Genomic DNA, 72,089 nt, shown 5'->3' on the forward strand with positions numbered 1-72,089 from the left:
CACGACAGGTGCCGAGTCCAAACTATAGTACTATCGTTGCTAAGGTGTCAGGAAACAATAACTGTGTAAAGATAACATATAAACATTCATCGAATAACACGTAACATGCAATAACGGTCAACGTATAAATAGTGTTTGCGTTGTGTGTCGATTGTGATTTGAATAAATAACGTATATAACACCCAAAAGTGCGTAAAGCAAAAAGGGATCGAGTATACTTACAGATCGTGTTTAGCAAGTAAACACTCTCTTGGATTGAAGGGAGCGCTGAGAGATTAGCCTGAACAGTTAACGATAGCATAAGAAAAGAATGGTACGTTAAACGGTGTGAAGAGAACCAAGTGTCGAACGATAATCCGATCGGATGGCAATCCGATCAGATGGTCATTCGATCGGATGTCAATCCGTTCGGATGGTCATCCAATCAGATGGCCATTCAGTCGGATTGACATTCTTTTGGTAAGGATGTGTTTGTGTATAATGGCTTTGAAGTTTTCGTTGTAGTATTTTGAAAATAGAGAAGTATCTCTACCTTTCAGGTCGTTCGATTGAACGACAGTTCGATCGGATGGCGATCCGTCCGGCGAGACATTTCTTTAGAGAACAAGTTCACAGCAGGATTGTCATTCGATCGAATGGTATTCCAATCGGATGGCAATCCGTTAGAAACTAATGATCATTGAAAATTGTAAAAGTTTAAGTGTTAGGGACCAAGTACAATCCAGATTGTTGTTCGATCGGATGGCAATCCGATCGGACGACAATTCGTCCCAATGAGTCTGATCGTTTTGCAACTTGTTTATTTTGAAAGTTTTGAAAGCTTTGCGGTTTGGTCGAGACGGTATGACAACGTGTTAAACAACGGAAACTCCATCAGACCCAGGTTATCCGATCGAACGGGAATCACCCCAATCCGATCAATTTCCTGTTCGTGACGGGCGGTTTCATGTTCAACCCGAAATCGGTTATCTCGTCGATAGGAATCAGATCTCAGACCGACACTTCGCTAAGAAAATGTTTACAAGGCCAGAACGAAGTCCGATTCTATCGGTTTTGAGTGGATTGAGTGTAAAAGAGTTGAAAGAAAGTTGGAAAAGCATCTTTCAAATCCTTTTAACTTGAGAATGTTTAGATCTATGCAAAAAAATTGTTTAATCATGTGGAAATCCTTCAGATCTAAGTTATTCTTGGTGGAATGAAGCCAAATCTTGAAGTTCATAAGAACTCCATGATGACATCACCCTAGAACACCTCAAATCCATTGATTTCACTGTTAAAAGTTAAGATTCAAAGGTGAAAATGATGAAGAAGTGTGTATAGATCAAAGAAGTACAAGATTTGAATTGAAAACTTACAAGAATCGCGAGAAATCGAGAGAAAAGTGGGCTGGAACGCTGGTCGAACGAGAGAGAGCTGTCACATCACTTTGGTGATGTGACAGGGGGTATTTATAGGTTTCCTGTAAAACCCCAAAAACGGGTTTGGTAATCAAACCACGTTAATAGTAATGACAGGTAAATTACCGTTAGTGGTAAAAAATTAACCCGGTAAATATTAGAATTTAAATAAATAAACTTGATATTAATTAACATGAGGATAAATACTTTGAGAAACCAATGTATGTAAAAGGCCCGAATTAATGGGACTTAAAACAAAACGGGTTATGACTTCCCGAACCCATCAAATTAACTAGGAATAATTAACCTAGCTAATAAGAGGGAATGTTACTAAAGATAAGTAGGTTGTGGCCTAATTAATGACAAACTAAAACATGAGGGACTAAAGGTGGGCAAATAGGAAAATGTTTTAATGAAAACATTTATAAAAGAAAAAAAATTAAAACACACAAAAGTGTGTGTTCTAGTTCGATCGACCATGGGAGAAACAAAAGGGGTCTAACCCTAATTTCAACAAAAGCATCAAACTGAAGGTCAAATCTAGCGCGAATCAGGTGCATGAACACATATAAACGATCACCAAGTCAAGAGGATCGTAAGGTATGTCAAATTTTGTAATTTGGTGATGTTTTGAAATCTATGATGAACACTCATAATCAAAATTCGTAAATGGATGTTGAATGTGTGAGTGATATTGTGTTGAATTCGGGCTTAGAAGCAAAACCCTAGTTGAAAACTAGAAGAATTAGTGATAAAACTAAGGATTTGATGATTACTCTTGTATGTGCTAAGTGGTTTTGACTAAATAAGGAAGATGATGATATGTTTATGCTAGAAATCATCATATTCGATAGTTGATGCGAGATACTTAAACAATTTCCAAGTTTGAATATTTGATCATACATAATTGAGATTGGTTTTTGGAATATTGTAATGAAAATGGTAAACTTTTCATGAATATGAATGTTTGAAACCATGATATCAATTAGTTGAATATAGAACTTGATTTGGATAGGTAACCGAATGAATACCTAATGACATGATGAAACGGGTTTTACCTATAGATGGAACATGTAGAATTTGCGTAATGAAAGAATGAGTTTTATATAATTAGATGATTAGATGATGTATGTAAGCTATGTTGATGAATGTAGTTAAATTAGTTACCTAAAAATAGCGACTACTGAATAGTCGAATAAATGCTTAAGTGAGTTCGTTGAACTCAATTGTGTATTTCGTACATTAAAAAGGAACAGTTGACTTTTGAAAGTCAAACTGACCATTAATAAGATTGAATGATAAATTTGATGGAAAATAAGTAAGGTGCAATAGTCGTGATTGTTAATGACTAATCTAACCACCATGTAAATGATGACGATAGTTTGACGCCTAATGAGCTAGGTGGAGGCTTGGGAAAGAAGCGGGTCAAACGGATTGAGTACGCGGAAAAGTGCATAACCGGGTGCAAGGTAAGTAAAGCTTACGCCCCTTCATATTATTTACAAAATACTTATTTGCAAGTAGTGAATATGAATTATATTAAGTGATTGGAATATGATGTTCCGGCACGAATTAGCTCGAGCCGGAATAAGGAAAAATGGTAAGAAACCATAAATTTTTGGTAAAAGGGTAGAATGGAAAATTATCATGGGATGATGGACAAATAAGAAATTTTGAAATATTACGTTATGGTGAAAACCGTGACGGGTAAAAGTGGTAAAATAAGTAATCCGGACATGGGTGAACGGATGGGAAATGAAATTCTAATGGTCACCATATGGTGTAAGCCATAATGGGTCAAACAAACAAGAAAAAAAAAGGTTTTCAAGTAAAACAAACAAGATGGTCATTTAGACTAAACAGGTCAAATGGTGTTGTTAACACCATTTGACAATAACATCTGATAATCGCTTGTTGGGTTTTGTATTAACAGGAATTAAGATAAGGCTCGTGCTACTATTAACTAATGATTAATAGTGAAAGGTATTTTTTTACGGGTCGATATAATGACCTGAGCCAGGTACGCATAAATAGATCTATAGTTGAAAGTGATATTCTGGTCAAATAATTAGCGAAAGTCCTTTGTTGTTAAATGAGGGACTAAAGTTACCCAAAAAGCCCTTAATGGGTAAACCGGGTAAATGACCCTTAGAGGTTGTTTTGGAACTTGTGTTGTGAACATGTAACCCTTAGATACGTATAAGAATTGTAGGCAAACTCTTTTGTAAGTCAAATGCCTAAAATGGGGTCATTAGCGTAAAGTGGCTAAACGAAGGGTAAATATGGGATTTCAGGTTTTCTTAAGTTAAATGCACCACAAAAATAGTTGTGGTGGAAAATAAGTAGGTATTTAAATTTGGAAATGCGAGGTGTTAAAAGAGAAGAGCGGATTTGATGCTTAGACGCACAAAAATCCTCTAAACGGGTCAAAACGGATTACGCGCATAACTTAGATATTGGCCGCGTAATTCATAAAAGTCATGAATCCGAAATAAAGATTTTGAGTTAAATACTATGGTATATGATTTATGATTAACTAGAAATAAGTTTGGTGGTTTTAAGTACAAACGAGTCAGAATGGTGATTTTGAATAATAATCCGAATGCTTAAAAATCCAGAATTTTATTAGTTTGAATGTCGGATTTAAACTCCATGCGATGGAGAATCAAATTTCGAACGTATAGGAAAAAGAATTAGGTAAAACGGATAAGTAGATAAAAAGTTATGACACCTTAAAGATCGTTTTTCGATTAAAACCATAGCTGGAAAAATGCAGGTTCCAGCAACAAAACTGCTGGAAAATCATCTCCCCCGCGGCACGCGACAGGGAGCAATAATCCTGGCGCAAAACATGAGGGCGCTCGCGGCACGCGAAAGATCAAGAGGTGTCTGTCGCGTGACGCGACAGACTTAATTTTGAAATTTTATTTTGTTTTTGATTGTTCGATACCAGGCGCGAAACACGAGGGCGCTCGCAGCACGCGAAAGATCAAGAGGTGTCTGTCGCGTGACGCGACAGACTTAATTTCGAAATTTTATTTTGTTTTTGATTGTTCGATACTAGAACTTGATTATACTATTAATTATGATATCAAAACTAACTTTTAAGTTGGTTTTGATCATAGGTGAATATCAGGAGTACCGGATGAAGATCAAGCTCAACATAGAACCGAACACATGAGTTTAAAGCTTTCGCATGGCGTTACATCGTAACTTTTAAACGACGAACTCAATTACATTATGTTGTACTATTTTTAAACTATAAAAGTTTTAGTAAACCCGTATATCATATTACCAATCATGATGTAACGTTATTAAAATTTAGTAAAGTTTTAATTAACTGGTATTTTCAATTTATATGTAATCATAATTACATGTTTATTTTTCGTAATATACGAAAACCGTAGAATACTAACAAGGGTGTTACATTGCCAAAAGAGGAAAGAGGAGCTGGTGCGTGGATCGGATGTCACTCCGATCGTATGGCCATCCGATCGGATGGCCATCCGTTCGGATGACCAGCCGATCGAATGGTCACTCGATCGAGTGGCTCCAGCAAGTTGGTTTTCGGCGTTTCGTTTTGCGTGTTGAGTTTTGCGATGCGCTTCAGCGTGTGTCGATTAAGCGATGCGATAGATTATTAATAGCCACACAAATACTATATCTAACATACAATCATCCTAAATAACTTGCGTTTAGCGTTTGCGATTAGATTGCGACTGCGATAGAGTTTCAATTGTGTTTCGATTTATCACCACAAACATAAAGTAAACATGCACAAGTAACACATAAATAGCACACACACGTAAAACAATATCCAGAACGCATAGTTCGAGTTGCGAATGCGATTGCGATGCGACTAGCGATAAAATGATAAAACATGCGATTAAACCTTGATTATTTATAGATACTCCACATAATACAACTAAAGCAATTAAATTAAAGATTCGATTACAAGTCAAGAAGCACAAATCAGTAGTTAAGCAAGGAGTGACAGATCGCAATTAGCAATCTTTTCTTCCTTTAACTTTGACTTGTATTTTGACTTTCGAAACACGGGGTGTTACAGCCTCCCCTTCTTAAGGGAATTTCATCCCGAAATTAGCCCTTAGCTGTAACAAACAACTGCGGGTACTTCGCCTTCATGTCACTTTCGAGTTCCCTGGTGAACTCTGCATCGCGTTTGCCATCCCAGCGAACCTTCACAATGGGAATGCGTAAGCGCCTGAGCTTCTTGGTTTCTCGGTCCATGATCTCGACAGGCTTCTCCACGAAGTGTAATGTTTCGTCCACTTGTAGATCTCCAAGTGGCACTTGTAAATCCTGCTCGGCCAGACACCTTCTGAGGTTCGAAACGTGGAAAGTCGGGTGGACTTTGCTAAGTTCCTCCGGTAGTTCGAGTCTGTAGGCCGCTTTGCCGATCCTTTCCAGAATCTTAAAGGGTCCAACATATCGAGGCGCGAGCTTTCCTTTCTTGTCGAATCTGATCACCCCCTTCCAAGGTGATACCTTTAGGAGTACGTGATCGCCAACGTCAAATTCAAGGGGCTTGCAGCGTCTATCGGTGTAACTTTTCTAACGACTCCGAGCTTTCAGCAGATTGTATCGAATTTGGAGGATTTTGTCAGTCGTTTCTTGCAACAGCTCAGGACCGATTATTTGCGAGTCTTCGATCTCATGCCATACAATAGGCGATCAACATTTTCTTCCATATAATGCCTCAAATGGTGCCATTTGGATGCTAGAATGATAACTATTATTGTACGAGAATTCGACTAAAGGGTGCGAATCGTTCTTTCAGTCTGACCGTCGGTTTGGGGATGGAAAGCGGTATTAGATTAAGCGTAGTGCTGAGAGCAGATTGAAACATTTCCCAAAGACACGAGGTAAACCGACCATTGCGGTCAGAAATGATGTCACGAGGCGTCCCATGTCGACAAATGATCTCATCGGTGTAGATTCGGGTTAATTTTTCTACCTTAAAGTCTTCTCGTGTCGGCAGAAAATGAACAGATTTAGTCACACGGTCAACGACAACCCAGATGCTGTCGTGACCTGATGGCGTGCGCGGGAGTTTCGTTATGAAGTCCATAGCTATACTCTCCCATTTCCACATAGGGATCTCGGGTTGGACGAGTAAGCCAGAGGGTCTTTGGTGCTCGGCCTTGACTTTCGAGCAAGTCAGGCATTTCTAAACATAGAGGGCGATATCTTTCTTCATGCACGGCGACTAATAATTGTAGCGAAGGTCCTGGTACATTTTATCGGCACCGGGATGAATAGAATATCGTGACTTGTGGGCTTCGTCTAGTAGAATTTATCGTAGATTGGTGCGCTTGGGGATCCAAATTCAGTCTAGATAATGGAATATCCCACTCGATTTATTCACTAACTAGACGCCATCGTTAAGAATCCTTTCCTTCTTCAAAGTGGGTTCGGTAAACAAGCATGCTGAGCGTTGCGGATGAGAGTTTCGAGATGGTGCTGGGCTTCAATATTACGAACGCAATGCAAATATCTTCGTCTGCTGAGAGCGTCGGCAACGACATTTGCTTTGCCAGGATGGTAACGAATCTCACAGTCGTAATCTAACCCATCGGCGTTGGCGCATATTCAGTTCCTTTTGGCTGAGGATGTGTTGTTGGCTCTTATGGTCGGTGAAGATCGTACACTTGGTACCGTAAAGGTAGTGTCGGCAAATCTTCAACGCAAAATCAACTGCACCAAGCTCGAGATAGTGGGTTGTATAATTCTTCTCGTGGATCTTGAGCTGACGAGACGCGTAAGCGATAACCTTGTCCTGTTGCATGAAAACACAACCAAGACCAAGGTTCAAGGCATCACAATAGACAACGAAGTCATCGTTTCCGTCGGGTGAAGTGAGAACAGGAGCATTGCAGAGCATATGCTTGAGGGTTCGAAAGGCAGTCTCTTGTTTAGTTCCCCAAACAAAAGGCTTGTCTTTATGCGTGAGAGAAGTAAGCGGCACGGCGATTTTGGAGAATCCTTCGATGAATCGGCGATAATAGCCCGCTAGTCCGAGGAAAGAACGGACTTCAGACAGGTTCTTAGGTGTAACCCAACTCTTAACGGCTTCGATCTTCACAGGGTCGACGTGAATACCTTGACTATTGACAATGTGACCGAGGAACCTCCTCCAGCCAAAATTCACACTTGGAGAACTTGGCATAGAGTCGATTCCCCTGGAGTAGCTCAAGAACCAAACGCAGATGTTGCGCATGTTCGGCTTTCAACTTGGAATAGATCAAGATATCATCGATGAACACGATGACGAAGCGGTCAAGAAAGGGTTTACACACGCGATTCATCAGATCCATGAAAACCGCGGGTGCGTTGGTTAAACCAAAAGGCATTATGACGAATTCATAATGGTCGTATCAAGTGCGAAAAGCAGTTTTCAGTATATCGTCCTCCTGAATGCATAACTGGTGATAGCCTGAGCGTAAATCAATCTTCGAGAAACGCGTAGCAGCTTGCAACTGATCAAACAAATCATCGATTCGAGGCAGGGGATAGCGATTCTTGATAGTCAGCTTATTCAACTCCCTATAGTCGATGCACATCCGGAAGGAACCATCCTTCTTTTTGACTAAAAGGACTGGCGCGCCCCAAGGAGAGGTGCTAGGGCGAATGAAGCCTTTGTCAAGTAATTCTAGGAGTTGACTCGAGAGTTCGTGCATTTCGGATGGAGCGAGTCGATAAGGAGCTCTAGCAACCGGATTTGCTCCAGGAATGAGATCAATATGAAACTCGATATCACGACTCAGAGGTAAACCAGGTAAATCATCAGGAAAGACGTTAGGAAATTCACGAACAATGGGAACGTCTTTCACTCATGTCTTTCCTTTTTTTTCCTTCTCCGCTACTACAATGTGTGAGAAGAAAGCTCTGTATTCCTTGCGGAGATACTTGCTCACTTGGACACACGACATGAGTTTGAGACCTTTTGAAGGAGTTTCACCATACACACAAAGTTGATCACCATTAGCGAGCGAGAAACAAATCATCTTATCAAAGCAAACAACTTCAGCATGGTTTTCACGAAGAAAGTCCATGCCTACTATGACGTCAAAACTACCGAATTGCATCGGAATAAGGTCGATAGGAAAGACGTGATTGTTGAGTTCAAGCGTGTAATCAAGAAGAACATAATTGACGGCAACGGTTCTTCCAGTGGCAACTTCAACATCGAACGTCGAGGGGAGATGGGCGCGCTTACGATTAAGGAGCTTTTCGAATTCAAACGATACAAAACAGTTATCTGCTCCAGTATCAAATAAACACGAAGCATATATACCATTCACAAGGAACGTACCATTAACCACGTTGTTATCTGCTTGAGCCTGGCGGGCGTTGATGTTGAAAGCACATTCGCGGGCTGCTGGCTGCTGTTGCTGCTGCTGCTGAGGCTGTTGGTAGGGCTGCTGCTGTTGTGGCTCTTTCTTCACCACTCGGTTTGGGCACATGTTTGCGAAGTGGTTGGGATCACCACATGCAAAGCAAGCTCTAGCGTGGATCACGGGCGTAAGAGCCGCTTGTTGGCCTTGAGGAGCAGGAAATAGAGCTTTGATGTGCGTGAATTAAATATATTTTTAATTGAGTTTTTCTTCACACAAATTTAGTTTTAAAAATGGTTTTTCACCTAGAAACTAACTACACACACAAAAGGGCAAGTGTACCCGTCGGGTGGTAATATAGCTAATCGGTAAGAACCAGATATCAATCCGTGGATGCGGTGTCTCGATACTAAACTTTTGTTACTTTAAAGCCTTTTCAAATGATTGGGGTTGGTTTTTCTAACTTAGAATGCAAATAAATAAACTACTAAAAATTCTAACAAAGAACAATATCTAAGAAAGGGTTGCCTAAGCTAAGTCTCCACTAACAAACATATAACAACAAGGTGGAAGGTTTTGTGATGATGCAAGCTCTAAATTTAACTAAGTCCCCAATCAAGGCTTCCTAGTCTATAATTCTTAGGAAAACTAAAAATGAATTAACATTATAATCACCTAAAAATTATTCTTTTAAGCCCACTTGCTAAGTTGATGGTAATCTTTAATCATGAGTTATTTGTTTGTCAAAACTCCTAACTCTACAAATTAGGGAAAACTAATATGAACAACACACTAATCACCCTAACTTGGTTTCAAGTAGTTGGCACTATCATCATGTTCTTGATATGAACCACAAGCATGGTCATGCTAGCTAACAACTTTGGCCTAAATCGTCAAACTATCATGAACACAAACTATAGAATTCATATAAACAACTTTTGATCCTTCCAAATCTAGATGCAAGAATTCACACATAAGCTCAAATCATTGTTCATATCACATTAGCACTCACCATTCCTAGTTTCATTCTATGAATCATACTAACAAGTTAACAAGATTTAATAATTATAATCTCTACATGGGCTTTCCAACACAACATGTAAATACTTATGAGCAAACATTCAAGAACAAGAACTTTAAGCAAGCATATGAATTCCAAGAACAAGATTAAATGACAACATGAAGATTAACAAGAACAATCATCACATCTACTTCCATATTATCACATGTTCATAAGCTTCAACATAGTTTAGACAACACAAATGTTTAGCCCATAAGGCTCATGACTACCAAATCAAGTGCAAATAAACATAAATTGTTCATAATGTAGTACACTAACCAAGTTAAAGACATGATTTAAATGATGTTTGAGTAGATCTTCAAGTGATTAAGTCCTCTTCAAGGCTCCCTCTTGGCTACAACAAGCTTCCAAGACCAGATTCTTTAGAGAAAAAGTCACCAAAATGCTCCAACTCCCTTGCAAATGAGCTAGGAACTCGTATTTAAACTCTGGGCGTTTGGCACTACCATGCCACCTTTTGGCACAGTCGTGCTTGGAAAGTGTCAGAACCACTTTCTTGATTGTTGACCCTGTTTGCTACCATTTTGGGAAAAATCCCACTCAAATGTTCCCGATGTCGCACGACCGTGCTCGGAGATGATCTGTTCGTGCGAGCCGATAGTGCTCGATAACAACTGAACCGATCTCGGAAACGAACTGATCAGGGGCTGATTTTGGCTTGGCACGGTCGTGCCAGTGGTTGGCACCGTTGTGCGTCCCCTTATTCCGATGGTTTGGCTGCTGGATGCTAGTGCTTGCTGAGAGTGCCGATGTCGGAAGGCTTCGCATGGTCGTGCGTGTGTTTGGCACGGTAGTTGTTGATGCATGAAATGTCTGCTGACTACGTCTTATCAAGTCTTGTGTCTAGATAGGTTAAACGAGTGTATAAACGTGATTAAATTAGGGTTTGTATAGGTTTTAGGTATTCTGGCCGTTTGAAAGGTGCTGACCGTTTGAAGCTTGACCGTTTGAAGCATGTTCGTTTGAACATGTTGTGTCTCATTCAAACGGACAGCCTGGATCTATATATAGTGGTTTATTTCAAACGGTCAGTAGTAACGAATGTTTGTGTGTGTGAGTGAAGGTGCTGTCGGATTTTCATCAGAATCATTGTAAAAGCTCACAATCAGTAATAGAAAGAAGAATTGAAAGGAATAAGCTGTTTTGACTTAGTTTACTTTGATTCCGCCTTTGTAAACTGAGATGAACTACTTCTACTGACGTTTAAGGTCATCGGAACGGTCCAACAAGTGGTATCAGAGCTCAGGATGAGGAGTTCATACCAAATTCAGCTTGAAATCGCCGGATTATCTTACTTCTACCTTTCTTTTCTGATTTGAATTAGTTGTCACGGTTAAAATGGCTTGAAACGTTCACATATCAAACGAAATTCACTATTAACTAATCCTTGAAAATTTGGAACTAAAATTCGATCTAAAACTAATCGAAATCATCATGTCCGTTTGAAACTGTTCGAGATAAATGACGTCATCCGTTTGGAAAGGCACAGGCCGTTTGATCGTATCGTTTGAAACTGATCATATCGTTTGAAAACAAACTGATAGTTTGAACAATCGTTTGAAAATGAAGACCGTTTGAAAGTGGTCGATTGAAAAGCTTTCACTTGAAATCATACCGTTTGAATACCTTCCGTTTGAAACTATTGTTATTTCAAACGGAACAGTTCATTCCGTTTGAAAGTAACTAGTTCGTTTGAAATCACATCGTTTGAACCATTCCGTTTGAACAGGTTCCATTTGAATCTGATATTTTCAAAAATCAAAATTTTTCTAAGTGTTGTCTGATTTTACAGGTACATTCATGATGGATGATATTTTCTTGAATCCGTTCAGCGACATGTATGCATTCACGGGAAGTTCTGGAAATAATGATACGTGTTCGAGCAATACGAACGAGGATCCACCGAAGGAGAGAAAGAAAGAAGCTTGGGAGTCTGAAAGTGCTTTTGGAACATTCAACAAACCTCCGAAGCTGATGGCTATAGAAGATTATAGTACGTGGGCAACTAAATTCGAAGACTGGCTGATGGCATTTGCATTTGCAAGTTGGAAAAGTATGAAGAATGGATATGCAAATGGAAAGAATGGTGAAGCATTGAGATCAGATGAAGAAATTGAAGGATTTGTAGCCGAGCAAAAGTGTGTGGCTTTACTGTTTCAGTCGGTGCGGGAAGACATCATTTCGTTGATAGATTACTCCAATGCAAAAGATTTGTGGGAGAAACTCGAAAAGAAGTGTCTTGGAAGCAAAGAGATTGTAAAGAACAAACGAAAGCTTCTTAGAAAAGAATTTGATCTTTTTGGTTGTCTAAAGAATGAATCGGTGTGTAAAATGATAGAGAGGTTCGGTCATCTGAAACTAGAGTTAGCAAGACATGAAATCAAGTTTTCTGATGAAGAACTAGTTGACAAATTGTTCGATTCATTACGAGATGAAATGGATTGGAGATACTATGTACTAATGTTGAAGAACACGATTGCTCCGGAAAAACTGACTCCAGATGTGTTGATTGAAAGACTTGAAAGTCATGAGCTAGAACTGAAGAAAACATATAAAGTCAATAACTCATCTTATCAGCAAAACCTGGATCTGTACTATCCGAAAAGCTTGATGTCGAAAGCTACTTCTCCAAAAACTGCATTTTCTGCTGAGAATGTTTCTCCAGCAAGCAAAGAAACTCAAAGCAGTCCTAGCAGCGGAAGTCACAGTGGTTATCACAGTGGATCTTCGTCTTCTGCAAATCGTTCTGATGCGAAGTTTTCTTGTAACATCGCGATAGATCTGAAGAACGCACAAAATTTTGATGAGGAGTCGGCTAAGCAACAGATGGTCTTTTTGGCATCTGTGCTAGAGTCTTATGAAGGGTTGGTGGCTGGTAAGATCGGGAACACAAATCTGACGAAAGAAGATTACGATCAGATAGACCCCGAAGAAATGGAGCTTATCGACATCCGTTGGGCAATGGAGAGTGCTGTTCGACGTGCTCAGCGTTTCATGGAAATTACCGGGAGAAAGACGATCGGTGGTCCGTATACAAAGTTGGGGTTTGATAAATCGAAGGTGACGTGCTTTAAGTGTAAGCAGAAGGGTCACTTCAAGCGGGAATGCAGGAATGCATATGCAGATGAGTCAGAGAATCCGTTTCGAGATGATTATTACAAAAAGGCAATCTACCATCAGAATAAATCCGAGCCGCCTAGATTGAAGCAGTCTGAAGATAACAGAGACAAATCAAGGGCTCTAGCTGTTATTTATGATGATGAGGGGTACGATTGGAGTAAGGAAGTGTTACCGGAAGAAGATGCGGTTGGTTATGCATTCATGGCGAATGATGATGAACCGATTCCGTGGAAAGAAGATCGTACTGACGAGCAGAAGTACTGTTATCGAAAAATGATTGCTGAAAACAGAATCTTGAAGATCTCTCGCATTTATCGGGAAGCAAAAAGAGCGAATAGATGGGATCCAGACAGGGAATGCTATCTTGATCGGTATGGAAACATTGCGATTGATGACAGCACACTCGATATGGAAGCCATCATCAAGGAGATAAAAGAAGATGATGAGTACTGGCAGCACAAGTGGTGGGGAACACCAACAGAAAAGATGATTGAAGAAGAGAAAGAGAAAGAGAGAAGGGAGAAAGAGGGGAAAGAGATGAAAGAAAAAGAAGAGTTTGAGAAAGCAAAGCATATTGATACTGGCTTGATTGATACTACGTAGGAGTTGACGGCAGAGAACCTGGGAAAGATGGCTGACAAGGTGCTGGCTGCGAAAGCACTTGAGGTAGACCCTAATTCTGTTACTAAGTCAAAGGGGCTGGTCAGTCAAAGTGTGTCAACAAATGCGTCAGGTAACAAGATTGATGGAAATGCTGACTGCAAAAATTGCACCAAACAATGCAATTTTTGTAGCACTGTCACGTATCTTAACAGTGAGAAAATCAAGAATCTGACAACGAAAGTTAAAAGTGTTGAGGATCAGATTCTCGGTCGTGACAAAACTGTAAAAGCTTCAACTGAACGAATCAAAGAATTAACGGCTCAAATTGAAACTGATAAAATTGAACATGAGAAAGTTAAACGTGAAAATGAAAAGTTAATTCTTGAAAGCCGTCAAATTTCTGAAAAGTTCGAAAAACATAAAAGTATTGTGAAAGATAGTGATGATCGAAATGGCAAAACATATAAAGAAAATGAACATCTAAGAGCCGTGGTAAGAATAAAAGAAGAATCAATTAACGAACAACTAGATGAAATTGCTAAACTGAAACTCAAAGTTCAAGAAGCTGAAATTGAAAACGAATGAATTCAGTTGAAGTTAAACAGCTATAGCTCAGCAAGCTTTGTTTTGAAGCATATTGTTCCCAAACCCATAGGGAAAAACAAAGCTGGTGAGGATGTGTTTTCTGATGGAACCGGTGTAGGGTTTCACAAAGTTCCACCGCCAATTTTAGACAACTACACGAAAAAGCAGTCTAGTTTGGTGGAAATTGAGGAAGAAAGTGATGTTAAACTTCCTGAGAACATTGATGTCACGTTCACGTCTTCCAATGACGAGGGTGTCCAAAATGATGTGGTGAAAAGTGTGGTAGACAAAGTGCTTAAACCGGATTGTGACACTTCAGAGGAGGATGGGTGTTTCTTGGATAAATACATTCCGAAACAAAAGTCCAAGAACAACTTAGATGAAGAATCAAACCTTGTCATGTACAAGATGATGGGTTCGGATAAGTTGTTTTCGGATTCAGAGTTTCCGATAGAGAATGTAAATATGAACAAGTTGACAAATGTTTTTAAACTGGTTGAAGTCGAGTTGTCAGCAGTGAATAATCTGAGTCGAAAGAAAGATAGGGTTTATAACAAGAAATCTGTTAATCCACCGCGTTTTTACAATAACAACAGAAACAACTGGCCGAGTGGTTATCAGGGGGGTAAACCGTATCAGAAAAAGAATATTCCAAACAAGAGGTTTGTCGAAAAGAAAAAGTTTGTGAACAGTTCAAGTTCACTTGCTGATGAAGAAAAAGAAATTTTTTCAAAATCAAACAAAGAATTTTTTGAGAAGAGAGCTTCACAGGCTCAGTCTGAAGGCACGAGTAAGGTAGCTGATACTCGTACTTGTTTTAGATGTGAACAGGTTGGCCACATTGCACGAAAGTGTACATATGTGAAGCCTAAGACTGAAGCTGTGAAGGTTCAACAAAAGAAGGTTGATGTGAAGGGTAAAACACCGATGTTTGTTGAGAAGAAGGTTGTTGAGAAGAAGAATGTTAAAATTGATAACATCAAAGTGAAAAATAAACCCGTAAAGAAGTTGGTAACTCAAAATGGTAAATTTTACAAAAGGGTTGTAGTAACTCAACAGGCGTGGAAACCTAAAATTGGATCAAAAGTTGAGAAGAAAGTTTCAACTTCTGAGGTGAAAAAGGCTGAAGAATCAATTACGGTTGATTATGATGCAAATTTTCCACCTCTCAAGGCTGAAAATTTCAAAATTCAAATTACAAGAGTCAAGGTTGCACCAAAGGCTGATGAGGCCTGGGTGGACTCAATGTTTGACTAAACAGTTTGAATTGCCGGAGCTTCCTGGATTGCGAAGCATGAATCGGCATCTTTCTTGAAGTTGTTTAAATGATGATTTGTTATGTGCAGGATCTTCCAAAACTTGTATCCAGGTGGATCATGGATAATGGAGCGTCAAGACATATGACAGGGAAGACCGCTTTACTGTATGATGTGAATAACATTAACGGTGGTTACGTGGGTTTTGCGGGTAATCAAGGAGGAAGGATCATAGGTGAAGGAACGTTATCGAATGGCATCGTAACGTTTGAGAGAGTTAACTACATCGCTAAGTTGGAGAACAACCTGCTAAGTATCTCTCAGATCTGTGACAGGATGTATACTACTCATTTCACCGACAAAGAATGTTTGATCTTGAAACCGGGATTTGTGATACCTGAGGAATGGATCATCATGAGGGCACCAAGAGTCAACGATCTGTACGTGTTGGACATGAGCGTCCTTACCACAACCACGGGTCAGGCTCATTGTTTTGTGTCTAGAGCAACGGAAAAAGAGTCAAGATTATGGCACCGAAAGATGGGGCATATTCACCTAAGGAAGATGAATCACTTGGTGCATAACAATTTGGTGACAGGAGTGCATGTCAAAGGTTTTCATCTGGAAGGGGAGTGCATCAGTTGTGTCAGAGGTAAACAGAAGAAAAAGTCACACCCTACAAAGCAAGTTAATTCAATTTCAAGACCATTGGAACATCTTCACATGGATTTGTTTGGTCCAGTGAATGTCAAGAGTATAACAGGAGATTCCTACTGTTTGGTCGTGACTGATGATTATTCCAGATTTTCGTGGGTTTCATTCTTGAAATTAAAAGACGAAACGTTTGACAGCTTGATGGTGTTGTTTAAACGAATTGAGAATCTGTACCAGAGGCCTATCTGTAGAATTCGCAGTGATAATGGTACTGAGTTCAAAAACAGTAAGATGGAAGAATTTTGTGACGAAAGAGGTATACTGCATGAGTTTAGTGCTCCGTACACTCCGCAGTAGAATGGAGTTGCAGAACGTAAAAATCGGACGCTAATCGAGACAGCCAGAACGATGCTTGCAGATTCTAAGTTACCAATTAATTTCTGGGCTGAAGCTGTTTCTGCTGCATGCTATACTCTCAACAGAGTTCTTACTGTAAAGAAATTCAACAAGACGTGTTTTGAGCTACTCAATAAATGCAAGCCGAATTTGAAGTATCTAGAACCGTTTGGGTCACCCTGGACAGTGATAGAGCCTAATGGCAAGTTTGGTTCAAAGAGCATTGAGGGAATCTTTGTTGGATATTCAAGTCCTACCCGGCGTGTCTTTGTTCCAAGCGAGAAGCGGATTATTGATGCAGCGAATGTTGAATGTCAGGGGTACACTATGCCGCCACAGAATCCTGGTGATTCATGGCGATATCATTATGACAAACTTTGGGATTCGTTTGACATGAGGGAAGAATCTGAGGAAGAAGAAGATTTCTTTGATGAGCTGGATATTTTGCGAGAGTATGAGTCGCAGCTCAGTTCCCAGCGGAGTATTCTAGAAGACCTCGGGAAACTTCAAATGATGATGAAGCAGGTCCTAGTAATGCTGGTGAACATGATGATGAAGTTGCTCCTGGTAATCAGTCGGAGTTGAATGATGATCAAGAAGCTGATAACATGCCAGTATTTGACCATGGTGATTCAGATCTTGAGGGGGAGCAGATCCAGTTATCAAGTCAAACAAACCAAGTTGGTGAACAAGATGCAGAGCAAAATGTTACTAATCTGGAGGGAAATGTAGATGTTCCAAGCGAAGTGATGCCGAGAACTCTGTCTTATCATCCAGAGGAGTTGATCATAGGAGAATTGCAATCGGGCGTTTGCACGAGACGTCAAATTGACCAGGGCTTAACATGTTTTTATTCTACAGTAGCACCTTTACAAACTGAATTTTCATTAAGTTGTTTTATCTCGCAGGTCGAACCGAGAACTTACAAAGAGGCGCTTACTGAAGACTCTTGGGTCATAGCGATGCAAGAAGAGTTAAGTCAGTTTGAAAAGCTGGGAGTGTGGAAGTTAGTGGATTTGCCGGATGGTCAAAGGAAAATCAATACAAAATGGGTTTTCAAATGTAAGAGGGACGACAGAGGAGTGGTTTTAAGGAACAAAGCTCGACTTGTTGTTCAAGGCTTTAGTCAACAGGAGGGGATTGATTTTACTCAAGTCTATGCTCCTGTAGCTCGACTAGAGGCTATCAGAATTTTCCTAGCATTTGCGTCTTGGAAGAATTTCAAAGTATATCAGTTGGATGTAAAGTCAGCGTTTCTTTATGGGAAGGTCAAAGAGGAGGTTTATGTTGGTCAGCCGTCGGGCTTTACTGACCCAATCCACAAAAACAAAGTTTATCTGCTAGACAAAGCGTTGTATGGTCTACATTAGGCGCCGAGAGCCTGGTACGAGACTTTGTCTCAACACCTACTCGCTAACTAGTTCATACGTGGAAAAGTGGATGCCAATCTCTTCACTAAAGTCGTTGATGGTCATCTTCCGATAGTACAAATTTATGTGGACGATATAATTTTTGGGTCAACAAATGAGAAATTGTGCAAAGATTTCGAATAGGTGATGAAGCAGAAATTCGAAATGTCATCAATGGGGGAGATGAAATTCTTTCTGGGTCTACAAGTTGAACAACTTCCTGAGGGAATTTTCATTCATCAAACGAAGTATGTGCATGATATTCTAGAGAAATTTGGAATGTCAAGTTCTACTCCAGCTGCTACCCCACTTACGACTAATCATGGGATTCACCCAGATCTCACCGAAGACAGGGCTGATGAAACGTTTTACCGTTCCATGATAGGTTCTTTGATGTATCTGACTGCTTCACGTCCTGATATTATGTACCCAACATGCCTCGCAGCAAGATTTCAATGTAACCCGAGAGCATCGCACATGATAATTGTCAAGAGGATATTACGTTACCTGAAAGGTACTCCGTCATTGGGGTTATGGTATCCTAGAAAAGGCGATTTTACGCTCGAAGGGTATTCCGATTCGGATTTCGGATGCTGCAAAGTCAACGCGAAATCAACAACTGCAGGATGCCAGTTCTTTGGTCCTAGATTGGTTACTTGGCAGTGTAAGAAACAAACATCTGTGGCGCTATCTACATGTGAAGCGGAGTATGTTTCTGCTAGCAGTTGCTGCTCTCAGATCCTGTGGATACAGCAACAGATGCGCGACTACGGTTTGCAGTTTCTTAACACACCTCTGTTTGTTGATAATGAGGCCGCAATTAACATTACTAAAAATCCAGTACATCATGCTAAAACTAAACATATAGAAATTCGTCATCACTTTATTCGCGATTGCTTCGAGAAAAAGTTGATACGAATTGAGAAAATCCACACTGACGAACAAAAAGCTGATTTGCATACCAAAGCTTTTGATAAAAATCGGTTTCAATATTTGTTAAAACTTAATGGTATGAAATTGCTTTCAATGTCGGATGGGGTTGTGAGCGTTGATGAGAGTACTGTTGCGGATGAAGACGAGAAACAATCTGCAATGGTTTGTCGCTTTTTTACGTGTTTTGGTATTTAGGGGGAGATAGTTAGTTGTACATAGTTTATTTTCAGAAAAATACAAAAATAGTAAAAAATGAAAAATACAAAAACATGATAAAATTGAAAAAGAGCTTGTGTATATAGGGAAAATGATAGTACATCAGCTAGACAATTACAGTATGCTAAATATTTGGAAAGACAAAATGAGTTAAACAGTCTCACTAACGATGTGTTGATAGGTTTTCATACATTTAGTAAATTTATTCGGGATATAAATCTAAAATTTCAAACTGGTGAAATTCGTGGGAAACACTACTTGCATATATAGGTAACCCCTGAAATCTCGTTTGAAAGGTCTCGTATTCTGATATACTAGGTGTTTATACTCTATGATGTCTGGGGTATTATTCCAGGACTTCTGCTGAATGGTAGTTCTGACCTAGTCCTTGGCTAATACTTTATCCAAAATGCTTGAAATATAGCATAAAGCCCTCAGCTGATTAGACAATAAAATTGATAATCATCTGTTGTAGCTGAAAAGATCCTCTAAAGGGGACATACTGCAAAGTCGAAACTGATATCTCTCTGCTGAACGGAAGTTCTGATCTGAGATCCCTCAGTTCTCGCATTTAACCCCTAATTTATGAACAGATATCATTGTAGTATTCTTGCCTGTAAGACTGAATATTGGGATTCTGGATACGGGAGTATATTCAAGAGGTGGGACACATGAATTGATCTAAGTTCTTAAGACACGTAAACTGTATCCTGAATAGATTGAAGTTTGTGTGAGAATTTAAGATGGATCAGTATATCGACAATCGAGGTGAATTGTTTAAGTCTGAGTATGTAATGTAGCTTAACGGTACTAGTAATTTGTCTGAAAAGCTGATATGATTCCCTAACACGCTCGCCAAAAATAAATTTGTAAATAGTTTACTTTCTGCAATTTAAGTTTTCTGTTATTTCAATTCTTAATTTAGATCACATTAAAAATCCAAAAAGATTTTGTTTCTGTTTTTTTAGACAAACCAGAGTGGAAAGTTGATTGTCGGATTCTAGAAAGTTGAAGCAGATGCAGGAAATTCTGAGCTGAAGAATGAGGAGAGCTTACATTGTTGGAAGTTGAATTGTTTCAAAGACAAAAACAAGTTCATTAAATTGATACTTGTTATTTTCAGAAAATTTGAAGAAATAAAGTGTTTTACTAAAATCAGTTGGATTCGTCAAAAGATCAACCAGGGTCATTAAATTGAACTTGGTAGATAAATCAAGTAACCAGGGTCATTAATTTGAATCTGAATACTTGAGTGGATTTCTAAAGCTGATTGTGTTTGTGGTTTATTGTTGAAAAGATAGAAGTGTAATGTTATGTGTTGAGTTACAGGTTTTGGACTTCATCATTCCCACGGAAGCTAATTGTCAAAGCTTGAACCAGAACAAGACCTCAGATCCCAGCATACTTAGAGGGGGAGTCTGTGAAAGGGGGAGTCTGGATCAACAGCAAAAGGGGAGTCTGAAGATGGAGCTTGGAAAGGATTTTGAACCTGTGAAGATTGAGTTGTTACAATGAGGAGACAAAGTTGTAAAGAGACCAAGACTAAAGACTCAGGAGCTGAAGACTACGTCAACATCCAAGGGGGAGTCTGTTGATGCATGAAATGTCTGCTGACTACGTCTTATCAAGTCTTTGTCTAGATAGGTTAAACGAGTGTATAAACGTGATTAAATTAGGGTTTGTATAGGTTTTAGGTATTCTGGCCGTTTGAAAGGTCCTGACCGTTTGAAGCTTGACCGTTTGAAGCATGTTCGTTTGAACATGTTGTGTCTCATTCAAACGGACAGCCTGGGTCTATATATAGTGGTTTATTTCAAACGGTCAGTAGTAACGAATGTTTGTGTGTGTGAGTGAAGGTGCTGTCGGATTTTCATCAGAATCATTGTAAAAGCTCACAATCAGTAATAGAAAGAAGAATTGAAAGGAATAAGCTATTTTGACTTAGTTTACTTTGATTCCGCCTTTGTAAACTGAGATGAACTACTTCTACTGACGTTTAAGGTCATCGGAACGGTCCAACAGTAGTGCCGTATCTGGCAGTTTGCAGGAATGCATCATTTTCGCACCATTTTGCTCCAAAAGCCTCCGTTTCATCACCGGGCCGAAGCCCGGACCTGTATTTTCACAAACAACTCAAATGAGTACCAAAATCAATGAAAATACAAAGAGTTTTCACATAAACCGGGCATATTTGACGTTTAAAAGATGTATAAATTCTTATACATCAAACATCCCCACACTTGAACTTTTCTTGTCCTCAAGCAAACAAAAATCAGCGAAACTCTCTTAATGGCAATCATCTCAACTAGCATTTCATAAGCACAAACAAATAACTTGGGCTATAACAATCAAGGAGTGCTCAATATAAAAAAACAACCGAAAAGAGATATGTAAAGTATGTTTATGAGCAATGGTCCATCTTAGAAACCCCTACAAGTTCACCATGCATCCTCACAATGTTCACACACACTCGGCTAAATATAGGTGCACATACAATTTGTGGGGTATGTTTAGAACACTCGATGCCAAGACGATAACCATGCGATATCATAAGCTTGAGGAAGGATCAAATCTAATCACTCGGCAAAAATATAGCATAAATCATGAGGTCTTGATTGGGTTGTAACTTGGCTTGGGTTAAGGGTGTGGAAGTGGATTTTGAAAAGTGGCTAAAACGGTTGTAACCCGACAGTTTGACTAACTTAAAGCATAAGAAAAATAGACCTATACAACTAAATGATAACTAACAGAGAGCTAACCAACAAGTATTTCTTCTCGCTCCCAAAATCGCTCTAACAAGGCCATTTGATAAGGCTTTTTCAACTATATTTCTTTGGTTTTTTTTTTTTTTTTGATAACCCATGCTTTGGAGAGAACTAAGTACGTTTACTTAGCTAAAAACTCTTGATCATGAGGGATATAACAACTAAGAAGAAACTATACAAAAGCTACAAGTTAATCATTAACCGAACCGGGCTTCCAACCAAAAATGGGTTAAAATTATAAAAAGGCTAATTTGGCTAAGTGGCTAATATTTTGTGGTTTTCAAGAAACGAATGGGAAAGGCTCAAATTGGTTTAACTAGGTGAATAATTTGGGTAGGGAGGTGAATGAAAATGGCTAGAATGAAAAGGTTTCCTAATGCCTCAATCATTTCTATGCTTGTATTCTCGCTTTGTGGCCTCGAAATGTATACCTAGCACAAGTTCTAAATCGCAAAAGTTATCCGGCACACTCAATCTGTGGCCCGCAAAAACATGAGCAAAAAAATCCTAAAGCTATAAGGCTCAAAAATAACTCACGGAAACGGGCGTATTGGGTAAATATGCAAGGCAAACAAGTAGGTCAATCGCTTGATTTCTCATGCTCAATTTTATACAAAAAACAAGTTACTTGACGGGTTTTTTTTTTCTTACATGAGTGAACCCCCTTTTTGTGTCAACCCAATTTATTTATCAAAAATTTTGGTGCTTATTTCGATACTTATGTTGATTTGATTTGTATGCCATAAAAATTATTAAAAGAGAGCTTTGTATTATTATTATTATTATTATTATTATTATTATTATTATTATTATTATTATTATTATTATTATTATTATTATTATTATTATTATTATTATTATTTTTATTATTATTATTATTATTATTATTATTTTATTTTATTATTTAATTATTTTATTTATTTATTTATTTATTTTTTGACAACAACAAAGCTCAAGCGATAGACCACCTCCCCACACTTGAATTGTACATCGCCCTCGATGTACAACAAAAAATTGAATAAGCAAAGGAATTGCGAATTCAATAAAAATAAAGGAAGGCGGGAACACGAAAACTCCCCTGAAACATAAGGCTAGGAGCGGAACAAGATGAAGCAAAAAGTAACATCCACAACGAACTGCCAAGCCATCCACCAAGCCAACATCTCATTGTTTATTCAACAGAATTTGAGCCAACACTGCACATTTAGCAAACATGATCAAATACACAAAAATCTTACCCAATCCATTTTTCCCTTGCCTTGTTTTATTAATTTAACCCACTATCAAAACAATAAAAACTAAACACCTACGACGGAGGGGTCTACGTACAACGAAAAATGGCACACCCCTCAAACACGAAATGGTAATAAAAATACGAGATGGGGAGCGGGACTAAAACCTCTCACCGGATCCCGAAGGACCGGCGTCGTCCCTACGATCAAATCTGGATCTACGCGCAAAATGCGGCGACGGCTGTGTGTATGGATGGTTGATTGAGTTCGCGATGTGCTGCTGTGAACTAAACAACCAATCCATGCTGCGTCGGGTCTGCTCGTACATCTCTTCCATGAAGTTACCCTGCCGGTGTTGCTCCGCACCTATTAACCCCACATCTCGCCTCACTTCTTCTTGGTCCAATGCCAGCCCGTCCATGCGCCTCCAGAGATCCATCGCTGACGGCTCATAAGGACCGTAAGCGCCATAAGCCCCATGCTTATAACCTCCACTGTGACAACTCGAACTTTCGACTTTCACATTCGCATTAAATGCATGTTGACTTTGACCGTTGACTTCGACTGTTTAGTTGTTGATTTGTTTGACTTGTAATGTATACGTTGTGATATAAGAAAGTGTTCTGTGATTGCATGATTATGTGTTCGATTGTATAACTTGAAATCTGTTTGATAAACTTAAACTGTTAACACTTGAACAACCCGACGAAACACAAGTGTGTTTCGCCAAGCACTCTTCGACGAAACAAGAGAGTGATTCGCCAAGATATAACTCGACGAAACAGGGGGCCTGTTTCGTCAATCCCACCTCAACGAAACAGCCTGTTTCGCCGGCCCGTTGATTCGCCAAGCCCATTTAGGGCCCAACAGTTACGGTTTACGTATTTAAGGGTCATAGGCTCGTGAGTTGTGATCTTTTGCGAAACCCTAGAGCCCCTCTCTACGAACTGACAGCTGCTTCTCTCTCACTCGGAGTTCTTGACGTTTTCCCTCTCTCCCAAACCCTTACTAGTCTCGTATCGTTTTGGTTGTATTCCGTCTTGGTGACTTGATTGTTGTTATGTGCTGGATGATTGTTATACATACATGTATTACGAATGATATGCACTTATATGCGGATCGACTGTGATGTGTTTTTGTCGTTTATTGAATTGACTAGCATGATAGGGATTCTTATAACCTAATGATGTGATCGGTTGTGTTATGCTTACTGTCCATGTTCAACTGTTGTTGTATATTCTGATTAATCTAGTGAATGAATGAGGCACCTTGTATAAATCAATGATTTGTTATAATACAAATCATGACCGAGCCGTTACGTAACTGTTATTGGTAATTGGGATTCATGTTAGATGATATGTGCCTTGATGTAATTGTAATTGGTATGATCAATGGTTACTGTATGATGATGATTGCATGATTTTCTTATGATGATGATGACGGCTGTTAGGGTTTTTGACATAACTGATGTTGTTCGACGTATCAGAATGTTTGACGAAATAGGAGTTTGGCGAAACAGAGAATGTGTTTCGCCAAGGGGTAATCGACGAAATAGGAAGGGTGTTTCGCCGAGGGTAGTTGACGAAACAGAATGTGTTTCGTCAACATGTGTTTCGCCGACTTGAATATTTTGCACAGTAACCTGACTTAACTCTGTTAGAAGTTAACTGAGATATTTAACTGCTGTTAAGTGATGTGCATGACTTATATGATAATGGATACATGCTAGCACTTCTGTGATCACCTATACGTGAACAACTTGGATATAAACTGATTATGTATACGTGCGTACCTTAGGACGTGATTGATTGACTGTGAGCACATACTTAGCATACCGAGCAAACCAAGGTGAGTTCACACAGCCAAGGCATGGGGTTCCCGGGTGGGAATGGGATTGGATGACTTATTGTATATACTCAGATGATAGAACCTAACGATAAGATACGGCTAGACTAGTAACACTTATTGAACTGATCTTCGCACACCTGCCAAGGGTTGGCCGCGATATTATGACTGACTTCGCACACCTGCCTTAGGAAGGCCGCGAACTAAATTTACTAATCTTCGCACACCTTCCTGGGAGGCCGCGATACAAATAAACCTAGTCTAGAATACTTGGGAAAAACATCCCCTAATATCTTCGCATACCTGCCTGGGAGGCCGCGATGGAAACTAATACGATACATGACATAACGAACGAACATACTACTACTCACACTATACTATTTCTGAACTATTAACTGTGAACTCGCTCAACTAGTTGTTGACTCTCTGCTGCATGCCTTGCAGGACCCTAGGTACTTATGGAGCTTGCACTAGGAAGGAGCAGGTCGTTGTGGAACATGGATCGTGGATGCAATGTTAAAACGTTTAAACAATCAAACTTAACATTACTTTGGGTTTACATTTACATACTTTGGATTTTCATTATTACGCTTCCGCAATTGATACTATGTTTGGTTTAGAACATCAATTGTATTGAATTGGGTTTTACGAACTATCTTATTTATATTATGCTGTGTTCAATATGATTGATGGCTTGATCCTGGTCATGTCACGCCTCCAAGCGGTGGTACTCCGCGTGTGGATTTTGGGGGTGTGACAGATTGGTATCAGAGCCATTGGTTATAGAGAACTTGGTTTTAATAAGGGAAAAATGTTTTTATTAAAACCAGACTATAACCAGAACAGTGCTCTCAACGATCCACAACGACGCTTCGCTCCACGTGCAAGACTCAACATCTTAGGTAATAAGGTTTACGTTTATTACCTGCCTGCTAGAACTACGTAGAACTTTGCTCGTAATATGCTAGATTACATTGCCTACTATACGTCGTTACATGAGAATACCTATGTGCTTACACTCTTCTGTCATCGCACTACTCGCGAACCTTTCTCACTTATGCTACTTTTACTATGAAGATCATGTCTGGACCTGTGAACATGACTCAAGCCCAGTTGACGGCACTCATCAATGAACGAGTAGCTGCGGCACTTGCAGCTGCACTAGCAGGTCAAAACGCTCCACAACCTGTCTGCACATTCAAGAACTTCATGGACTGTCGTCCAAGCACTTTCAGTGGCACCGAGGGGGCAGTGGGACTTCTCCATTGGTTTGAGAAGCTCGAGTCGGTATTTGAGATGTGTGAATGCCCTGAGGCTCGCAGGGTCAAGTACGCCACTGGCACGTTGGAAGGGATTGCGCTAACCTGGTGGAACGCGCAAGTTCAGGTCCTAGGGTTGGCAGCTGCTAACGCCACACCCTGGGAAGATTTCAAAGAACTGATCAAACGAGAATACTGCACGCGAGACGACATCCACAAGTTGGAGGATGATTTATACCACTAGAAGATGATGGGATCAGAGATTGAAGCTTATACGAAACGATCAAACGAACTGGCCATCTTGTGTCCAACGATGGTGGACCCTCCAGTTAAGCGCATTGAGTTGTATCTCAAGGGGCTTGCGCCAGAGATTCAGAGCCACGTGATGTCGGCTAACCTCAACAACATCCAAGACATTCAGCGTCTTGCTCATCGACTCACCGATCAGGCAGTGGAACAGAACAAGCTCCCAAAACGCATCAGTGCTACCACTACTGCTGTTACTACTTCTGCTACCCCCAATGACAACAAGAGGAAATGGGAGGGGGATTCCAGCAAGGGATCAGTTTCTGTCCAGTCTCAAGCACAGCAGCGCAAGACTAATGATTACCAGAGTCCGAATCAGCAATCATCAGGCAGTCAGGGGCAGGGTGGATATCGGGGAATTCACCCATGGTGTAGTAGGTGCAACAAACACCACAGTGGAAGATGTCGCAGGGAACGTTGTCAAAGATGCCTCAAGATGGGTCATGAGGCTAAGGATTGTAGAAGCTCACGGCCAGCAAATCAGAACCAGCAACTCCCACCGCCAGCTCCACAGAACCAGCAACAGCAGCCACAGTGTGGAAACCGGGGATGTTTCCAGTGTGGGGCTGAAGGCCACTTCAAACGTGATTGCCCTCAATTGAACCAGAACCAGAATCGCAACAACAATAATAACCATGGCAACGGGAACAACAACAACGGGGGAAACAACAACAACAATGGCAACGAAGCTCGACGTCGTGCTTTTGTGCTGGGTCGGGGCGACGCAATGAATGATCCCAATGTGGTTATAGGTAAGTTTCTTCTCGACGATATATATGTTACTGTCTTATTTGATTCGGGTGCTAATACAAGTTATATGTCCTTGAAAATGAGTAAATTGTTAAAACGTACACCAACACCCCTAAGCACCAAACATGTCGTAGAGTTAGCAAATGGTAAAAGTGTAGAAGCCGCACATGTAATCAAGGGTTGTAGCATCGTTTTAGCTGGTTAGACCTTCTCGATTGATCTTATACCCATAGTTTTGGGTAGTTTCGACGTCGTCATCGGTATGGATTGGTTATCCCAACATCACGCAGAGATTTTATGCAAGGAAAAGATCATTCGTATTCCTCGCTCTAGTCAAGAACCTCTTGAAGTTCAAGGCGATAAGAGTGGTGCTGTGGTTGGCATCATCTCTTTCTTAAAGGCGCAGAAATGTTTACGAAAGGGGCACACTGCAATATTGGCACTTGTCGCTGATGCATCAGCAAGGGAAAAGAAGCTGGAGGATATTCCAGTTGTACGTGACTTTCCTCAGGTGTTTCCTGAAGATTTACCTGGTTTACCGCCTCACCGCCAAGTCGAATTCCAGATTGAGTTAGCTCCTAGAGCAGCACCAATAGCCCGCGCACCGTATCATTTAGCTCCAACCGAATTGGAAGAACTGTCGAAGCAGCTACAAGAGCTCTTGGAAAAGGGCTTTATTCGTCCAAGCTCATCGCCTTGGGGAGCTCCAGTACTTTTCGTGAAAAAGAAGGATGGCACTTTCAGGATGTGCATCGACTACCGTGAACTGAACAAGGTGACGGTGAAGAACCGTTATCCTCTTCCGCGTATAGACGACTTATTCGACCAGTTGCAGGGGTCGAGTTACTTCTCCAAGATAGACTTGAGGTCAGGGTATCATCAGCTGAGAGTTCGGGATGAGGACGTCTCCAGAACCACATTCAGAACTCGCTACGGTCACTACGAGTTTCTTGTCATGCCATTTGGGTTAACGAATGCGCCTGCCGTATTTATGGATCTGATGAACAGGGTGTGCAAGCCGTACTTAGACAAGTTTGTGATTGTCTTCATCGACGACATTTTGATTTACTCCAAGAGTCAAGAGGAGCACGAACAGCACCTACGATTGATTTTGGAACTTCTTCGAAGGGAGCAATTGTACGCCAAGTTTTCCAAATGCGACTTCTGGCTTCGTGAAGTCCACTTCTTAGGCCATGTGGTGAACAAGGATGGGATTCATGTCGATCCATCCAAGGTAGATTCGATCAGGAACTGGCCTGCATCGCGTACACCGACAGAAATATGCCAATTCTTGGGTTTGGCGGGTTACTATAGGCGATTCATCAAAGACTTTTCGAAGATCGCACAGCCGCTTATGCTACTGACACAGAAAGGTGTCACCTACCGTTGGGGAGATTCCCAGGAAACCGCTTTTCAGTACCTAAAGGATAGGCTTTGCAGCGCACCTATTCTCTCACTGCCAGAGGGCACGGATGATTTTGTGGTTTATTGTGACGCATCGATACAGGGTCTTGGGTGTGTATTGATGCAACGGGATAAAGTTATTGCCTGCGCTTCTCGTCAACTCAAGGTTCATGAACGGAACTACACGACGCACGATTTAGAGCTGGGAGCTGTTGTTTTCGCGCTTAAGATATGGCGACACTACCTGTACGGTACCAAGTGCACAATTTACACCGATCACAGGAGTCTCGAGCATATCCTTAAGCAAAAGGATTTGAACATGCGTCAATGAAGATGGGTTGAACTTCTGAATGATTACGAATGCGCTATCAAGTACCATCCAGGCAAGGCCAATGTTGTGGCTGATGCCCTCAGTCGGAAAGACACTTTACCTAGGCGTGTACGAGCTCTACAACTCACTATTCAGTCCAGTCTTCCTGCACAGATACGAACTGCTCAGATAGAAGCATTAAAACCCGAAAACGTCAAGGCTGAAGCCTTACGCGGCTCAAGGCAACGAATGGAACAGAAGGCAGACGGCGCCTACTATGTAACGGGGCGTATTTGGGTCCCACTTTATGGCGGTTTACGAGAGCTTGTAATGGATGAAGCACACAAGTCTCGCTACTCGGTACATCCAGGGTCAGATAAAATGTACCACGATCTCAAAACAACATACTGGTGGCCTAGCATGAAAGCCCACATCGCTACTTATGTCGGCAAGTGTTTGACTTGTGCAAAAGTCAAAGTGGAGTATCAGAAACCAGCGGGCCTACTTCAGCAACCCAAGATACCGCAATGGAAATGGGAAGAAATTTCCATGGATTTTGTTACAGGCTTACCCAGATCCCAGCGTGGGAATGACACCATATGGGTGATCGTGGATCGACTCACCAAGTCTGCACACTTCCTGGCTATTAAGGAAACGGATAAGTTCTCCACTGTCGCAGACGTTTATCTTAAGAAGTTGTTTCGAGGCACGGGGTGCCCCTCTCCATCATTTCAGATCGGGATGCACGATTTACGTCAGAGCTATGGCAAGCGATGCACAAATCTTTCGGCTCATGGTTAGACATGAGCACAGCATATCACCCTCAGACGGATGGGCAGTCTGAGCGAACGATCCAAACTCTTGAAGACATGCTTCGGGCATGTGTTATTGATTTCGGCAACGGCTGGGAAAAGCACCTCCCTTTGGTGGAGTTCTCATACAATAACAGCTATCACACCAGCATACAAGCCGCTCCATTCGAGGCTTTGTACGGACGTAAATGCCGGTCACCTCTCTGTTGGGCAGGGGTGGGGGATAGTCAGATCACGGGTCCGGAGATTGTAGTGGACGCCACAGAAAAGATTGCACAAATACGACAACGCATGGCGCCAGCACGCGACCGTCAGAAAGCCTACGTGGATAAGCGTAGGAAGCCATTGGAATTTCAGGTCGGGGACCAGGTTTTACTTAAAGTCTCACCCTGGAAGGGTGTGGTACGTTTTGGCAAGCGGGGCAAACTAAATCCACGGTAAGTCGGACCGTTCGAAATCATTGAGAAAATAGGCAAAGTGGCCTACAAGCTAAACCTACCAGCTGAACTCGGTGCAGTTCACAATGTATTTCATGTGTCGAATCTGAAGAAGTGCCTGTCAGATGAGACCCTCATAGTTCCTTTTAAGGAACTCACTATCGACGAGCGGTTGCAGTTCGTCGAGGAGCCAGTTGAAATCACGGACCGGGATGTTAAGGTCCTCAAAAACAAGAGAATCCCTCTTGTTCGAGTTTGTTGGAACTTCCGTCGTGGCCCAGAGTACACCTGGGAACGCGAAGACCAGATGACAGAAAAGTATCCCCAGTTATTCGAAACCAATACAACCACTATTGAGGCTGAAGCTACTACTACGGAATTTCGGGACGAAATTCCAGATCAACGGGTGGAGGATGTGACACCCCAAGAAAACCAGTGAACGATGCAACCTATCTAGCTTCCTCAGTGGGTATGTACTAAATTTCGGGACGAAATTTCTTTTAAGTTGGGGATAATGTGACAACTCGAACTTTCGACTTTCACTTTCGCATTAAATTCATGTTGACTTTGACCGTTGACTTCGACTGTTTAGTTGTTGATTTGTTTGACTTGTAATGTATACGTTGTGATATAAGAAAGTGTTCTGTGATTGCATGATTATGTGTTCGATTGTATAACTTGAAATCTGTTTGATAAACTTAAACTGTTAACACTTGAACAACCCGACGAAACACAAGTGTGTTTCGCCAAGCACTCTTCGACGAAACAAGAGAGTGATTCGCCAAGATATAGCTCGACGAAACAGGGGGCCTGTTTCGTCAATCCCACCTCAACGAAACAGCCTGTTTCGCCGGCCCGTTGATTCGCCAAGCCCATTTAGGGCCCAACAGTTACGGTTTACGTATTTAAGGGTCATAGGCTCGTGAGTTGTGATCTTTTGCGAAACCCTAGAGCCCCTCTCTACGAACTGACAGCGGTTTCTCTCTCACTCGGAGTTCTTGACGTTTTCCCTCTCTCCCAAACCCTTACTAGTCTCGTATCGTTTTGGTTAGTATTCCGTCTTGGTGACTTGATTGTTGTTATGTGCTGGATGATTGTTATACATACATGTATTGCGAATGATATGCACTTATATGCGGATCGACTGTGATGTGTTTTTGTCGTTTATTGAATTGACTAGCATGATAGGGATTCTTATAACCTAATGATGTGATCGGTTGTGTTATGCTTACTGTCCATGTTCAACTGTTGTTGTATATTCTGATTAATCTAGTGAATGAATGAGGCACCTTGTATAAATCAATGATTTGTTATAACACAAATCATGACCGAGCCGTTACGTAACTGTTATTGGTAATTGGGGTTCATGTTAGATGATATGTGCCTTGATGTAATTGTAATTAGTATGATCAATGGTTACTGTATGATGATGATTGCATGATTTTCTTATGATGATGATGACGGCTGTTAGGGTTTTTGACGTAACTGATGTTGTTCGACGTATCAGACTGTTTGACGAAATAGGAGTTTGGCGAAACAGAGAATGTGTTTCGCCAAGGGGTAATCGAGGAAATAGGAAGGGTGTTTCGCCGAGGGTAGTTGACGAAACAGAATGTGTTTCGTCAACATGTGTTTCGCCGACTTGAATATTTTGCACAATAACCTAACTTAACTCTGTTAGAAGTTAACTGAGATATTTAACTGCTGTTAAGTGATGTGCATGACTTATATGATAATGGATACATGCTAGCACTTCTGTGATCACCTATACGTGAACAACTTGGATATAAACTGATTATGTATACGTGCGTACCTTAGGACGTGATTGATTGACTGTGAGCACATACTTAGCATACCGAGCAAACCAAGGTGAGTTCACACAGCCAAGGCATGGGGTTCCCGGGTGGGAATGGTATTGGATGACTTATTGTATATACTCAGATGATAGAACCTAACGATAAGATACGGCTAGACTAGTAACACTTATTGAACTGATCTTCGCACACCTGCCAAGGGTTGGCCGCGATATTATGACTGACTTCGCACACCTGCCTTAGGAAGGCCGCGAACTAAATTTACTAATCTTCGCACACCTGCCTGGGAGGCCGCGATACAAATAAACCTAGTCTAGAATACTTGGGAAAAACATCCCCTAATGTGACAACTCGTATTTCCAAACCGACCTTTGTACTTTGACGAAACGTATGTGTACAATATGTGAATGTTATGTGAATGTTATGTTAACACGTGCTTGTGATTATATGAATGATTATGTGTTCACGAACCCAAACCGCACACTATAACCGGTCACACAAGCCATTCGGGCCACTCCTTGAAACCGGATCTCATTAGATAGCCGAGTTGGGCTCGGCCCACTTCCCACTCGCAAACACTAAACCAAGTTAGGAGGTTTTGTTCTCTCATTGTTACAAGAAACACAAACACACACAACCCTACTTCCCTCTCGTCTCTCTCTCTCTCTCTCGGCTTGAGTTGGAACCCGACGGCAGGAACATCCACAACTCGGATCACCCTCTCCCCTCTCTAATTCGGTTAGTATGTTTTGATTCATGACCATTCGGATAGTTATTGATGATAATATTCTTGTAACCGGTTAGTATGTTGATTATGCTAGTATGATGATTACTGTTTAATGATGTTTTGATATGCGTATTATATAGCCTTGCATGTTTGATCTAGGGTTCGTGATTAGCATGATTGGTTATGTTCTTACTAATTGGTTATATGTTGTTGGTTAGATTTGTCGGTAAAGATGTTTGCTAATCGGCCACACGTTTACATGAACCGGGTGTGTGTTAATATAAATCCGAATAGATGCAATGTAATCGGCTATAATAAGAATCGGTTTGATTAGGTTGCATGTTAGATAAAGGAGTCGATTTGGTTTGAATGATGATCCGATTCTATGCTTGATTAATTGATGATCGCTGTTCTTGATGATGATGATATGAATATACTTTGAATGGTTTGAAACTGTTGTTTGATCTGATTTCCGAAACTGCCTTAGATGTTTGCTAGAATCACGGATAAATCATTGCATGAATTATGGAAATCAGTTACACACTTGGTTGCGACCCAGATTGCGAGTCGGGAACCCACAGTCTCGACTCGAGACCACAACAGCATCAGTCGAAACCACGGTTACGAGTCCCGTTGCGACTCGTAACCAGACCATGACAAGCCGAGACCGAGGTTGCGAGTCCCGTTGCGACTCGTAACCGGACCATGTCAAGCCGAAACCACTGTTGCGACTCGAGATCGTTAGTTGCGACTCGAAACCCGCCACTTCGCACACACTGTTTTGGACTCACATTGTCACGGGCCCAATCAATTGGGCCAATTAAATTGGACTTATGAAATTGACGGTTTAATATATTGGGCCGTAAGTATTATTGGACTGCTTATCTGTTTGGGCCGAAATGTTATTTGATGGTTTGTATTTGGGCTGATTGTCTTTTGGGCTTAGACATTGGATCGCACAAGTTATGCTCTTGACTATTAAGTGTTACCATGTTCTATGCGTGCTCGAAACATGTTATCTTGTATTACCTAAGTCAAATCCTGACTTGAATAATAACCATGATAGGACGTGGTTGACCATTTACTTGCTACCTGTACTCTTTGTGTATCTGCCGAGCAAACCAAGGTGAGTTCACACAGCCAAGGCATGGGATTCCCGGGTTGGGAATTGGGTTGGATATGTTAACATTGAAAGAGTTACTCGTACTTACGCATTCACTAGACTATAGACCATCGTCCTCAGGATAGTCAGGACACGTTACGTAAAGCCTACGTAACCCAGTATTTGCCATTTGTCTCCCGGGTCGGGAGGACACGTTACGTAAAGCCTACGTAACCCAATACCTTCTACTGTCTTCCGGGTCGGAAGGACACGCTGCGTAAAGCCTACGTAGCCCCCACGCGTACCACTGTCCTCGGGGAAGGGCACGTCACGTAAAACCTACGTGACCCAGTACGTATTCCTGTTCTCGGTTTAAGAAGAACACATGGTTGCACTAGTCTAGTAAGTACCAAAGCATGGGGAAACCCCCATTATAAAAGATAAATGTGAGAATCCCTCACCAGTAGTATATACATGTATGGGAAGCCCCCGCTAGGTGAACTTACGCATTACTGTTATGAACTTACTTTCTGTGAACTCGCTCAACTAGTTGTTGATTATTTGCTGCATGCCTTGCAGGACCTTAGGTACATTATGGAGCTTGCACAGGGAGGAGCAGGTCGTTGTGGGATTCGGGTCATGAACGATATCTGAACTTATAACTGTGTTGAGATTACTTTACTATGCTTCCGCTACTTAAACAATGTTTGGTTTTGAAACATCAATCATGTCATGATGAATTACATTAATTACTTTTATTATTAAATGCTATGTTTGATATGATTGATGGCTTGATCCTGGTCAGTCACGCCTCCAAGCGGTGATACTCCGCGGGTGGATTTTGGGGGTGTGACAGATTGGTATCAGAGCCATTGTTTATAGAGAACTTGGTTTTAATATGGGAAAACGTTTTTATTAAAACCAGACTATAACCAGAACAGTGCTCTCAACGATCCACAACGACGCTTCGCTCCACGTGCAAGACTCGACAGCCTAGGTAATAAGGTTTATGTTTATTGCCTGTTTGCTAGAATTGCTTAGAACTTTGCTCGTATTGCGCTTAGATACACATGATACTATAGCATGAGAATCCCTACGTGCTTACTCTTTTCTGTCATCGCCCTATTCGCGAACCATTCTTACATACGCTACTTTTACAATGAAGATCATGTCTGGACGAATCAACATGACTCAAGCCCAGCTAGAGGCTCTCGTTCAAGCTCAAGTTGCTGCGGCACTTGCAGCTGCTCAAGCAGGTCAACACGCGTAGCAGCCTGTCTGCACTTTCAAGAACTTCATGGACTGTCGTCCAAATTCTTTCAGTGGCACCGAGGGGGCAGTGGGACTCCTCTATTGGTTTGAGAAGCTAGAGTCAGTGTTCGAAATGTGCGAGTGCCCTGAGGCTCGCAAGGTCAAGTATGCAACTGGCACCTTGGAAGGAATCGCGCTAACCTGGTGGAATGCGCAGGTGCAAATTCTGGGGTTGGCAGCTGCTAACGCCACCCCATGGAACGATTTCAAGGAACTCATCAAGCGTGAGTATTGCACGCGTGAAGATATTCACAAGCTGGAAGACGAGCTGTATAATCTGAAAATGGTTGGGTCAGAGATCGAAGCGTATACTAAACGGTCGAATGAGCTGGCCGTACTGTGCCCAACTATGGTGGACCCTCCATACAAGCGCATTGAGATGTATCTCAAGGGATTGGCGCCAGAGATTCAGAGCCATGTTACCTCGGCTAACCTTGACAACATCCAGGATAAACTGCCTAAGCGTGTCAACGCTACTGCTACAGTCACTCCGACCAGGCAGTGGATCAGAATAAACTGCCTAAGCGTGTCAACGCTACTGCTACAGTCACTCCTTCAGCTACTCCTGCTACTACTAGCGACAGCAAAAGAAAATGGGATGGAGATTCTAGTAAAGGTTCAGCATCCGTTCAGTCTCAAGCTCAGCAACAGAAGACTGACCACTACCAGAGTCCCAGTCAGCAATCCTCTGGTGGTCATAGACGGGGAAGATATCAGGGATTTCACCCCAAGTGTCACAATTGCAACAGGCACCATAGCGGCCCATGCAGCAAGGGTCGTTGTCAAAGGTGTCTTAAGATGGGTCACGAGGCTAAAGACTGTAGGAGCCCACGGCCTGCAAACCAGAACCAGCAACCGCAACAACCAGCTCCACAGAACCCACAGCAGCAGCAGCCACAGCGTGGAAACCGGGGATGTTTCCAGTGTGGGGCTGAAGGCCATTTCAAACGCGACTGCCCTCAGTTGAACCAGAATCGCAACAACAATAACCAGGGCAACGGGAACAACAACGGTGGGAACAACAACAATAATGGCAACGAGGCTAGGGGACGCGCTTTTGTGCTAGGTCGAGGTGACGCAGTGAACGATCCCAATGTGGTTATGGGTAAGTTTCTCCTCGACAATATTTACGTTACTGTTTTGTTTGATTCGGGTGCGGATACAAGCTATATGTCTGTGAAAATGTGTCAACTGCTAAAACGTGCACCAACACTTTTACCCACCAAACATGTAGTAGAGTTAGCTAACGGTAAAAGTCTAGAAGCCACGCACGTAGTTCAGGGTTGTAATCTTATCCTAGCTGGTCAAGCCTTCTCTATCGATCTCATTCCCATAGTATTGGGTAGCTTCGACGTCGTGATCGGGATGGATTGGCTATCCCAACACCAGGCAGAAATCTTATGCAGTGAAAAGATAATTCGCATTCCTCGTTCTGGTCAGGAACCTCTCGAAGTTCAAGGTGACAAGAGTGGTGCAGTGGTCGGCATCATCTCTTTCTTGAAAGCTCAGAAATGCTTACGTAAGGGTCACACAGCCATTTTGGCTCTTGTTTCAGATGCATCGGCGAAAGAAAAGAGACTGGAGGATATACCAGTCGTACGTGACTTTCCTCAGGTATTTCCTGAAGACTTACCTGGCTTACCGCCTCATCGTCAGGTCGAATTTCAAATCGAGCTCGCTCCAGGAGCAGCACCCATAGCTCGCGCACCATACCGTCTAGCTCCATCAGAATTGGAAGAATTGTCAAAACAGCTGCAAGAGCTCTTGGAAAAGGGCTTCATTCGTCCAAGCTCTTCGCCATGGGGAGCTCCAGTGCTTTTCGTGAGAAAGAAAGACGGTACGTTCAGGGTGTGCATCGACTACCGTGAACTCAACAAGGTGACGGTGAAGAACCGTTATCCTCTACCGCGCATCGACGACTTATTCGACCAGTTGCAAGGGTCGTGCTACTATTCCAAGATAGACTTGAGGTCTGGTTATCATCAGCTGAGAGTCCGGGAGGAGGACGTCTCCAAAACCGCATTCAGAACTCGTTACGGTCACTACGAGTTTCTCGTCATGCCATTTGGGTTAACGAACGCGCCTGCGGTATTCATGGATCTTATGAACAGGGTGTGCAAACCCTATCTTGACAAGTTCATCATAGTATTCATCGACGACATCCTGATTTACTCCAAGAGTCAGGAGGAACACGAGCATCATCTTCGTCTTATTTTGGAACTCCTTCGGAAGGAACAGCTGTACGCCAAGCTTTCTAAATGCGACTTCTGGCTTCGTGAAGTCCACTTCTTAGTCCATGTGGTGAACAGGGATGGGATCCATGTCGATCCATCCAAGGTAAATTCGATCAGAAACTGGCCTGCACCGCGTACACCGACAGAAATACGCCAATTTTTGGGTTTGGCAGGTTATTATCGGCGGTTCATCAAGGACTTTTCAAAGATTGCTCAGCCGCTCACGCTACTGACACAGAAGGGTGTCGTTTATCGCTGGGGAGAGCCCCAGGAGACAGCTTTTCAGTACTTAAAGGATAGACTTTGCAGTGCACCTATCCTCTCTTTGCCAGAGGGCACAGACGATTTCGTAGTATATTGTGACGCATCAATACAGGGTCTGGGTTGCGTATTGATGCAGCGGGATAAAGTTATTGCTTACGCCTCTCGTCAACTCAAGGTTCATGAACGGAACTACACGACGCACGATTTAGAGCTGGGAGCCGTGGTTTTCGCGCTTAAGATATGGCGACACTACCTGTACGGTACCAGGTGCACGATTTACACCGATCACAGGAGTCTCGAGCATATTCTTAAGCAGAAGGATTTGAACATGTGTCAACGACGATGGGTTGAGCTACTGAACGATTACGAATGCGCTATTAAGTACCATCCAGGCAAAGCCAACGTGGTGGCTGATGCCCTCAGTCGGAAAGACACTCTACCACGGCGCGTGCGAGCGCTACAGCTTACGATTCAGTCTAGCCTTCCTACACAGATACGAAATGCTCAGATAGAAGCATTGAAGCCCGAAAACGTCAAGGCTGAAGCCTTACGCGGCTCACGACAGCAAATGGAACAGAAGGCAGACGGCGCCTACTATGTAACGGGGCGTATTCGGGTCCCACTTTATGGCGGTCTACGCGAACTTGTGATGGACGAAGCACACAAGTCTCGCTACTCGGTACATCCGGGGTCGGACAAAATGTACCACGACATCAGCACTACTTATTGGTGGCCTAGTATGAAGGCCCACATCGCTACGTACGTTGGAAAATGCCTGACCTGTGCAAGGGTCAAGGTTGAATATCAGAAACCAGCTGGTCTACTTCAGCAGCCTAAGATACCTCAATGGAAATGGGAAGAAATTTCCATGGATTTTGTTACGGGCCTACCTAGATCCCAGCGTGGGAATGATACCATATGGGTGATTGTGGATCGACTCACCAAGTCTGCACACTTCCTACCTATAAAGGAAACGGATAAGTTCTCTACTCTCGCAGACATCTATCTTAAAGAAGTTGTTTCAAGGCACGGGGTGCCCATCTCCATCATTTCGGATCGCGATGCACGATTCACGTCAGAACTATGGCAAGCGATGCATAAATCTTTCGGCTCACGGTTAGACATGAGTACAGCATATCATCCTCAGACCGATGGGCAGTCTGAGCGAACGATTCAAACACTTGAAGACATGCTTAGGGCATGCGTTATAGACTTCGGCAACGGCTGGGAAAAGCATCTCCCTTTGGTGGAGTTCTCGTATAATAATAGTTATCACACCAGCATTCAAGCCGCTCCATTCGAGGCATTGTACGGGCGTAAATGCCGGTCACCTCTCTGTTGGGCAGAGGTGGGGGATAGTCAGATTACGGGTCCAGAGATTGTTGTGGACGCCACGGAAAAGATAGCACAGTTACGACAACGCACGGCGGCAGCACGCGACCGTCAGAAAGCCTACGCGGATAAGCGTAGAAAGCCGTTGGAATTTCAGGTCGGGGACCGGGTTTTATTAAAAGTCTCACCCTGGAAGGGTGTGGTTCGTTTTGGCAAACGGGGTAAACTAAATCCGCGGTACGTCGGACCATTCGAAATCATAGAAAAGATTGGCAAGGTAGCCTACAGATTAAACCTACCAGCTGAACTCGGGGCAGTTCACAATGTTTTTCATGTGTCGAACCTAAAGAAGTGCCTATCAGATGAAAACCTCATCATTCCATTCAAAGAGCTCACTATCGACGAGCGGTTACAGTTCGTCGAGGAACCAGTTGAAATCACGGACCGGGATGTAAAGGTCCTCAAAAACAAGAGAATCCCTCTTGTTCGAGTTCGTTGGAACTCCAAACGTGGCCCAGAGTACACCTGGGAACGCGAAGACAGGATGACAGAAAAGTACCCCCAGTTATTCGAAACCAATGCAACCACTGCTGAGGCTGAAGCTACTACTTCGGAACGGGGGGAGGATGTGACACCCCAGGAAAATCAGTGAACAATACAGTTTACCTAGCTTCCTCAGTGAGTGCATACCAAATTTCGGGATGAAATTTCCAATTAGTTGGGGATAATGTGACAACTCGTATTTCCAAACCGACCTTTGTACTTTGATGAAACGTATGTGTACAATATGTGAATGTTATGTGAATGTTATGTTAACACGTGCTTGTGATTATATGAATGATTATGTGTTCACGAACCCAAACCGCACACTATAACCGGTCACACAAGCCATTCGGGCCACTCCTTGAAACCGGATCTCATTAGATAGCCGAGTTGGGCTCGGCCCACTTCCCACTCGCAAACACTAAACCAAGTTAGGAGGTTTTGTTCTCTCATTGTTACAAAAAACACAAACACACACAACCCTACTTCCCTCTCGTCTCTCTCTCTCTCTCGGCTTGAGTTGGAACCCGACGGCAGGAACATCCACAACTCGGATCACCCTCTCCCCTCTCTAATTCGGTTAGTATGTTTTGATTCATGACCATTCGGATAGTTATTGATGATAATATTCTTGTAACCGGTTAGTATGTTGATTATGCTAGTATGATGATTACTATTTAATGATGTTTTGATATGCGTATTATATAGCCTTGCATGTTTGATCTAGGGTTCGTGATTAGCATGATTGGTTATGTTCTTACTAATTGGTTATATGTTGTTGGTTGGATTTGTCGGTAAAGATGTTTGCTAATCGGCCACACGTTTACATGAACCGGGTGTGTGTTAATATAAATCCGAATAGATGCAATGTAATCCGCTATAATAAGAATCGGTTTGATTAGGTTGCATGTTAGATAAAGGAGTCGATTTGGTTTGAATGATGATCCGATTCTATGCTTGATTAATTGATGATCGCTGTTCTTGATGATGATGATATGAATATACTTTGAATGGTTTGAAACTGTTGTTTGATCTGATTTCCGAAACTGCCATAGATGTTTGCTAGAATCACGGATAAATCATTGCATGAATTATGGAAATCAGTTACACACTTGGTTGCGACCCAGATTGCGAGTCGGGAACCCACAGTCTCGACTCGAGACCACAACAGCATCAGTCGAAACCACGGTTACGAGTCCCGTTGCGACTCGTAACCAGACCATGACAAGCCGAGACCGAGGTTGCGAGTCCCGTTGCGACTCGTAACCGGACCATGTCAAGCCGAAACCACTGTTGCGACTCGAGATCGTTAGTTGCGACTCGAAACCCGCCACTTCGCACACACTGTTTTGGACTCACATTGTCACGGGCCCAATCAATTGGGCCAATTAAATTGGACTTATGAAATTGACGGTTTAATATATTGGGCCGTAAGTATTATTGGACTGCTTATCTGTTTGGGCCGAAATGTTATTTGATGGTTTGTATTTGGGCTGATTGTCTTTTGGGCTTAGACATTGGATCGCACAAGTTATGCTCTTGACTATTAAGTGTTACCATGTTCTATGCGTGCTCGAAACATGTTATCTTGTATTACCTAAGTCAAATCCTGACTTGAATAATAACCATGATAGGACGTGGTTGACCATTTACTTGCTACCTGTACTCTTTGTGTATCTGCCGAGCAAACCAAGGTGAGTTCACACAGCCAAGGCATGGGATTCCCGGGTTGGGAATTGGGTTGGATATGTTAACATTGAAAGAGTTACTCGTACTTACGCATTCACTAGACTATAGACCATCGTTCTCAGGATAGTCAGGACACGTTACGTAAAGCCTACGTAACCCAGTACTTGCCATTTGTCTCCCGGGTCGGGAGGACACGTTACGTAAAGCCTACGTAACCCAATACCTTCTACTGTCTTCCGGGTCGGAAGGACACGCTGCGTAAAGCCTACGTAGCCCCCACGCGTACCACTGTCCTCGGGGAAGGGCACGTCACGTAAAACCTACGTGACCCAGTACGTATTCCTGTTCTCGGTTTAAGAAGAACGCATGGTTGCACTAGTCTAGTAAGTACCAAAGCATGGGGAAACCCCCATTATAAAGGATAAATGTGAGAATCCCTCACCAGTAGTATATACATGTATGGGAAGCCCCGCTAGATGAACTTACGCATTACTGTTATGAACTTACTTTCTGTGAACTCGCTCAACTAGTTGTTGATTATTTGCTGCATGCCTTGCAGGACCTTAGGTACATTATGGAGCTTGCACAGGGAGGAGCAGGTCGTTGTGGGATTCGGGTCATGAACGATATCTGAACTTATAACTGTGTTGAGATTACTTTACTATGCTTCCGCTACTTAAACAATGTTTGGTTTTGAAACATCAATCATGTCATGATGAATTACATTAATTACTTTTATTATTAAATGCTATGTTTGATATGATTGATGGCTTGATCCTGGTCAATCACGCCTCCAAGCGGTGATACTCCGCGGGTGGATTTTGGGGGTGTGACACCTAATATCTTCGCATACCTGCCTGGGAGGCCGCGATGGAAACTAATACGATACATGACATAAAACGAACATACTCACACTATACTATTTCTGAACTATTAACTGTGAACTCGCTCAACTAGTTGTTGACTCTCTGCTGCATGCCTTGCAGGATCCTAGGTACTTATGGAGCTTGCACTAGGAAGGAGCAGGTCGTTGTGGAACATGGATCGTGGATGCCATGTTAAAACGTTTAAACAATCAAACTTAACATTACTTTGGGTTTACATTTACATACTTTGGATTTTCATTATTACGCTTCCGCAATTGATACTATGTTTGGTTTAGAACATCAATTGTATTGAATTGGGTTTTACGAACTATCTTTTTTATATTATGTTGTGTTCAATATGATTGATGGCTTGATCCTGGTCATGTCACGCCTCCAAGCGGTGGTACTCCGCGTGTGGATTTTGGGGGTGTGACATCCACCACCAAAACCACCATACACGTTTTCCCTATTCGGGCTATCAAACCCGTGAATCACCTGTCCAACCTGCATGCGGGGGTCTGCTCCTCCAGCGTCCCCATCCTGCCCCTGAACCGGGATATCGTGCATGTGCACATCATGATCGCTACCATCACCACCATCACCTCCAGGTAGCGGGTCCCAAATCCTTCCCCTTCTGTCAACAAGCTTCAGAATCCCGTTCACTTTCCTGGTCAGAGGCATCGAGTTCAACTGCTGCAGATCGAGAAGGCCATAGTCACACGCTTCGGTCAAGTTGTCTAACCGAACCCGATACAATTTGGAAAGTCTAGTTGCAAAGGCTCCTCCACAGATTCGCGAATTGGGTGTCGAACCAGCGCCTCGAAATATCGATTCTGCAACGCTGACCGCCAGGTTGCAGTTCGAACCAGAAATGATGCAGTATAGGTGAAAGAGGTCACGGGTGGTGATGTTCCCTGTGCTATCACCCCGACCTCCAATCACGAGGAAGATGGCGTGCTCGATGTGTCACACCCCCAAAATCCACCATGCGGAGTACCACCGCTTGGAGGCGTGACGTGACCAGGATCGAGCCACCAATCATATCGAACAACATAATTAAGTAATTAAAACCCAACACAATACAATTGGTGACCAAAAAGAAGTAAACCGATTTTAGTTAAACAGCGGAAGCATAAAACATAAGTTCAAAAAATAGTCCATAGTTCATAAGTTTAAAGTCCAAAACGTAGGTTTAATAAGATCATAAAGTTTATTTATTAAATACGGGACATATGAGTTCGCATCCCACAACGACCACCTCCATATGCAAGCTCAAGCATTTAACGACCTGTAAGGCATGTAACAACGAGTCAACAACAAAGTTGAGTGAATTCACAGTTGGTTGTTTAGTTATAGCATTTGTTTCGTAAATCATCTGTTCGTTTTGAAAACCATGTATCGTATGAGTTTGCATCGCGGTCTTTCTGACATGTTTGCGAAGATTAGTGGGGGTTTCCCATGTGTTACTAGACCACGCGTATCGACTGCTACGAAAATATAAGAGGTGCCCTAAGTCAATGTCTATCAGCGTTGACCCTTTGCCCATAGTCCATTAGTACACGCCCGTCCGACTGGCACGGTGTGAGGTTTGTTAAACCTAATAGCGCTATTAACTAATGACCCGCTCGCCATAGGCCTCGGCGATTAAGTCGATAAATGAGGGACTTAAAGTGATAGAGTTGATGGTCTTATGATCGTGTACGTAGGTTTTACGTACGTGCCCTTCAATCCGAGGACAGTAAAAAGTAGTTTAATAGTAATGATAGTACAAGTAGTTAATCAATCCCATTCCCAAACCCCTAGGAATCCCATGCCTTAGAAAGTGTGTGAACTCACCTCGGTTTGCTCGGTTAGATTCTCAATATAGCTAACAGTCAAGGTCGGTCAATCACGTCCTAGTGTGATTTACCAGTTAGTCATTTAGTGGCTTTCAAATAGAACACAAAGTTCCTACACGTATCTATCACATAAGATGCATCACTTTAACGGTTTATGCCCTCTAAGTTTCCCATCCATTCCCCACTCAAAATCAAACATACGATAATGCACATAACATATATAACATGTTAGATCATTCACGGATAGCATACTCGACATTTAGACACGCAAGTCACAACTTATATCAATTCAGCATTAATATTCAAAACCGGCTGTTTTCGGGCATTTAAATAAAATAGTTAAATTATTCCAAAAATTCCCAAATTTTTACAGAATGTCTTAAACGTTCCATATTTTATTGTGTAAAAATATCGGGGTCCAGTTAATTACCAATATTTTATAAAAATTCATGTTCCGGACTGAACTCGGATTTGTGTATTTCTGACCACAGTCCACGGAACAATTTATTAAAAATTCATCGAGTGTCCGATTTACGAAATTCCCGTGGGGTAATTACATATGCGTTGGTTGTCATCTGCTGTACAAATTTCATGGTCCGATTCATCACAAAACTCAGGTTATGACTGAAAGTATGACACCCATTTATTGCTGTCAAAATTCAGCTTAAGTTGCTGTTACAAATTAATACTTTAAAAATAGTAAACGGAGTCCAAAAATTACGATTCCGGTGCCATTAGAACCGTAATTCATAATAACATATTTTAGATTCAAAATATCGGTTTTTCATTAAGTTTATGACCTGTTTACAGCCAACTGAAGTTGGCTGTAAAACCGGGACAGATTCTGTTTTTCACTTTCTATCTTACTAACTTGTGTTCGATTGATTCCATTAATCATGTTTAGTGACCACAACAACATCACATATTAATATTAATCAGCAAGACATCAGATAATCAACCAATAATCATAATCACACAAGATCTACATGATTTACACTAATATTCATCCATTAACCACCTTGTTCATCACTTTAGTAGACTTTTAGACTTTGATCTTATATGTTCATAATTTTTAACCGACAAATCTCTTATTAACCACTCTAGAGAAGATCAAGAAGGCGTTTAGAGTTACTTACTACTAGCTCGAGGCTAGGGGAGAAACTAGACGAAAAACGAGTGGTTAATAGCAACGTAGTGAGGTCCTTGGCAATCCGTAAGCACCGGGCTTCCTTGTACGTGATCCATCACACTTGTATGAGGTTGGAATGGCTTGAATGAAATCGAAAAGTGATGGATGTGGGTGTGTGGTTCTCGGCCGATCCAAACAAGGGAGGGAGAGAAAGAGTTGATTTTGTTTAGTGGGTTATGTGAAGTGTTTATGATCCAAGAGGTTTATTTATAAACCACCAAACTTGTTTAACCATAGGACCAAGTGCTTGCTAGATATGGGACACTTTGGATTAAAATAATCAAATTGTAAGGATGGTGTCCCCTAGAGGGAACCGATCGGTTACAAGGGGGGAGGGTATTCGGTTCATTTCTAACTAGATAAGTTAAGTACTAGTTAAGATAAGTTAGGAGCTTATTTAGTGTATGATGTGTGTTGCATGTTATAACGGGTGTTAGGGTACTCGGGGACCCTAACTGGCTCAGAAAAAGAAAAACAATGTCGTTGACAATATTTTTATGTTCAGGGTAAAGTCCGGTTGTTCGGTTCGGTGTTGTTCCGTTAAACAGCTTAATTAATCCGTAAAGCGTCTTATATATATATATTTTTGTAACGTTTTTAATTTCTAACACTTAGGAAATCATAACGGACTATTTAATGACTTTATAGTATACTATTAGTACGTTCACAAATACACGTAAGCATAATCACAGTAACCAGAGAGCCGTTAAATGATTCAGCACAGTCATCAAGCACTTTAGTTATCAATAATAAATTGTACGGAATACATGGAATTTTGAGGGTTGTCACACGATGACTCTGTGAAGCGGGTCAAGTATCCATGTGGCCTTGGCTCTACGAGGGTCCCAAATTCGACCCGGTACAGTGATCTCCTCCCAGAAGGCTGCCTTGTTTGTGTCTGGCTCCTAATCCTGCAGGCTCCCATGGAACAGTTCCGAGTCTATTTCATCATCTTCGTACAACCCCAACACCATCCCGAATCGACTCATTGATTGGTGATGCCATTTTCTCGCCAACCAGTATTTAACACCAACATTTTTATCGTATACATCCGGGCATGGGAAAGTGAATCGGAAGGATGCGAAAAACTCGATGACCAGCTCCACATACTGAGGTTCCGCGATCTCAAAAAGGCGGGACCAAGGGGGAGTTATCAGATCATTGAACCTCTCGGACTGTTCGAGCAGATCCAAATCCACCATCTGCAGCCTCCTCATGGGCTCAATAAGGTGTCGTCGGGCCCACAACCTCTCCACTTTCGGGATACAATACCCTTCCTTAGCATTGTTGGAGAACCACAAGTAGGGGTGATCCATCTGCAAAATTGAGACAAGATTAATCAGCAGCCAAAACAAACAGACAAAAATTCCGGGACTGGACAATATGGCACGGTCGTGCCACCATATGGCACTACCGTGCGAGACCTGCAAATCAGTGAGTTTATGAAGATTTTCTGGGAAAATTATGAAGTCTGGGTTTTTATTCCCCAGGAGCACGACTGTGCCATCCCACGGCACTATCATGCTCGGCTGTAAACGGCTCTGGATTGAACCATTTTTTTGTGAAGCACTGTCGTGCCACCCAATGGCACCCTCGTGCCGGGCCGATTACCGGACACTGATCTCAGTGATTTCCCGAGAAGCACGACCGTGCCACTATATGGCACCCTCGTGCGTTATGAAGATCTGGGCAACTTATGAAGAACTGACACTGAATATGAATGGCACGATCGTGCGTCCGGATGGCACCCCCGTGCCGTCTTGAATTTCTGGAAAATTTTTTGAAGTTTTTATGAATTTTTGAAGATCACGATCGTGCCATAACAGGCCACGACCGTGCGTGTCGGAACCCAGCTTCGGAAAATCGCCCAAATCGCCCCCGAAACCCCGAGTTTTTCAACTTTTTGCTTAGGGGTTTTGTAAATCGGTCCATTGTGGTTCAAATCAACACAAAAAACACTAAAAACGGGCTTGTATTGGGTGATTTAGACCAAGCCCTAAAAACTTAAAGAAACTAACTATGAAGAACATGACATCAAAACACATGAAACTAACTAGAAAAAGGAAGGATTCGTACCTGGAATGATGTTGGAATGAAAGAATTCTTGGATGAAGCTAGGAGATGCAGAGAATTCGTGAGTGCTTGAAGTGGGTTCAATGGAGGAAGGAGATGAAGTTATGAAGAATTGGTGGTGGTGGTTGGTTTTATTCAAATTAGTTCTATTATTGGCCTGCAAAAGTTGTCTGGTGGTGCCAGACTTTGATGATAGTGCAGCATTTTCGATTTTTAATTAAAATTTTTTTTGGTGATGTAGAAAATGGACATCTTTATAGACAAACTCCTTGAACCCGGGGCACTCATGAAGCATCTCCTACCAAGAAAAAGAACCGACTAACAAACCTGAGAGCCAGCAATAGGCCCTAACATCCCTCGCGACCAGAATGAGCCGCAACCTGAAAATAAAAAGACAACCACACACAAAAATAACAACAAAAATAATAAACACACAGACATGCTAAGTTTATTTATGAGTCTTCAGCTAGCTCACCACCCCGAATTCATTTGTTCTTGGGGTGGAGGGTAACAACCTCCACACTCGGGTCAACGGGCCCTCCAACATAAGCCTTTAGCCTATGCCCGTTGACTTTAAACAACCTGCCATCCTCATGGCCTATCTCCACAGTCCCGTAAGGAAACACTGATCGTACAGTGTAGGGACCCGACCAACGAGATTTGAGCTTACTAGGAAACAACTTGAGACGTGAGTTGTACAACAACACACGATCGCCCACTCGGAATTCTTTCTTGTCCTTCAAGCAGGCATCATGGAGCGTCTTAGTACGTTCCTTGTAAAGCTTGGAGCTTTCATACGTATCGTGCCTAAGCTCCTCAATCTCGTGAATCTGCACAAACCTGTTCTCACCCGCAGCAGCCATATCAAGATTAACTGTCTTCAAAGCCCAATATGCTTTGTGCTCGAGTTCAACAGGCAAATGATAAGACTTCCCATAGACCAATTTAAACGGTGTGGTACCTATAGGAGTCTTGTAGGCTGTCCGAAAAGCCCACAGTGCATCATCCAATCTCTCGGGCCAATCTTTATGGCTAGAATTAATCGTCTTTTCCAGAATCCGCTTGATACCCCGATTAGTAACCTCGACCTGTCCACTCGTCTACGGATGATATGGTTTAGAGAATCGATGTTGCACACCATATCGGGACAATGCTTTCTCAAGCTGTGCATTACAGAAATGCATCCCACGGTCTCTAATCAATGCCTTCGGGGCACCAAAGCGAGCAAACAACTTTTTCAAAAACCTCACCACTACCCTCGCATCATTAGTAGGCAAAGCCTGTGCTTCAGCCCACTTTGTAACGTAATCAACAGCGACTAGGATGTAGCGGTTAACAAAAGAGGTCGGAAAAGGGCCCATGAAGTCTAGCCCCCATACGTCAAAAACCTCACAAACTTGGATGCCGTTTTGTGGCATCTCATGGCGTGCAGAAATGTTGCTTGCCCTCTGGCAAGCATCACAGGACCTCACCCATGTCACACCCCGACCACGTTAAAACAACAAACCGTGGCGGAAACGTCGGGGAGTATTGCAACAGAATTATTGTTTCACAACCATGGTAACCAAATGTTTTGTTTTATTGAATTATTATGTAATGTACATTGTCTTTAAATCAAAACAAACAAACTACATATTGTTTATAACTGTTTTTAAATCACTAAGGCCTCGTCCAGGTCCTAAGTGACACAAGCTTCCTAGCAAGCAACATCAAGCAATACCACCTAAAACATATGTAAAAAGTAAAGTCAGCAAAGAAATGCTGGCGAGTACATAGGTTTTGTGGGAGTATCGGATTCATGGCTTGTTTATATGTTGCAGTACTTCGTTAGACTACAAGAGTTAAAATACAAACCTCGTTTTGAAAAATGTATTGCAACATAGTTTAACCAACTCAAATCAAGATGGTTATAGTATAAGAAATCTCGTAGCCATGACTCCTAACCCAAAAATATTTGCTTTAGAATAAAAACTTGTAAACATCTCGTGAAAACTCGTTAGTAAAACTCGTATGGGTTATATTGTTTCAAAAACCTCGTTGTGTGACATTGTTTTCAAAATAGCTTCACCAGTGAACTAAATAATGACACGCAATGTATTATGATAGAAGCACTTATATATAAGATGTACCAGCGGTGTATCTACCATGATTCTATCGTACTACACTCGTCCCATTATCTAATCACTACCCAAAACCAATCGTTTATCCAATTCGTTTATCTCGTTGAAGTCGTCTCAAATCGTTTGACTCGTCTCAAAATCGTATTCGTTTTAATAGTGAAACTACTTTTGGTCGTCTTGCTAACAACATTCAAACCTTTATGACTCGTCTAACTCGTTTCTCGCATTAACAAACCACCAAAGGGTAAGTTAACAATAACAGATTCGGTCGTTACCTACATAACCCCCACACATAACCATGGGTGTAGTCTGGTAACGGGATTTGTCAGATCCTATGGTACCATAACCTAATACTGGTCGGCTTGATCAGAGCTAATGAATGTCATTTGTTATGTAAATACAACCAACAAGTCTTGTTCACCTTATTGAAATCGTTATTAGTTTAGTATAAACCATCGTTTTTGAAATCCTCGTTTAAACCTTGAAATTCGTTTTGTACATATGAATCACCCCAAAACAATTGAAAACAATAAAATAGGGGAACTATGCACTCACTTGAGATTGTAGGGTATCCCTGATTTTGTGAACTATCAATGCTCGGGCAATCAAGGAATCAAGTGGTACCTAGTATCGGATCGCTAGTCAAACAATCAGACGCCTAAATCGGAAGATCGGAAAGAATGAGGTCTTGTAAACCAAATGAGTGTAGGAACTCATGTGATATGGTTTAACACAGCCTACATTCTAAATTGGAACCTAACCTAAGTGCTTTCGACCCATCGCGGCCCATTAAGGTAGCTTACGCCACTTTAACGCGTCGTGCGCGCAAACGCGCGTTCGAGACATCTAACTAGTCCTATGACAAGTATTATATGCCTAAACATGTTTAAATAGGTTGCATAATCAGTTTAGGTGACAAAAGTTAGGTTACATATGCTTAAAGTCCAATTATGCATGAAAAGGGCATTTTGGTAATTTACCTAAGGCATATAATCTACCTATCATACAACTACTTAAACTCGGTGACCATAAGGTATAACCTCGGAAGGTTATTCCCAATGCAACTATGGTCACTAACCATGCTTGGTCGGATCCTAAAGATCGACCAAACGGGTCGAGTTCGAAAGTCTAAGCAGTGGTTTAGACCGCTCGACTTACGACTCTAAACGAGCACTAACTATTAGTGACGAGTTAAACATGTCAAAGCATGTTTAACCTACTGATTTGGTATCAAAACAAAGTGTTTTGATACCTAATAGTAGTCCCGATGCAAAATGCGTGCTAAAACGCATTTTGACCGAAACTTTGACTCGTCACTACACCTAGTCAACATGGTAATCAATTGGTATAGTCACTAAGGACTATAACCAACGTGATTACGCTCACGTTGCGAAGTTCAAACGAACTTCTCGTTGACCAACTCGTGGTCAAAGCTGAAAGTCAAACTATATTTGACTTCCAAGCTAGGAAAACAATAAAAAGAATGAAAGAATGCTCACAATGGGCCCTTGCTATCTTTTCTACAAGAAAACCAAGTTCCCAATCAGACTTAGAGAGCTCCTTACACTTGAGGGAACCTTCCAAATCAGATGAAGAAGAGAAGAGAAGTGAATGAGCAAAGAACAATTGAAATGGGATGGCCTATATATAGTTTTCGTAGAACCGTTAGGATCATTTCTTGGAGAGGAGGCAATGATCCAAGCCCTACAAGTGTCATAGGCTGATTGGGGGACTTGGAGAGCACACAAACCAGCCCCTAGTAATGAAAACCACCCATCAAAACCATCAAAATCGTGCAAAATGACCAGATTCATTGTTTCTGTCTGACAGGCTCACGCGGCCCGCGTAAGATTTGGCTAAGGCTTACGCGCCCCGCCTGAGAAAGTTTGGCAGATTTGTCAGTTTTGGTCCCTGCAGCTTAGAAACATGCGTTTCGGCCCATTTTTGACACGTTTAAGCCCCATTAACCTCATTTCAAGGCTCTAAAATGAAGTTAAAGTATTGGGAACTCAAAACATGCTCAAAAATATCTCGGATGTTGGTTCGTTTGGTCGTACGGTTGCGTTGTTCGGTTAATTACGACGGAAGTCGTAACGAACGCAAAAACGATCCAAATTGAGCGACGAATGGAATTTTATCATGCAAATCACTAAAAAATAATTTTTTAATGATTACATAAATTTTTGGATGTCCGGATATATTCAGAACGTAAGATATGCGCGAAAATGCAAACTTGTGCACTTTTGACGCTTTCAGTCCCTGAATAACCAATAAGTTTATTTTTGCACACCAAACACCTCAAAGCCTATTTCTAAGCTATGTAAAGGATATTTAGGGCATGTTTAACTTATGATAAAGTTCCGGAATGTTCGTTACAGTACGAATCGGCATACTTTTGTAGTTTGTCGAAATTAGTCCCTGTAAGCGAATAAACTTGATTTTGACACACCAAACCTTCCAAAACTTATTTCTAAGTTATGTAAAGGTTATTTATGGTATGTTAAGCTTATTTCACTATCCCGGAGTGTTTGTCGCGTTAAACTGACTGCGTTTACACACCAGTTTGCGTATAACTTTCAAGAAAGCGATTTAGAGCTTGAAATCGAATGAGAATTGATATGTGCAAACGATACACATATTTATACAAATTCCAAGTATGAAATACAATATTTCATTGATTTAGTATTTGTTCGATGGTCTTGGAGGCACAGATGTCACAGTCTCCCCTACTTCCGGAAATTTCGTCCCGAAATTTAATCAGAGGAAACTTGTGAGAGCTCGAAACATGAAGTCGAAAAGATAAGACAATACTGGTTGGATCCTGAACTTCTAGTAACTTTAATAACATTATGCTTGCAATGTAAGAGGGACACTTATATATAAGTATATGAAGTGCCATTGGTGCGTCCACCGTACCTCCATTACATCGTTCACATTCCGTTATTGTTGCCACTATCAGTTCTTACACATGATAAATCTTACTGTGGTTTCCGTGCACTGAATTTCATAATTATGTACGCGTCCATAATTACGTAATTCCTTGCATAGTCCACACAGTGTATTTGATAATGTGTAGGGAAGAACCAAATGAACGAACCTGTGATGAGTGTGACTAGACCATCATTGAGTCCTTTAGATCAATAAATGATCTTTTAAAACAGACTACCTAGAAGTCTTTCCAGCTATATCACATGTCATTCCTAACCAGATGTTGAATCAATCTTTAACTAGACCACTCAAGGGGTCTTTTTCGAATTATGAAACGGCACTTATATAATCCAAGGGTCTTAACTACCACGTAGAAGCCCATTAAGGATTTAAGGTAGTACCTTTGAATATCCTACTATGAATCCCTCATATGAAGATATGGAAGATTCTATGAGGATTTCGAAAACAAATCGGATCGCACAAAACACAAAGGAGAACACATAAACACATAATCATAAAATCGCATAATTGATTAATTCGACCTTTAATTTGTTATCTTTGGACCCGAGTATTTAAAGTACGCCAGGAATCCAATCCATGGATTTCATTTGGCACTTTAAATATTTCCAAGAGTCTAACTATGAAGATAGGAAGATCTTAATAGGAATTCGGTTTGTCCTTATTGAGTTGTAATGTACATATTAGGATGTACAAGAATCCAATCAGGGAATCATCCACGAGGATCTTTAAAATAGAGCAACCCATCGTTCCTTTTGTTTCAAGTTTAAGCTTGAATTGAAGCGGTAGCTCATATATCAAAAAGCCTTCGTTTTCACAAGATCGTTGTGCTTGAATGACAAGTGATTGAATATCAATTAGAGTTTGAACAGAGTGAAGCTTGACTTGTTCCTTTCGACTAAGTGCATCGGCTACGATATTCGCCTTACCAGGAAGGTAGCGAATCACGCAATCGTAATCGTTCAAGAGTTTAACTCAAGTTCAGCTCCTTCTGATTGAGAATATGCTGGAGACTTTTGTGGTCTGTGAAAACCATACACTTCGTGCCATAAAGATAGTGTCTCCAGGTTTTGAGAGCAAAGACTGCAGCTCCCATTTCGAGATCATGAGTTGTATAGTTCTTTTCGTGAACTTTCAATTGTCTTGACGTATATGCTATGTCTTTACCTCAACGTATAAGAACATAATCAAGGCCTAGATTCGGCGCGTCACAAAAGACAATGAAATCATCGATTCGAGGTAGGGAATATCGACTCTTGATGGTAAGCTTATCAAGATCATGATAATAGATACCCATTCGAAAAGATCCATCTTTCTTTTTCACAAAGAGGACAGGAGCTCCCCAAGGTGAGAAAGCTCGGACGGATGAATCCTTTTCTTACATAACAGTGGGTTTTTAAAAGAGACGAGCGTTTAAGGTTCTTGGGGAGATCACAAGTGATCATGGGAATGACAGAATCACACGAGTAGTTTGTCTTTGTGTTGACATCACAAAGTTGCATCAAACATTCATACAATTGCAGTAGTTTAAAATAAAACCACAAATTTTATTTATATAACAACCGCGTTGTCTTTAAATGTTAAAAGATAACAACCAGAGGGATTATTGTTTCACAACCATGGTAACCAAATGTTTTGTTTTATTGAATTATTATGTAATGTACATTGTCTTTAAATCAAAACAAACAAACTACATATTGTTTATAACTGTTTTTAAATCACTAAGGCCTCGTCCAGGTCCTAAGTGACACAAGCTTCCTAGCAAGCAACATCAAGCAATACCACCTGAAACATATGTAAAAAGTAAAGTCAGCAAAGAAATGCTGGCGAGTACATAGGTTTTGTGGGAGTATCGGATTCATGGCTTGTTTATATGTTGCAGTACTTCGTTAGACTGCAAGAGTCAAAATACAAACCTCGTTTTGAAAAATGTATTGCAACATAGTTTAACCAACTCAAATCAAGATGGTTATAGTATAAGAAATCTCGTAGCCATGACTCCTAACCCAAAAATATTTGCTTTAGAATAAAAACTTGTAAACATCTCGTGAAAACTCGTTACTAAAACTCGTATGGGTTATATTGTTTCAAAAACCTCGTTGTGTGACATTGTTTTCAAAATAGCTTCACCAGTGAACTAAATAATGACACGCAATGTATTATGATAGAAGCACTTATATATAAGATGTACCAGCGGCGTATCTACCATGATTCTATCATACTACACTCGTCCCATTATCTGATCACTACCCAAAACCAATCGTTTATCCAATTCGTTTATCTCGTTGAAGTCGTCTCAAATCGTTTGACTCGTCTCAAAATCGTATTCGTTTTAATAGTGAAACTACTTTTGGTCGTCTTGCTAACAACATTCAAACCTTTGTGACTCGTCTAACTCGTTTCTCGCATTAACAAACCACCAAAGGGTAAGTTAACAATAACAGATTCGGTCGTTACCTACATAACCCCCACACATAACCATGGGTGTAGTCTGATAACGGGATTTGTAAGATCCTATGGTACCATAACCTAATACTGGTCGGCTTGATCAGAGCTAATGAATGTCATTTGTTATGTAAATATAACCAACAAGTCTTGTTCACCTTATTGAAATCGTTATTAGTTTAGTATAAACCATCGTTTTTGAAATCCTCGTTTAAACCTTGAAATTCGTTTTGTACATATGAATCACCCCAAAACAATTGAAAACAATAAAATAGGGGAACCATGTACTCACTTGAGATTGTAGGGTATCCCTGATTTTATGAAATATCAATGCTCGGGCAATCAAGGAATCAAGTGGTACCTAGTATCGGATCGCTAGTCAAACAATCAGACGCCTAAATCGGAAGATCGGAAAGAATGAGGTCTTGTAAACCAAATGAGTGTAGGAACTCATGTGATATGGTTTAACAAAGCCTACATTCTAAATCGGAACCTAACCTAAGTGCTTTCGACCCATCGCGGCCCATTAAGGTAGCTTACGCCACTTTAACGCGTCGTGCGCGCAAACGCGCGTTCGAGACGTCTAACTAGTCCTATGACAAGTATTATATGCCTAAACATGTTTAAATAGGTTGCATAATCAGTTTAGGTGACAAAAGTTAGGTTTTTTTTTTTTTTTTTTTTTTGGGTAAAGGGTTACCCCGGTGAATCTATTAAAAATGCCACCGCGAATAAGTACAAGTAGTGAGGATGTGTTCCACACTAGTTCATATACAGGACATGCCCCATATATGTAGAACAAATAAAAACCAAAAACCTATGACACCCCATTACCTAGTCTACTATACATCATGACACGACATCTAGTAGACAAAAAATGCAAAACACACAAACACAATTCTCAACCACCATCATCAAATATAAAGAAGCCGCAAAACAGCAGCCCCTTCAGACGAAAAGCAGACAGCCTATCCATTAAATAACTTGGAAGAAGAGGTGCTTGCCCCTGCTTTCGAAGAGGAAGAGGAAAGATGAATACCCGATGTCATAAATTTACTCGTTTCATTGTAGATTTCCTCCACCACTTCCTCATCCGATTCCTCCCTGTCACTTGACCGATTCTTCTCCACTCGACCCACAGTAGTACCTCCCTGATTACCATTATCGTCCTTTAGAATGTCAAACGGGTTAGACGTTGAAACCGGATTCTGAACCGGACTCTTTGATGACGATTTCGATTTAGGGTTGACAACTGGCCTGTAAACTACCTTTGGCTTCTGGTTTTTCATATGAAGCCCTTGATTATTTGGTTTCTTCTTTTTGGCTCCTACCACCTGAAAATCATCTTTATCCTTCTTCTCAGTATCCCCATTCGATTTTTCCTGCGTTTTCTGAGGACACGAGAGATCCTCATGACCGAAGACACAACAAGAAGAACATCTTAACGGCTCCCAATCATACTCAATTTTAACCTCCACCTTCGAGTGATTAAGACCATCCAAGGAAGGAATTGCTACCGTAACACTCTTCTTTAACTCAACTCCTGCCTGGACTTCAATAAGCGCTCTAGCATAGCTGCTTCTTCCCCAAGATTCCGCACACATTGTAGCCGTATACGAATCTAACATTATAGGTACCCCAATCTTAGAAGCAAGTAAACTGAGCCCATCCTCAGTAAATGCCGCTAACGGCACATCATGCATCTTGACCCAAACTGGAATCGCTTTTAAATCCTCTTTTACCAACTTGATAGAGGCTGACCATTCTTTCAAAATAATTGGAACGTTTCTAATCATCCACGGCCCATCCTCTAACATTTGATCCATCCCTTCTTTCGTTGTGAACTTAAAAAAGAAGAACCCATGAGCATTCATCATAATTCTTGACAATCCATACTTTGCCCAATTGTTCTTTGCATAGAAATCAACAACAGGAAAAGCCAGCCGTTTACCCAGAAAATAACCATACAAGGTATTCGCATACCTGTCAGAGACTTGTTTAACTGAAGATAGAGGAATGACAACATCAGCTCCATCAACAGCCTCATTCGATTCCAGTACCCTAAAGTTCACCTTCGCTTTCTCTTTAGTATCCTTCACAATATTCGCAAATGAAAGCTGAACCGGAGAGCCAGAACCTGTTTGTTTTTGTTTATCAGCCGCAGAAAAAACTCCAACAAGGTCTGAATTTGGCGTAAACCTGCTAGGGTACTCCCAAAAATTATCAGCCTTTCCACCATCCCGATTTTCAAACCGAACCGGAACTGTTACCTTGGTGAGCTCATCGATGATGTTTGTAGCCTTAGGGTCACTTTGTGTTGGACTCGTTACACCACGCTTAGGCCGGAACGTGTTCCCATCTACTTCAATGAAACGTGCAGCAATTTCATCAAAAGACAAAGACGGCTTTCCATGAGTAGCCTGATGGTTTCCAGCAGAACTGTTAGCATGATCAACTTTAGTAAACATATCATCGGTTTTACCTTCAACCATGGATACCCTAAACTGAATACGATCAGATTCTGAAGAACCCTAGCAGCCGTCACCCGAAAATCGTACAAGAACAACCACCAATCAGATGTAACACACCTGATTAACCTATAATATAATATGTATGACGGCTGGAAGAGAAAAACCCTAGCAGCCGTAAAAGACAACCTCGATCAGTGGAATAGAGAATCAGACAAAGAAATTTATGAATCCTCGTAAACACAAACTGTCTTTGTCAGCAAGAAAAAAACCTTAGCAGCCGTAATCAATAACCTCGATCAAAGGAACAAGAATCAGACAAAGTAAATGAATGTAGCCTCGTAAATCACACTCTGTCTTTGTCAGCCCCACTAGGATACGGAACCCTAATCAAAAGTTTAAAGAAACAGCCGCTTACTTCAAACAAAAAAACGGATCCCAAGAAAGCAAAACCCTAATCTGACTTCACATGATTAGAACTAACGAACGATTAATGATAAACGAATTCCTTTGATACGAACCAAGATCAGGATCGTCTAGGGTTTGTCAAATCGCCAAAATCGCCCACATCATTTTGGTAGATTGATGACCTCTTAGCTTGACAAAAGTTAGGTTACATATGCTTAAAGTCCAATTATTCATGAAAAGGGCATTTTGGTAATTTACCTAAGGCATATAATCTACCTATCATACAACTACTTAAACTCGGTGACCATAAGGTATAACCTCGGAAGGTTATTCCCTATGCAACTATAGTCACTAACCATGCTTGGTCGGATCCTAAAGATCGACCAAACGGGTCGAGTTCGAAAGTCTAAGTAGTGGTTTAGACCGCTCGACTTATGACTCTAAACGAGCACTAACTATTAGTGATGAGTTAAACATGTCAAAGCATGTTTAACCTACTGATTTGGTGTGACACCCCGGGAAAATCAGAAAACCAACGCAACTTAACTAGCTTCCTCAGTGACCACGCGCTAAATTTCGGGACGAAATTCTCTTAACAGGGGGAGAATGTGACAACCCTCAAAATCCCATGTATTCCGTACAATTTATTTAATAATAATTTAAGTGCTTGATGACTGTGCTAAATTATTTAGCTGCTCTCTGATTACTGTGTTGTACTTACATGTGCGTGTTAACATACTAGTAGTATATAGAAAAATTACTAAATAGTCCGGTATGCTTTCCTGAGTGTTAGGAATGAATTGTGTTACAAAAATATACATATAAGACACTCTACGGAACAATTAAACACTTTAACGAAACAGTATTCGACCAAACAACTGGACATTACCCGGGACACCAAATAATTGTCGAAACCATTATTTAATTAGTCTTGACTAGTCGTGATCCCCGAATACCATAACACCCACCAAAAATCATCACACAAACATATACTATCAAGTTACTTGCACCCTAACTATCAATTACCATTTAGTTAGAAAAATTGAAACAAGACCCCCACCCCCCAACCGATTTTTGGTCCTATGGACCCCACCCAAAGATGTACAAATCTTTCCTAATATCTTCCTAAATCTCTAGTGATCTTCCATAAGATCTTGATTGGATATGATAAGATCTTGGAAATATTTTGCTTAGATTTCTTATTGATTAAAGTTTATGTCACACCCCCAAAATCCACACGCGGAGTATCACCGCTTGGGAGCGTGACTGACCAGGATCAAGCCATCAATCATATCAAACATAGCATTTAATAATAAAAGTAGATCAAATAAATCATCACGACATGATTGATGTTCAAAACCAAACTTTGTTTAAGTAGCGGAAGCATAATAATGAAAACCCAAAATAAGTTATAAGTTCGAATATCGTTCATGCTCCGTATCCAACAACGACCTGCTCCTCCCTGTGCAAGCTGCATAATGTACCTAAGGTCCTGCAAGGCATGCAGCAGAGAGTCAACAACTAGTTGAGCGAGTTCACAGAAGGTAAATGCGTAACAGTAAGTTCATGAGTATCAAGAGGCTCTACTGGGCCAATATAGGTTTCTATTGGTGGGGGCTTCCCATGTTATTAATCCACTAGACTATGCGTAACCATATGTGTTCTTCACAACCGAGAACAGTAATACGTACAAGTTTACGCAGGATTTACGTAAGTATCCTTCACAACCGAGGATAGGGTACGTGGGGGTTTACGTAGGTTTTACGTAAGTGCCTGACACAACCGAGGCAGTAGTGAGTATCCGTTCACGCAGGTTTTACGTGAGTATCCTTCACAACCGAGGATAGCGAGTAACTTAGTTATACGTAGGTTTTACGTATGTATCCTGCACAACCGAGGACGATGGTATGGAGTCTAGTAACAATGTCCGTATGAGTCTATTCAACCTTATCCTTATCAATCCCATTCCCAACACCCCGGGAATCCCATGCCTTGGTAAGAGTGTGAACTCACCTTGGGTTGCTCGACAGATACACAAAGGAAAGAGTTCTTGAACTAGGGTTGGTCAACCACGTCCTAACAGGGTTACCATACGAGTCAAGTTTTGACACAAATGATGCACGTACGTATCACATAAGTTAACACGTTACAAACATGTGAATATCATGGTAAACACATAACAGTCAAACAATGTATCCAACATATGCGAGTAAAATAGCCCAATAGTAATCGACCCAACATGTTGTGCGATCCACAACATGTTGTGCGATCCGCATAGCCCCGGCCCAACTATACTTAAGCCCTACAGAAGAGAAGTCCAAAACATAACATACTCGGCCCATATAAAAGCCTTGTGCGACTGACTAGGTTGTGCGATTGGCCTTTGGGCCTATCCGGCCCAAACAGCGTAACAGCTCAACGTGTGCGATTCATTTGGGTTGTGCGACTGACCAGCCCAACCCAACATGTCCCCCGGCCCAACGGCTAAGCTAATCCGCTAACCTTGTGCGATCAGGGGATCTTGTGCGACTAGGTGTGCCTTGTGCGTAGTGATCAACTTGTGCGATCGGATATGGTCCGATCTTGTGCGATCAGGTCAACAACTTGTGCCGTTCGTCCCTTATTGGTCTCGTGTGGTTCATGCAAGACTTGTACGATTGGTTTAAACTTTCCGAAAATCATGCTAAATCGGTTACAACATTTATCAAGTTTCCTTATTCACAATTATCAATTAACAAGTTTCCAATTAGTTTAGCTAGCATGTATTGATCAAACATGGTTTTCACCTTCAAATCCTTATGAACCCTAGCCGAAACATACATGAACATCACTTATAAACATAACGATTTACATGAACCCGTGCCCTAACATCCAATCTGGAATATGAGATTTGTGCACTTTCAAACATCAAAAGTAATCCATCGATCAAAACCCTAGCAGCCGACTAACAACATACACTAAACCCGATTCACTAGTACATCAGCAAGCTAACAAATCTGAATCATGTATCGTAACAGCAATTTAACAAGCATCATCAAATCAATTTTTGGTTATTCTCATGCAAATCCGACCACAAGAGCATCAATATTAGTTTACATCATTAACAATCATGCATTCTCTAAGACATGTGAAATCACATAACATAAACTAATCAAATAATAAAACACTAACCAGATGATAGTGGGTAATCCGATTGGAGGAACGATCTTGAAGAGAAGGAGAATGCTTGCCGTCGGGTTCCAAGCAAAACGAGAGAGAGAAAGTCGTCTAGGGTTTCTTGTGTGTGTTGTGATTTTGTAAAAAGTGGGGAATGGTTACAACCCTCCTATGTGGTAATCGGTTTAAGGGAGGATGGGCCGAACCCACCACTAGGGCTGCCCTATAGTCCGAGTACAAAACAGTGCGGCCCAACATGGGCTTGTGCGACCGAGTGCCTTCTTGTGCGATCGGGTTTGATGTGTGGTTTGGGTTCAATCAAACATGTATAATGCACATCACATATAGCATAATCACATAATCATTCAATTAATAAAGTTCTCATAAACACGTATCGTTACACAAAGTAAGTCTAAAGTTCGAGTTGTCACATTATCCCCAACTAAAAAGAAATTTCGTCCCGAAATTTGGTACGCACTCACTGAGGAAGCTAGGTAAGTTCAATCGTTCACTGGTTTTCCTGGGGTGTCACATCCTCCCCCCGTTGATCTGGAATTTCGTCCCGAAATTCCGCAGTAGTAGCTTCAGCCTCAGTAGTGGTTGCATTGGTTCTGAATAACTGGGGGTACTTTTCTGTCATCCTGTCTTCGCGTTCCCAGGTGTACTCTGGGCCACGTTTGGAGTTCCAACGTACTCGAACAAGAGGGATTCTCTTGTTTTTGAGGACCTTTACATCCCGGTCCGTGATTTCAACTGGTTCCTCGACGAACTGCAACCGCTCGTCAATAGTGAGTTCCTTAAAAGGAATGATAAGGGTCTCATCTGACAGGCACTTCTTCAGATTCGACACGTGAAAGACATTGTGAACTGCACCGAGTTCAGCTGGTAGGTTTAGCTTGTAGGCTACCTTGCCTATCTTCTCAATGATTTCGAACGGTCCGACGTACCGCGGATTTGGTTTGCCCCATTTTGCCAAAACGTACCACACCCTTTCAGGGTCAGACTTTAAGTAAAACCCGGTCCCCGACCTGAAATTCCCATGGCTTTCTACGCTTGTCCGCGTAGGTTTTCTGACGGTCGCGTGCTGCCGCCATGCGTTGTCGTATCTGTGCTATCTTTTCTGTGGCGTCCACTACAATCTCTGGACCTGTGATCTGACTATCCCCCACCTCTGCCCAACAGAGAGGTGACCGGCATTTACGCCCGTACAATGCCTCGAATGGAGCGGCTTGTATGCTGGTGTGATAACTGTTATTGTATGAGAACTCCACTAAAGGGAGGTGCTTTTCCCAGCCGTTGCCGAAATCAATAACGCATGCCCTAAGCATGTTTTCAAGAGTTTGAATCGTTCGCTCAGACTGCCCATCTGTCTGAGGGTGATATGCTGTGCTCATGTCTAACCGTGAGCCGAAAGATTTGTGCATTGCTTGCCATAGTTCTGACGTGAATCGTGCATCGCGATCCGAAATGATGGAGGTGGGCACCCCGTGCCTCGAAACAACTTCCTTAAGGTAGATGTCCGCGAGAGTGGAGAACTTATCCGTTTCCTTTATAGCTAGGAAGTGTGCAGACTTGGTGAGTCGATCCACGATCACCCATATGGTATCATTCCCCCGCTGGAATCTGGGTAGGCCTGTAACAAAATCCATGGAAATTTCTTCCCATTTCCATTGCAGTATCGTGGGTTGCTGGAGTAGGCCCGCTGGTTTCTGGTATTCGACCTTGACTCTCGCACAGGTCAAGCATTTGCTGACATAAGTGGCAATGTGGGCCTTCATGCTAGGCCACCAATAAGTAGTTCTGATGTCGTGGTACATTTTGTCCGACCCTGGATGTACCGAGTAACGAGACTTGTGAGCTTCGTCCCTCACAAGTTCGCGTAGACCGCCATAAAGTGGGACCCAAATACGCCCCGTTACATAGTAGGCGCCGTCTGCCTTCTGTTCTAATCGTTGCCTTGAGCCGCGTAGGGCTTCAGCCCTGACGTTTTCTGGTTTCAATGCTTCTGCCTGAGCATCTAGTATCTGTGTAGGAAGGCTAGACTGAATCGTAAGTTGTAGCGCTCGCACGCGCCGAGGTAAAGTGTCTTTCCGACTGAGGGCGTCAGCCACAACATTGGCTTTGCCTGGTTGGTACTTGATGGCGCATTCGTAATCGTTCAGTAGTTCGACCCTTGCAACTGGTCGAATAAATCATCTATGCGTGGAAGTGGATAACGGTTCTTCACCGTTACCTTGTTGAGTTCACAGTAGTCGATGCACATTCTGAACGTACCGTCTTTCTTTCTCACGAATAACACTGGAGCTCCCCATGGCGAAGAGCTTGGACGAATGAAGCCCTTTTCCAAGAGCTCTTGTAGCTGCTTTGACAGTTCCTCCAATTCTGATGGAGCTAGACGGTATGGTACGCGAACTATGGGTGCTGTCCAGATCTATAGGCAATGAGGTCGGTAGGGAACGCCTGACCAGCGTGGATAAGGTTACAATCCTGAACTATGTACAGCTTCTAGACCTTACCATTAACTAACACTACGACACGTTGGGTGTTTAAGAGAGTTGGTGTATGTTTTATCATTCGACTAACCTCAAGGACATATGATTGGTATTGACACCCGAATCAAACAATATAGTAACATAGCAGTCGACAAAAAGGAACTTACTCATTATTACGTTAAGATCGTCCCTTGCATCACCCTGACCCATCCCGATCACACGGCCATGGGCGTCACTGTTGCCATTGATTCCTCCGTTGCTAACCCCATTGTCGTTCCTGCTTCCCTGGTCGTGGTTCTGATTCTGGTTCAACTGAGGACAATCGCGTTTAAAATGACCTTCAGTCCCACACTGGAAACATCCCCCGTTTCCACGCTGTGGCTGCTGCTGTGTGTTCTGTGGAGCTGGTAGTTGCAGTTGCTGGTTCTGTGAGGATTGAGGCGGTCGTTGTGGTTCTTGAGTTACAGGACGTGAGCTTCGACAATCCTTAGCTTCATGACCAATCTTGAGACATCTCTGACATCGTTCCTTTCGACACCGTCCACTGTGGTGTCTGTTGCACCTGTTACATAGCGGGTGAATTCCCCGATATCCACCCTGCCCCTGGTTGTCTGAAGAGTGCTGACTGGGACTCTGATAACTGTCAGTCTTTCGCTGCTGAACCTGTGACTGAACTGAAGCTGATCCCTTGCTGAAATCCCCATCCCATTTTCTTTTGTTGTCACTGGGAGTAGCAGAAGCAGTGACAGCAGTAGTGGTAGCACTGATGCGTTTTGGCAGCTTGTTCTGATCCACTGCCTGATCTGTGAGACGATGAGCAAGACGAGTGACTTGCTGGATGGTGCCAAGGTTAGCTGTGGTCATATGACTCTGAATTTCGGGTACTAGACCCTTGAGATACAGTTCGATGCGTTTGGTGGGAGGGTCTACCATAGTAGGACAAAACGTGGCTAACTCGTTTGATCTCCTCGTATAAACTTCTATTTCAGACCCCACCATCTATAGGTTGAGGAATTCTACCTCTAGTTTGTGGATGTCCTCTTGGCTGCAAAACTCTTCCTTAATTAGGTCCTTGAACTCGTTCCAGGGAGTGGCGTTAGCAGCTGCCAGCCCTAACATTTGAACTTGTGCTTCCCACCAGGTTAATGCAGCACCTTCGAGTGTTCTAGTAGCAAACTTTACTCTACGAGACTCAGGGCAATCATGCACCTCGAAGTCAGTTTCAAGCCTCTCGAACCAATGGAGGAGTCCAACCGCTCCCTCCGTGCCGCTGAAGGTACTTGGACGACAGTCCATGAAATTCCTAAAAGTGTAGACAGGTGGCTGCGCGTGTTGACCTATTGTGTACGAATAGGGCAAAGTTTAAATACAAGGGCTAGTTTAGAAGTGTAGGATCTAAAGATCCTAGTGTGTGATCTGATTAGGGTTTTGCGGCGGCAGGTATCTTCTGATTAGGGTTTATTGCGGCTGATTTTAAGGTTATTGGTGTGTGACGGCTACTAGGGTTTTCCGGGTGGTTTATTTCTGGACGAAATCTGGCTGCTAGAGTTCTGTTTAATGGATGAACGGTCGAAACCAGGTGGGCGGCCATCACTTTCGTTTAAGGAAATTGCGGATCGTTTGCTTGATGTTGACGGGAACTCGATTCAGCCTAAACGTGGTATCAACATCATTGATGAACTCACTAGGGTCACTACTCCGGTTCAGTTGGATAAACCGTCCTCGCCAACAACGGCTGTTCATGGAGTGAATGGGTTGAATCCATTGGCTGGTTACTCAAACTCAAGACTTTCGGGGGTTGTGGAACCTTTATCTTTTGCTAGCGTTGTGAATACTGAAAAGGAGAAGGTAAAGGTTAATTTTCGGATGATGGAATCTAGCGAGTCGGTGGATGGTGCTGATGTGGTTATTCCATTGGCTTCGGTCAAGCAAGTCTCAGACAGGTATGCTAACACGTTGTATGGTTATTTTCTGGGCAAACGGCTGGCGTTTCCTGTGGTGGATTATTTTGCAAAGAACAACTGGGTTAAATATGGTCTCTCTAGACTAATGATGAATGCAAACGGGTTCTTTTTCTTTAAATTCAAAACAAAGGAAGGGATGGATAAATTGGTGGAGGATGGTCCTTGGTTGATTAGAAATGTTCCGATAATCTTGAAGGAGTGGTCGGCCTCTGTCAAGTTGGAAAAAGAAGACATAAAGGCTATCCCTGTTTGGGTTAAGATGCATGAAGTGCCGTTAGCAGCATATACTGAGGATGGTCTTAGTTTGCTTGCTTCTAAGATAGGGGTGCCTAAGATGCTAGATTCATACACGGCTACAATGTGTGCTGAGTCATGGGGAAGAAGCAGTTATGCTAGAGCTCTCATTGAAATTCAAGCCGGGGCTGAGTTAAAGAGGAGTGTTACAGTTGCAATCCCATCTTTACAGGGTAATGGTCACTCAATGGTGGAGGTGAAAATTGAATATGATTGGGAGCCTTTAAGGTGCTCGTCTTGTTGTGTGTTTGGTCATGAGGATAACTCGTGTCCAAAGAGGCCTCAGGTCGTTTCGAGTGGGGAGTCTAGTAAGAAAATTGATGATTTTCAGGTTGTGGGTGCAAAGAAGAAGAAATCTACTAATCAAGGTCTTCCCATGAAGAATCAGAAGCCTAAGGTAGTGTACAGACCAGTTGTAAACCCTAAACCAATCTCGTCCTTGAAGAAGCCGGTGAACAATCAGGTATCAACGTCAAACCCCTTTGATGCTCTTAAGGATGATGATGGTGGTCAGGGAGGTAGTACTGTGGGTCGTAGAGAGAAGAAGGAGAAAAAGTCGAGTGACAGGCAGGATTCGGATGAGGAGGAGGTCGAAGAAGTATACAATGAAACTAGTGCATTTATGACATCGGGTACTCATCCGTTCTCTTCGAAAGCAGGGGCAAGCACCTCTTCCACAAAATTCTCAAATGGATAGGCTGCTTTTGGTTCGTTTGAAGGGGTTGCCGGTTTGTGGCAACTTTATTTTTGATGATGGCGGCTGAGGATTTTGTTTTGTTTTTTTTTTCCATTGTTTGTCTACTAGATCATGATGTATAGTAGGCTAGGGTACGGGGTGTCATAGTTGTTTTTGTTTTTGATGGGTCATACATATATGGGGCATGTCCTATATATGAACTAGTGTGGAACACATCCTCACTACTTGTACTTATTTGCGGTTGCATTTTAATAGATTCACCGGGGTAACCCTTTACCCAAAAAAAAAAAAAAGATCCTAGTGTGTGCTATACCGCAGGGTATACTACCTGCTTGAACAGCTGCAAGTGCCGCAGCAACTTGAGCTTGAACGAGAGCCTCTAGCTGGGCTTGAGTCATGTTAATTCGTCCAGACATGATCTTCAAAGTAAAAGTAACGTAAGTGAGAGTGGTTCGCGAATAGGGCGATGACAGAAAAGCGTAAGCACGTAGGTATTCTCATGTAATAAAGTCATGTGTATCTAAGCGTAATGCGAGCAAAGTTCTATATAGTTCTAGCATACAAGCAATAATCATAAACCTTATTACCTAGGATGCCGAGTCTTGCACGTGGAGCGAAGCGTCGTTGTGGATCGTTGAGAGCACTGTTCTGGTTATAGTCTGGTTTTAATAAAAACGTGTTCCCCATATTAAAACCGAGTTCTCTATAACCAATGGCTCTGATACCAATCTGTCACACCCCCAAAATCCACACGCGGAGTATCACCGCTTGGGAGCGTGACTGACCAGGATCAAGCCATCAATCATATCAAACATAGCATTTAATAATAAAAGTAGATCAAATAAATCATCACGACATGATTGATGTTCAAAACCAAACTTTGTTTAAGTAGCGGAAGCATAATAATGAAAACCCAAAATAAGTTATAAGTTCGAATATCGTTCATGCTCCGTATCCAACAACGACCTGCTCCTCCCTGTGCAAGCTCCATAATGTACCTAAGGTCCTGCAAGGCATGCAGCAGAGAGTCAACAACTAGTTGAGCGAGTTCACAGAAGGTAAATGCGTAACAGTAAGTTCATGAGTATCAAGAGGCTCTACTGGGCCAATATAGGTTTCTATTGGTGGGGGCTTCCCATGTTATTAATCCACTAGACTATGCGTAACCATATGTGTTCTTCACAACCGAGAACAGTAATACGTACAAGTTTACGCAGGATTTACGTAAGTATCCTTCACAACCGAGGATAGGGTACGTGGGGGTTTACGTAGGTTTTACGTAAGTGCCTGACACAACCGAGGCAGTAGTGAGTATCCGTTCACGCAGGTTTTACGTGAGTATCCTTCACAACCGAGGATAGCGAGTAACTTAGTTATACGTAGGTTTTACGTATGTATCCTGCACAACCGAGGACGATGGTATGGTAGTCTAGTAACAATGTCCGTATGAGTCTATTCAACCTTATCCTTATCAATCCCATTCCCAACACCCCGGGAATCCCATGCCTTGGTAAGAGTGTGAACTCACCTTGGGTTGCTCGACAGATACACAAAGGAAACAGTTCTTGAACTAGGGTTGGTCAACCACGTCCTAACAGGGTTACCATACGAGTCAAGTTTTGACACAAATGATGCACGTACGTATCACATAAGTTAACACGTTACAAACATGTGAATATCATGGTAAACACATAACAGTCAAACAATGTATCCAACATATGCGAGTAAAATAGCCCAATAGTAATCGACCCAACATGTTGTGCGATCCACAACATGTTGTGCGATCCGCATAGCCCCGGCCCAACTATACTTAAGACCAACAGAAGAGAAGTCCAAAACATAACATACTCGGCCCATATAAAAGCCTTGTGCGACTGACTAGGTTGTGCGATTGGCCTTTGGGCCTATCCGGCCCAAACAGCGTAACAGCTCAACGTGTGCGATTCATTTGGGTTGTGCGACTGACCAGCCCAACCCAACATGTCCCCCGGCCCAACGGCTAAGCTAATCCGCTAACCTTGTGCGATCAGGGGATCTTGTGCGACTAGGTGTGCCTTATGCGTAGTGATCAACTTGTGCGATCGGATATGGTCCGATCTTGTGCGATCAGGTCAACAACTTGTGCCGTTCGTCCCTTATTGGTCTCGTGTGGTTCATGCAAGACTTGTACGATTGGTTTAAACTTTCCGAAAATCATGCTAAATCGGTTACAACATTTATCAAGTTTCCTTATTCACAATTATCAATTAACAAGTTTCCAATTAGTTTAGCTAGCATGTATTGATCAAACATGGTTTTCACCTTCAAATCCTTATGAACCCTAGCCGAAACATACATGAACATCACTTATAAACATAACGATTTACATGAACCCGTGCCCTAACATCCAATCTGGAATATGAGATTTGTGCACTTTCAAACATCAAAAGTAATCCATCGATAATGGTTATTAAATTAAAGAGGTAATGCCAATTGAAGGACTCTGGGCGAAAACGGCGAACAAGAAACCCTAGGAGAATTATCTCAATCCTGGTCTCAATTGATCTTTGGATTAGTGTCTAAGAATCAGATTTCTTCTTGCTCATAGGCACTAATCAATCAAAATCGTCAGGTTTGGTATTATCATATTAGGGTTTTGCGTTCTTGGGATCTGTGTTTAGTTGAAGTTGGCGGCTGCTTCTTTCATCTTTGACTAGGGTTTCGTATCTTAGTGGGGCTGGCAGAAACAGTTTGTTTCTTACGAGGTTACATTAATTTCTTTGTCGGATTATTGTTCCCTTGATCGAGGTTATTGCTTTCGGCTGCTAGGGTTTTCCTTTTTGACAAAGACAGTTCATGCTTTACGAGGCTTCATAAATTTCATTTGACTGATTCTTTGTTACATTGATCGAGGTTGTCTCTTACGGCTATTAGGGTTTTCTTTTTGTCAACCATATTTTGTCTAATTCCAGCCGTTCATACATATTAGAGGTTAATCTGTTTGCACTACATTTGACTAGTGGGTGATCTTGTACGAAGTTTTTTTGGGATGGATGATATAACAGGTTCTGGTGGTAAGCAACAGGATATTCGTGTCAAACCGAGGGCAACGTTTGAAGAAATTGCAGCAAGGTTTAACATCATAGACAATCTTGCCAAGGTCTCGGTTCCGGTTCATGAGGAAAAGAGGGATGTTGAAAAATCTGAAAAATTTTGGGAGTACCCTAGTAAGTATTCGCCAAATTCAGGTTTTCTTGGTGCAGCTTCGTCGGCGGATAATAGGGATGCTCATGGTAAAGATCGTTCTTCGGGGACTGCAAGCCCTGCTTCCTTCGCTCACATTGTAAAGAATGCTAAAGAAAAGGTTAGAGTGAACTTTCGGGCGATGGAATCTGCCGAGAGAGTGGATGGGGCTGATGTTGTTATTCCTTTGTCTTCGGTTCAACAAGTTACTGATAGGTATGCTAACACCTTATTTGGATATTTTCTGGGTAAACGCTTGGCGTTTCCTGTGGTCGATTACTTTGCAAAAAACAATTGGGCGAAATATGGTCTTTCCCGTCTCATGATGAATGCAAACGGCTTCTTTTTCTTTAAGTTTACTTCTAAGGAAGGGATGAATCAAATGCTAGAGGATGGGCCTTGGTTAATCAGAAGTGTTCCCATAATTTTGAAGGAGTGGTCGCCCTCTATCAAGATGGAAAAGGAGGATATTAATGTGGTTCCAGTGTGGGTCAAGATGCATGATGTGCCGTTAGCGGCATTTACTGAGGATGGACTTAGCCTGGTTGCTTCTATGATTGGGACACCAAAGATGTTGGATACGTATACTGCCTCGATGTGTGCTGAATCTTGGGGAAGGAGTAGCTATGCTAGAGCGCTTATTGAAGTGCAAGCGGGGGCTGATTTAAAAAAGAGTGTTACGGTTGCTATCCCATCTATGGATGGTAGTGGGTATTCAAAGGTGGAGGTGAGAATAGAATATGATTGGGAGCCTTTACGGTGCTCCTCTTGTTGTGTGTTTGGTCATGAGGATAACTCGTGTCCAAAGAGGCCTCAGGTCGCTTCGAGTGGGGAGACTAGTAAGAAAATTGATGATTTTCAGGTTGTGGGTGCAAAGAAGAAGAAATCTACTAATCAAGGTCTTCCCATGAAGAATCAGAAGCCTAAGGTAGTGTACAGACCAGTTGTAAACCCTAAACCAATCTCGTCCTTGAAGAAGCCGGTGAACAATCAGGTATCAACGTCCAACCCCTTTGATGCTCTTAAGGATGATGATGGTGGTCAGGGAGGTAGTACTGTGGGTCGTAGAGAGAAGAAGGAGAAAAAGTCGAGTGACAGGCAGGATTCGGATGAAGAGGAGGTCGAAGAAGTATACAATGAAACTAGTGCATTTATGACATCGGGTACTCATCCGTTCTCTTCGAAAGCAGGGGCAAGCACCTCTTCCACAAAATTCTCAAATGGATAGGCTGCTTTTGGTTCGTTTGAAGGGGTTGCCGGTTTGTGGCAACTTTATTTTTGATGATGGCGGCTGAGGAGTTTGTATTGTTTTTTCCATTGTTTGTCTACTAGATCATGATATATAGTAGACTAGGTTACGGGTTGTCATAGTTGTTTTTGTTTTTGCTGGGTCATACATATATGGGGCATGTCCCATATATGAACTAGTGTGGAACACATCCTCACTACTTGTACTTATTTGCGGTTGCATTTTTAATAGATTCACCGGGGTAACCCTTTACCCAAAAAAAAAGTAATCCATCGATCAAAACCCTAGCAGCCGACTAACAACATACACTAAACCCGATTCACTAGTACATCAGCAAGCTAACAAATCTGAATCATGTATCGTAACAGCAATTTAACAAGCATCATCAAATCAATTTTTGGTTATTCTCATGCAAATCCGACCACAAGAGCATCAATATTAGTTTACATCATTAACAATCATGCATTCTCTAAGACATGTGAAATCACATAACATAAACTAATCAAATAATAAAACACTAACCAGATGATAGTGGGTAATCCGATTGGAGGAACGATCTTGAAGAGAAGGAGAATGCTTGCCGTCGGGTTCCAAGCAAAACGAGAGAGAGAAAGTCGTCTAGGGTTTCTTGTGTGTGTTGTGATTTTGTAAAAAGTGGGGAATGGTTACAACCCTCCTATGTGGTAATCGGTTTAAGGGAGGATGGGCCGAACCCACCACTTGGACTGCCCTATAGTCCGAGTACAAAACAGTGCGGCCCAACATGGGCTTGTGCGACCGAGTGCCTTCTTGTGCGATCGGGTTTGATGTGTGGTTTGGGTTCAATCAAACATGTATAATGCACATCACATATAGCATAATCACATAATCATTCAATTAATAAAGTTCTCATAAACACGTATCGTTACACAAAGTAAGTCTAAAGTTCGAGTTGTCACATTATCCCCAACTAAAAAGAAATTTCGTCCCGAAATTTGGTACGCACTCACTGAGGAAGCTAGGTAAGTTCAATCGTTCACTGGTTTTCCTGGGGTGTCACATCCTCCCCCCGTTGATCTGGAATTTCGTCCCGAAATTCCGCAGTAGTAGCTTCAGCCTCAGTAGTGGTTGCATTGGTTCTGAATAACTGGGGGTACTTTTCTGTCATCCTGTCTTCGCGTTCCCAGGTGTACTCTGGGCCACGTTTGGAGTTCCAACGTACTCGAACAAGAGGGATTCTCTTGTTTTTGAGGACCTTTACATCCCGGTCCGTGATTTCAACTGGTTCCTCGACGAACTGCAACCGCTCGTCAATAGTGAGTTCCTTAAAAGGAATGATAAGGGTCTCATCTGACAGGCACTTCTTCAGATTCGACACGTGAAAGACATTGTGAACTGCACCGAGTTCAGCTGGTAGGTTTAGCTTGTAGGCTACCTTGCCTATCTTCTCAATGATTTCGAACGGTCCGACGTACCGCGGATTTGGTTTGCCCCGTTTTGCCAAAACGTACCACACCCTTTCAGGGTCAGACTTTAAGT

At 42.0% G+C, this 72,089-nt stretch overlaps 1 protein-coding gene across 1 annotated transcript; it reads right to left on the minus strand.

Moving 5' to 3' along the window:
- Positions 1–47,595: 47,595 nt before the first annotated feature.
- On the minus strand, positions 47,596–48,528 carry LOC118490417. The gene is made up of 2 exons (XM_035988047.1): positions 48,316–48,528; positions 47,596–48,210 (listed from the first exon to the last, which is right to left on the minus strand). The coding sequence occupies exons 1-2, from the start codon at positions 48,526–48,528 to the stop codon at positions 47,596–47,598; spliced, it is 828 nt and encodes a 275-aa protein (XP_035843940.1).
- Positions 48,529–72,089: the final 23,561 nt, after the last annotated feature.

Source organism: Helianthus annuus, chromosome 3 (assembly GCF_002127325.2).
Source record: "Helianthus annuus cultivar XRQ/B chromosome 3, HanXRQr2.0-SUNRISE, whole genome shotgun sequence".
NCBI lineage: Eukaryota > Viridiplantae > Streptophyta > Magnoliopsida > Asterales > Asteraceae > Helianthus > Helianthus annuus.

Bases quoted from the DNA above. Each gene is read 5' to 3' on its own strand.
- LOC118490417 (XM_035988047.1), bottom strand. From the start codon at position 48,528: ATGCCACAAAACGGCATCCAAGTTTGTGAGGTTTTTGACGTATGGGGG. The intron at 48,211-48,315 runs GCATTGATTAGA...TATCATCCGTAG, and splicing joins CTCGCTTTGGTGCCCCGAAG to ACGAGTGGACAGGTCGAGGT.